The sequence below is a fragment of the Megalobrama amblycephala genome, linkage group LG17 (assembly GCF_018812025.1).
Source record: "Megalobrama amblycephala isolate DHTTF-2021 linkage group LG17, ASM1881202v1, whole genome shotgun sequence".
Lineage (NCBI taxonomy): Eukaryota > Metazoa > Chordata > Actinopteri > Cypriniformes > Xenocyprididae > Megalobrama > Megalobrama amblycephala.
Genome location: NC_063060.1, coordinates 29,870,495 through 29,942,583, shown reverse-complemented (window position 1 = coordinate 29,942,583; position 72,089 = coordinate 29,870,495). Strand labels below are relative to the sequence as shown.

General features: G+C 36.9%; 2 protein-coding genes across 3 annotated transcripts in view; both read right to left on the bottom strand.

Moving 5' to 3' along the window:
• The window catches only part of LOC125251471 (cytochrome P450 7A1), a 7,493-nt gene extending 7,213 nt beyond the window's left edge, over nucleotides 1-280 (bottom strand). Inside the window, exon 1 of the mRNA XM_048164492.1 lies at nucleotides 162-280. Within this exon, the coding sequence (XP_048020449.1) occupies nucleotides 162-274 (113 nt within the window). The 5' untranslated portion in view covers nucleotides 275-280. The remainder of the gene's footprint in view (nucleotides 1-161) is intronic.
• Nucleotides 281-22,482: 22,202 nt separating this feature from the next.
• On the bottom strand, nucleotides 22,483-71,110 carry fam110b (family with sequence similarity 110 member B). 2 transcript variants are annotated; one of them, XM_048163530.1, is made up of 4 exons: nucleotides 70,805-71,110; nucleotides 68,901-69,094; nucleotides 40,093-40,195; nucleotides 22,483-24,987 (listed from the first exon to the last, which is right to left on the bottom strand). In XM_048163530.1, exon 4 carries the CDS (start codon nucleotides 24,658-24,660, stop codon nucleotides 23,467-23,469), a length of 1,194 nt encoding a protein of 397 aa, XP_048019487.1. In that variant the 5' UTR covers nucleotides 24,661-24,987; nucleotides 40,093-40,195; nucleotides 68,901-69,094; nucleotides 70,805-71,110; the 3' UTR covers nucleotides 22,483-23,466. The 2 variants fall into 2 exon arrangements, with proteins under 2 accessions (XP_048019487.1, XP_048019486.1); XM_048163529.1 differs by lacking the exon at nucleotides 68,901-69,094.
• Nucleotides 71,111-72,089: the final 979 nt, after the last annotated feature.

Below are 72,089 nucleotides of genomic sequence, written 5' to 3'. Positions count from 1 at the left end.
TAATAATTATCAAACATTTACTGGAATTTAGCAACAGTAAAGACTGTATTTTACAACAATCACCGATTGAGCTGATTCTGACGTTAAGTTTGGGTTTAGGGAGGAAGGAACGCGCACAGCTCTGAAGAGAATGAAGGTGTGCTAGACGAAACTAGTTTTACCTCATATATCTTCCTTCTGATCCTTGGAAGCCAAAATCGAAATAGCTTAATATCACAGGCCTAAAGTGTAAGCAGACGTTTAGTTGTTTAGTTCTCTCCTCCATCGTCACCATTAAACAGGGCTTTGTGAGCGGCTGCGCGCGCTGTTGCTCCTCTGCGTGAGCGCAATCTCTCTTCTGGACTGCGAAAGCAAAAATGCATCATAGACAAATGTCCTAATATTATTGCATACAGACGCAGCTGGCAACTCTGGCGAGATAGAATTTGCAAGATAATGTCTATATAGCAATAAAAAATGAACCTGTATTTTCTTCATAATTTCTCCAGTAGCCTACCGATAGCAGAACCGTTAACGTCAGAGCTTATCGACACACCGGTCTTTCATAATTTAGCCCCGGGCCCAGTATAATACCGGGTTTCGGTACCCATCCCTAGACTGTCTAATAACGGATGTAAAAAAAACAACGATCGCAAAAAAACAGTTTTGTAAAAATTAGTTTTTTCACTTTGGTTTTCGGGGTGTCTTTGAATTCAGTCGTCTGTAGGTTGATCATTTTCATTTCCATCAAGCGATGTGGCATCTTTTTGTTCCTAACACTTTACCCAGTCCATATCAGTATAGAAATCCAGCTTGATATTTTTCCCCATTGAGATCTGATTTGTTTTAAAAGTGTTCCTGTAATTTTTTAAGCAGTGTATAAAATAGAAATATAAAAAGAATAGAACAGAAACAAAAAAAAAAAAGCTATTTTGACCTAAGACAGTAAAATTTCATGTCTAATTTATAATTTGATTTGTGATCATGTTAATGAATGTTTGAATGTATATCATCTGAATCAGCAGGGCACCTTGTTTAATTTGTTATATAACATTTAAAAGCTTTTCACCTACATGTTAAAAAAGACTTCTCATTGCTGATCAAATGGGGTGGGTCGTAACACAACTTTTGACTGATTATACAACACATAGTGGACACTGGGAAATGTTGTAACACAGGGTGAGTTGATCGTGTAACCAATTAGAAATGAGCTACAGGGGTGAAATCTCTATCATACCACCCTCTTGGAGTGCCAGCAGTCAGACTTTGTTTGAAAATAAAAAGGATTTACCCCAAAGGCTGATGGAAGCCTTCCCCTGGAATAAAACATTTATTAAATTCTAGTATCTTTTAATACAAGTCTATATGCACAACTGATTTGCCACTGGATTTTTTCCCATGTACAGTAGGTTTGCTCAAATAATTACTAATATACATGAAGTTATATGTACTGCAGAATATGACTTGAACAAAATTTCTGTAGTATGAAGCATCATACCTACTAGCCACGAGAGTTTTGCTCTGCATTGGTTCACTGACTTATAATAAGCGTGTCCTGTCAAATGCTCATGAGCAAGTGTCTGCTGTTTGATGAGAGATAGCCAGACAAACTCTGCATTGCGTTCAACAGTCACTTTGAATGGATGACTGCCAGGAAAGGTTGTGAAATGAAAGGGAACCTGTTCTTGAAGAGAAGAAAAGAAAAGAAAAGAAAAGAAAAGAGATTAATTGCAATGCAAGTTCACGGGAACAACTGAATAGGAAAGACATTTTATCAAAATAATTGTTGTTTAAGCTTTTGCTAACTTAATTTAAATTGGATCAGACATTTATGAATCAGTCAACTAATTTAAAACCATATGCTGTGCATTATTTGCAATGTCTTATATATGTCCTACGTTGCATTTACATTTATGCATTTGACAGACACTTTACCCAAAGTGACTTACATTGCATTTAAGCTATACATTTTTTTCAATTCATTGATTACCAGGGAATCAAACACATAACCTTGGCGTTGCTAGTGCCATGCTCTAATGTTTGAGCTACAGGAAGGATCTATAATGCAAGAACGTAACTAATCTACAACCATAAACGAAGGCACTTATTTTAATAAATATAATTATAAAATATATATATAAATACAATTTTCTGTCTCTCTTTTCCATTTTAACTTTTGTAATCTACCTTATACTTGAAACTTGCATTGTAATGACTCTTATGATAAATTGCTTCTGCTTTATGTCACATTGGATAATAGCATCTGGATGAAAAACCGTTCAATGTACCACAGCGTTCATGTCTGTCAGCAAGCATACATCCACACATGCACTATGACCCTCACAGAGCCATAAAAGGAAAAACATCAGATTAAAACTACAGTATAACTAACCTTGAAGTTGGTAATGTAGAGATAAAAGGACATTTGTTACCTCTAACCTGTTAAAATAATCAGCCAAAAGGCCTGCTTCCAACATCAGCGTTCTTATTTTTCTTCATGATTTCAGCACACATTTTTTTTGACAATCTATGGAGTTGGGGGCCTTTACATTTTGCAAAATCAATTTTCAACACCAGAACCATAGTTACATTAGTTATATTTTATTATGCACTTAATGTACACTCAATACAAATTTAACCTCAAAAACAACTCTCTTTGCCAAACGGACCATATCATGTGTAGCTGTTTACGGTCAGTTTGCTTATTTCAGTGCACTCTGTGACATGCTAGTCTACATTAGAGAGAAAGTTGGAGAGTTTCTGCACAAGCATTGATTATTCCTGGCCAGTGTTGTATGTTGAATTCATGATCCAGTAAATATGTCAGAGTACTGTTATCTGTTTGAACTATGATAGGCAGATAGGTGAAGGTAAACCCTGACCTCTTCAAAAATACTCAACTTTGGCTTCTTGTCCTATTCTGACAAATAGTAAAGATAAATTCCAAGTCTATACTCAAAATCTTTTTGCTATTTCACATGCCACCAGTTCTCTGAAACAGGAACTTAGTTTGTTTCAACATTTCAAAGCATACCAACATGTGTTTATGCAAGTCACATAACAGTAAAGTTGCTCTTACTGGTTTCCTGAGTAACTGCATCATGATTGACAAATTCGCTCCGTGAGCTATTGTGACTTTATCTGTAGCTGTCATGACCACTGAATGAATTATCTATATCATTCATATAGATCAGTGTTCGTGATACACGCAAACTCATACGAATGTAGTCATCATATAACTTCTATATATACAGTGGTCAAGTGGATCAAAAAAGTTCATCAAAGTTGTCCTAAAAAGAAGGTTTTAAGGTTTTGAGGAAAGGTTTTGATTCACTTCAAATGTTGACTACTATATATATATATATATATATATAATTTATATTGCAGTTTGAGAGGGAATCAAGGCTTCGTTGGAACTGCATTCTTGCAATGCATGGAGAATAGCAATTACCAACATTTTAAGATGAAGAGCCGCTCTTTGGTTTTTGCTTTTGCTTTGATTTTACTATGCTGCTTTTTATAGCGTATAACACATTCCCATTGTGAATTATGATAACGCCTGGTTCGTTGGTCCGCTGGGTCGGATTGCTTTCTCACCTCAACCGAACCGCCTCAGAGTTAATTTTCAATCGGGCTAAGACAACTTCGTTCAGGTGATCTCGGAGCGATTGTTTTAGTGCGGATGCAAGCGCAATTGCATGTTCATATGCCTAAACGAATCGAATTAAACGAGAAAACACACCAGTTTACAAAACAAACCCTACAAATGAGCCTGATGTGAAAACGCCCTCAGATTGTAGTTAATTTTCTTTTGTAAATTTTCTTGAGACCAAATCAAGCTGGAATGTGAGTCATGATAACTCAGACGGCTCTAATGTCATTTGCAATCATGCAATGGGGGCGGAGTATCAGAACTCATATTATGCCTTTGGGTCTGTATGACTGTCAAGTTGTTTGATAATTTATGAATTAACCCCTGATGATCCACATTACTGTAATCTCAAACTGAGATCCAGCTCCAGTCAGCGTGCAGATCAGGGGTAAAGTGCATCTGCACTCAAAAAGAAATGTAAGGCTTTTTTTTTTTTTTTTAAGATTTAGGCCTATGCATATCAATTAATAGTAAAATTCCATCAAATTGAATTGAATAATCCTTATGTAAAATATGCAAGGATCATTCAATTATTCAATTAAAATATGCAGGGAATATTAAATTCAATTTGATTTCAATTTTACTATTAATTGTAATCTTGGAAAAAAGGCTTTTTTTTAAGTGTGTCAGGTGCAGTTTTCAGATTTAAGAGGCAGAAGCAGATGCTTCTGAGTGTACCATTATTTTCTTAGACACTCATGACAGTAGTGTCTCTGATTTTGCAATCCAACTTTGGAAAAAAGATCATAAATGCATTTCTTGAGCACTAACTAGAGGAGTATTAAAGCAAAGTTATTTGATTTATTTGAAAAAAAATCACAGTGGTGATTCAAAATTTAAAAACAGTTAATCTGCTCCATAGCTGCTCTGTTTTGTATTATTTTTATTGCTAGCAACAGTATTATCAGTCAGCAGACTTAAGTGCATATTTCACTTTAGGTCAAGGCTAGACCCTAATAAATTGTGCATACCGTATCTACATATTCTACAGGATTATAACTTTGAGAAGGATAGAAATGATTCTAAGGGGATCCACAACAATTCCACTATGCTGTAGGATCCAGTACAATTTATTCAATGTTTGTTATGTCACTTTAAAATTAAGCCTAATAAATTAAACATACATACAATAGTTTTACTGTACTATACTTTATATTTCATTTACTGAGCCATATGTTAATAATGAATATTGTTCTGGATCATTCATTTAATGTTGATTCCAATACCAATATATAGTAGCTTCCTTTAAAAATAGTTGCAATAGTAACATTCCATGACCGTTAAATTCAGTTAATTGCATCAGTTAAAGTTAGTACAACACAGAAAGAACTGGAAGCAAGCCATTAATTTTGTGATCCTCTGTAGAAAGCATTGTCTGTAAGTTTTGTGATTAATTTGTATTCAGTTTGTTTAATTTACTATTTATAAAACTGTGTAATGTGTAATGTTAGCCATTTTAAGAACTATATACAATGAATTCATATTAGTGTGATTTTGTTGGAGAAAACAAAGTTGTTCTATTATATGTACATCTCCTCTCTGTAGTTTCACTCTGTTTCAACATATTCATCGTGGTGTGGAATAAAGCAGCATTCTCCCACAAGCCTACGTGTTGGAAAGAGTTTACCTATCTGTCTAACTTTGGGAAGAGAGACGCCATTGTGAGGGCAGAATAAATATGATAAAAGTAATAACTAAAAAATAAAACACAAAAAATAAATAAAAACATTTAAAAAAAACACAAAATTAAAGGGATGGTTCACCCAAAACTGTAAATTGTATCATCATTTATACATGCTCATTCCATGACCTTTCGTCTGCAGAATACACAAAAAAAGTTTTTGAATCCCACCATACAGTGAAAGTCATTGCCGGTTCAGTGTTGTTTGAACCCCCTTTAGCTTTGAAATTTCTTCTTTTGTGTTTCACAGGGGGAAAAAATAAAGAATAATGCTGGATAAATGTTGACGGACCCCCATATTTATGGGATTGAACCTAATAGGGCCTTACAAATGAAGAATTGTTAAGAAACATAATCTAAAATCTTTATTACTTTATGAGTGACATGCACGCAAACTTTGGGAATTTTTTTTTTATAGCACTCTATGCAATTATCTTGATAGAAAAAAAATGAGATACATTTCTAGTTTCAACATTATTTGTTGTTCAGATATTCCTCTTTAAAAGAAAAAAAGTATCAGCTGTTTGAAAAGTGACCCAAATTTGGACCCAATGGAGCCGCATTAAGATCTCCTTATCTCTGGGATTGAACCACATATAGGGCTTTTAAAATGAAGACACCAAAAGAAAAGATTGTTAAAAACCAGAATCTAAAATGATATTAAGATATTAAGACTTAGGGCAAAAACACAAGAAGTGCTTTTTCCCATTTTTGAATGGTCACCGTTAGCACATAATGAAACAAAGATTGCTTAAGGTCAACAGATTTAACGCTGCTTCTCTTATTCAGCTTGACTACTGTCACATCCTCATTACTGATGAGTCTTATCCTGAACTCAGCTGGTTTTATGAGACAGAGGTTCTGAATGACTTCCTTTTCAGTGTGATTACTTTTCAGCCTCTCCTCAATCTGTTTACACAGTTTGCTGACTGTCATCCACCAGTCCCTCATGTATTTCCAATCCAAGTCCCTCAGGAGAACACAATGTCTGCTCTAGCACTCGATGAGCTCTCAATGCTAAATGGAAGAGATATGTCAGTATGTGCTGTTGTTTAAGCAGATTTGCCTAATGTGGGAACAGTGTGTCATTTTATCTGCAAGCCCTCCTAGCAGAACAATCTTCAAGATAAACAACAAAAAAAGAAAGACTGTCTTGGCTAACTTTGAATTTTGGCTTGACAAAGCCTTGTATGAAAGTTAGTTTGAAGTCTGAAGGTTATTTAGGCTCTGTGTACTTCTAATACTTTAGAAGATTGCAGAGAGATTTGAAGTTTGAAGGTTATAAGTCTTGTGTATTGTGAATACTCTGGCCATTTAAAGAGATATAGAAAGTTTGATGAGATTTAGACTTTGCTAAGAGGCTGCTAAGGTGCTTTGAGTGGTTAACCATAGGCAGTTGTTTGGATTGGATTGGTCTTTGGTCTAGTTTGTTTGAAAGCGCTAGGAAATTAGTTAACCCTTATGAGGTGTTGCAAACTCTATAACACCTTTTGAGTTCCTGGTCAAAAATAACCGGCCTGTTAAAAATTGCTTGTAAATCGCTCGTTATGCTATATTATCATCAAATATTGGATTTTATCATTTTGTAAACTTGTTTTCTTTCAGTTAGGACAAGTTTTGTATTTCTTTTTGGAACTGATTGATCATATGCCTCATTGACCTGAGCATTTGCACCTCAGTTTTTGAGTGAAAAAAGCATTATTTGTGGATAAATTTGTCAATATTCAACTGATCAATGAGGCCTACAATCAGTCAGTTTAAAAAATAAATACAAAATGTGTGCTAATTTAAAAAGAAGTTGACCTGGGTGTTTACAGTCAGTACATTTTTGTCCATTGCGATAACATTAACTAGCATTTTCAGGAAAAAGAAAATCCTCTCCATGTCAAAATGACCCAGACACAACCTGAGGGTTAAATTTGAACCACAAGTCCAAAGAAGTAATGTCACCCACTAAGCAGAACAGCCTGTAGGCCTGTGTTAACTTTGGTGGATGGAGAAAGCACCCTCCGGCGTCAAGTATGAATGAAACAAATTTCATGTGAGAGTTTAGCATTCCATAATGCTCACATCGCCCTATTTTCGGTAAAAATAGAAAAAAGAATACTGCTCTCTATATTTTAAGTAAACATACGATAATCCATACGTTTTTATTCAAATGAGCACACTTTTGGACTAAAAGCCCTGGGAGATGTAAATACAATAAAACACAGAAAGGCGTTTTATTGTATTTATAACAATAAATACAATAAATAAAATAAATACAATAATATAAATATAACATTTCCCCAAATCTGCCTAAAGGCCAGAACACACCAAGCCGACGCCGACAAACTAGTGGTGATGAAAGCAGACTGCGGGGTTGGCTCACGTCGGCAGCGTCTGTGTCCAAAGTTGGCCTGACACACCAAACTGACGCTAAAAAGCTGACGGCCAAATAGCACGTAAGTTCTGCGCCTGCGTGAGATGAAATGCCTTTTCGAACCAGCAGGTGGCAGTATCTGAAGAGCCAATCAGAATGATCAGATGGCCCGACGGACCGACGAGCTCCGACAGCGATTCAACATTTCAAATCGGCCGAAAAAAAGACGACGAGGACCAACTTCAGCCGACGGCGCAGAACACACCGAGGAAACTTAGTCGGCTTGGTGTGTTCCTGCCTTAAGTGTGGGTATCTGCAGGTTGGAGTAATGGGCATGGTGAAGGTTTGGGGCGTGTCGAAAGGTCTTTATCAGTAGTCGTGAAAGCTGTCTGTCAGGGTGTAGGGTAGGGTTAGGGGTTAGTTTCTTTTGTATCAATTCACCTTTCGGCACGCTTCCTTTCAGCACAGCCATTACTCCGACCTGCAGCTGTCCCTGTGTGATTCTCATTTCTTATTTGTGCATCCTCGTTTCCTTTCCTCTCTTCCTTTCCTTGCGTCTTAGCTCCACCCCCTTATGAATCAAAGGAAGAATACACCTGCGTATCCTCGCTCATGACTCCTCAGGAAGCGTCCTCATTCCTCGCCTCCTCAAGGTGCAATTAGAGAATTGAGATGTCCTTCATGATGGCTGAATTAGATTGGTTTCCGGGTCACAGGCTGGAGGATGGAGGAGCAAGGAAACGAGGAAGCATCAATTTGAGTTTTGAGAAGCACTCCCTGTCTCAGTCTGCAAGATAACAGAGGTGGAAGTGGGTGAAAAGGTTGGTGGTATTGCCTCCTTTTGCACTCACTATGGATCAGCAAGTCCTGCAGACCTGCAGATGGAATCCAAAAAACTTCCACACTAGTGACAAGCCTGTTTCTTGGAGTACAGGTTGTCTTGTCTGTCATATCTGATGACATGCTTTTTCGCAACAGTAGCAGTTGTGTGTTTTGTCTATTTGTGTTTTATGAAGGGTAGCGGCAACCAGCGTTAAGGTGCGATACCACCACCTACTGTATGTTGGGATGTCAACCAGATACTGGTTGGTTATTACGTGTTATATTATCATTAGTGATGTGCTTCGAAACCTTTACAGATCTTTTGTTTCGAATCAGTGGTTCAGAGCGTGTATCAAACTGCCAAAGTCACATGTTTTCAGTAAACGAGTCTTCGTTATGTCATAACCATTTCGAAACATTTCGAAATTTCAATGGTTCACCATTGGGGGTCAATCTCTGAAAACCCAGGAATCATGCGGATACACTGAGATCCTCCCCCCCCATCCCACCCCAGCGGGGAACCAGTGAACAGGTGTCTATGGGTTTTACCTGATATCTGATCAGTTTTATACATTTGTAGATGTTTTAATTAGACATAAGAAATAATAGTCATTATAGCTTCTTAAGACCAAAGTATACTTCGTTTTTTTACCCTCGCAATCAAACACACAGCCTTGCAAAGTATACTTCATTTGATTTGTATGTGTACACAGGCATTCAATGCATGCACAGTTTTGAGCAATCTCTCGCCACGAGTTACAACCCGTGTAAATATCTTTGTATTCTTTCATGCTAGAGTTGTACAAATGAGGGTACTTTCTAACCTCTTCGCATAAACTCTCGTCTATGTAGGCCTCCATTGTCGCGGTAGCTTGCATGCGTTCCGGTCTGTTCTGTTTAAGCAGTTTTTCTTCAACTTGTGAATCGCTGGCCCCAGGCACAGTTGCCACCTTGTGGATAAACTAATTACTGCAAAAAAATGTTTTATCTCAGCCTGCCTGGAAGACATTTCAGACTGGATGAAAGACCACCACCTTCAACTTAACCTTGCAAAGACTGTTATCTCGGGCCAACCCAACACTTAATCACAACTTCTCCATTCAGTTAGGTTTGTCATCTATAACTCCATCCAGGATAGCCAGGAACCTCAGAGTTGTGATTGATGATCAGTTAAACTTCACAAACCACATTGCTAGAACTGCCCGGTCCTGCAGATTTGCCTTATACAACATTAGGAAGATCAGGCCCTTCCTGTCGAAGCATGCTACACAACTCTTGTCCAAGCTCATGTTCTATCCAGACTGGACTATTGTAATGCTCTCTTGGCTGGCCTTCCAGCATGTACTGTGTGGTAGATTTTCCAAGACGCACCTGACTTAAGTTACCTTCCTGGGGCGTCTCCTAGTCGACACCCGAGCGTCTCCTAATCGACACTCAATAAATTTCCTGATCTTTCGGAGCGTCTCCTAATCGACACTCAATAATACTTGGGAGCGTCTCCAAATCGACACTCAATAACATATGATCTTTCAGAGCGTCTCCTAATCGACACTCAATAATATTTCGGGTCAACGTCTTGACCCCCTTAAATCTTGTTCCCTAACCTGACTTGCTGCAGCAATAACCAGAGACTCCAGTTTTTGTCCTTCAAAGCTTTAATCACGGCCAGGAGAGTTCTCATCAATTCCAGAGAATCTCTCTCCGAACAAAAGGAATACAACAGGTTTTATAGGATTTCAGGTACACTTCAGTCAGTATGGCATGATCTATTACTCACTATCATCAGTCTCAATATGATTGGTTTAGATTTAAGAAAAAAATTCCTCTGTCCCACATAAATTTAGATTAGAGCAACTGAATCACAAGATCATCAAAAAATGTCTCAGGGTTAATAGTTCAGATCACTCAATAGGTTAAAATTTCTCAAAGACTATTTTTTATCCTTAGAAGAATGCTGTCTAGCCAGCACAGCAGAATTTTTCTGAATCACAACACTCAGTCCTAGTGACTATTTATCTATTTCAAAGTTAGATTATTATTATTAGGCCTGTAGAAGAAAAGAAATGTTAGTTCATTATTAATTAGTTCAAAAATTCCATCACAACTGTCAAACCTCTGCAACTGATCCAGAATCCTGCAGCAAGAGTGGTCTTTAACGAGCCGAAGAGAGCACGTCACACCTCTCTTCATCAATTTGTACTGGCTGCCAATAGATGCAAAGGGGTTCAACTGACAAAAAAGTTGGAGAATTCCTGCATTGCACGTAAATATAAAATGTATACGTTTTGATGTGTTTGAAGACAAAAGCCTTCCAAAGACAGTAATATATGGTTAAATGACTAAGTGCTAATTCAAATAATAATTAATGTGTTTGTCAGGAGTTAATTAGATATGCAATGTTGAGAAAACAAATCTAGTAATCAAATGCTGTGTGTCTCTCAGTCTACAGAGATAGTCACATGACTAGTGCAATTCCACAAACCTGGAAGACTTTCTGAACGTATATAAGCAGTAGGACTTTTTTTAGAAAGCAAAATGTAAAAGATAAAAATAGTAGTAGAGAGAATTATAAATAATTTACTGCCATGTGAGAATAACATGTAATATTGTAATCAATAAAAGTAACTGTAGTCTGATTACAAGTATTTTAAAATGTAATATAATCTAATTGAAAGTACTGCTTTTTTGGAATCTGATTATGTAATACAGATTTGGCCTAACTGTACATGTAATCAGTTACTGCACTACATGTGTACTATTCATTTTAAATATTATGGTTATCGCCAATACCGATACCCCTAATTAACACAATAACGATTTTTTAATATATATATTTTATAATATTTTTTTAAAATATTACGGTATAGGAAAGGAAAACATAACTGAACATTAAACACTATATCAAGTGTCCCATTTACTTGCCTCGCCCAAAGACACATAAAATAATACTTAAATTCAACAGTTTTACTCTCCCCATTATATTCCAAGCAACAACAATTTCAGTAATGTCAACAACAAAAATCATTTTCGAGTACTTGATTGGTTCACATTTGCCACACATAATTTAATCCTGTGGAAGAAAAACACAATTTGTGTAGATAAATTGTCTACATAAATTGTGCAATTCAAAAATAATATGAATATCTGTCTGGGTTTTTTTTTTTTCTCTTCAGTGTAGAACTTGATATCAGCAGTAGCAAATATGAAAACACCTGTCAGCTTAATCTAACGAAGTTTTAAATTATATTGAATGGTAGATATAATCAATATAACTAAATGACCATTGTTATTATGGTATCTAGGTGATGCTGTTCATCTGAAGTCTTATTCAGGCTAAAAGGCAGTGCTGTTATAGATATAGATATATTTTCAATATGCATTATTCTATATGCATAGAATACCTGGCAGGTCTACTGCAGCATATTTGTCAAAATATGTCATAAACAACAGAACATGTGCTACACTGTATGCCACAATGCAGTGCATTTGATTTGACATTCCAGTTTTAACACGACAAATTAACCAGAAGTGATATCAGTTGAAATTTTTCTTGGATTAATAATTCTAGCAGTCATGTATTAAAAGGATTAGTTCACTTTCAAATGAAAATTACCCCAATCTTTACTCACCCTCAAGCCATCCTAGGTGTATATGACTTTCTTCTTTCTGATGAACACAATCAGAGAAATTTTAATAAATGTCCTGACGCATCCAAGCTTTATAATGGCAGTGAATAGGGGTCACTAGTAGTACATAAAGGTATACTCCACATGGCTCTGGGGGGTTAATAAAGGCCTTCTGAAGCGAAGCGATGCATTTGTGTAAAAAAAAAAAAATCCATATTTAACAAGTTATGAAGTAAAATATTTAGCTTCCGCTTGACCGCCTTCCGTATTCAAAAGCTTACGCTACGTCCTATCCCTATTCAGCTTATGGAAAAAGTGTAACTGACGTGACGCCAGTCACTTCATAACTTGTTAAATATGGATTTTTTTTACACAAATGCATTGCTTCGCTTCAGAAGGCCTTTATTAACCCACCGGAGCCGTGTGGAGTATACCTTTATGATGGATGGATGGATGGATGTGGATGGAAGCACTTTCTTCAGCCCCTGTTCACTGCCATTATAAAGCTTGTATGCGTCAGGATATTTATTAATATTTCTCCGATTGTGTTCATCAGAAAGAAGAAAGTCTTATACACCTAGGATGGCTTGAGGGTGAGTAAAGATTGGGGTAATTTTCATTTAAAAGTGAACTAATCCTTTGATGAGGTCATGTGACAACAATGTATTATACTACTGTTTGATGCATTTACTATTGCATAATTCACTCTGTTTTACATACTTTAATAACTGTATGCTGCACAGTTTTTAGTATTCCTTTGTGAACATAGCCAAATCATACAGCATGTGTTTTTAAGATCATCTCTGTGTGTATGCTGCCCCCTTGAGGCCCTGAGTGTAATGATTTGAATGCACTATCAAACTGTTGGAACTGTTTTTGCATTGTTCTCATATGAAAATGCACTTTAAAATATGAAACACAGTATAAAAACATTGGAGTTTAGTAATGTGAAATTAGATTAAAAAAGGCTTTTCTATTTATATTCTTACCCATGTAGGAAGCAGAAAGCACCACTAGGGGACAGTCTGAGTTCATCATGTACAGTTATTGTTCAGGCTGCTCTGGATGCTTTGAGGATCCAGATACAGTTTCTGTTCCTTCTTTGTGTGCCAAGAGTTTGATGCAGAACTGGGAACTGAAATAAAAGCTTTTTAGGTCAATTATAGTCCTGCGTGACTGACCTTCCATCCTCGGTGCTGTGACCACAAACCTACTTGTGTATTGTGTCCCTGAGACAAACTGTACGATTTATAAACCTAGATACATTACATTTTGTTCCGTATCAATATTTCAGAGTGGAATCAGTGAAATGGTTCTGTTTCACTGAAGGTCACTGAAGAAAACATATCAAAGGAGTTTCTGACAGACAACTGGCTAATATCAGTCACAGAGATAAATAGCAAGAAAAAGTAGTCAAAACTGTCAAAACATTCATGTTCAAACATGTGTAAATGCATATGGCTTATTATTATTCAAAATAGGCTACTGTACATACACTTCCAATCAACAGTTTTGGGTCAGTAATTTTTTTAAATGTTTTTGAAAGAAGTCTCTTATGTTTACCAAGGCTGCATTTGATAAAAAAATACTGTACATACAGCAATATTTAGATTTTTTTTATAACATTTAAAAAAAAAAAAATCTATTTGAATATATTTAAAAATGTAATGTATTCATGTAATGGCAAAGCATCATTACTCTAGTTTTCAGTCACATGATCCTCACATGATGATTATCAATGTTGTGCTGTTTAGCATTGAACAAACTGAACAAATGAACAAATTATGTTTGTTACCACAGTTGCCCAAGACAAGAAGAGTTACACACACTGTCCTTAAAGTGTCCCTATTATGGATTTTTGAAAATGACCTCTCATGTAGTGTGTAACATAACTCTAAGTGAATGAAAACATCCTGCAAAGTTTTAAATCTGAAAGTGCACCGTATATATAAAGTTATTGTCTCTCAAAAGTAAGAGTCGACTCTGAGTCAATTAAACGAGTCGTTATTTAAACGAATCCCGAGCCATTTCATTGTGACGTCAAAATGAAACATTAGCATATTGCCCGCCCATTTATTGCATGTGCAGACGCCAGGGGAAATTCATTTTTTCAACAATACCACAGCAGTACAATCTTTTGTTGTGTTCCCGTCATTTTACTGACGACTGCTTCTCAAACCTCGAGGAGTTTAACGCAGGATTCACAAAACGCTTGGTCTTAAAATATGGATCAATGCCCAGTTTATTTGGACCAGCTTGCTTCTCTGAATCTCAACCTGTAAGTATGATTAATAATTGATCATTCAAAATTAGTAGTTTTGTATATTATATTGTGTAACGTACACCCTAGTCTGTCTCCTGCTAACTCGCGTTTCTGTAGTTCTGCTATTCAGATGTGGGTCCAGTATTGTCTAAAAATGTGTCGATTAATGCAGCTTGTCTGTCTTATTACTTGGAGTAATGATCAAGGATGGAGCACGACTTTTGTTTACAAAGTGTAATGCATTATCAGCTATTCGCATTTGTGCTCAGCTAACATGGGAGTTTACAACATAACTGTGGGCGCGGTTCGCTTACATAACTGTAAAACAAACATTTTTCTTCCTCTGCGTTTTTATTACACAGGTGCACCTACATAAAGTATAACAGTGACGCTGCTATCATGTCTTATAAATAACTAAGGTGACACTTACCATATATAAACATCCTACTTTGCGAATCAGTTTCTGGTTGATCGGCTATTTCAGACGTTTCATCGTCGGACTCTGGCTCGAATTGATGATAAAATTGATTCCATCTTTTCTGTCTATACATTGTATACAATGTCTTGCAAATTGATAGCTGTCATTCAGTTATGGCAATGGGCGCGTGGTACACGCAGTAGACCAATCACAATGGATTGGGCCATCTGACCAATCAGAGCAGAGTAGGCTCACGGAAAGGAGGGGTTTAGGGAGACTGATTCTTTGAACTGCTTCTAACACATCGTTTACAAAACAGAGAACTGAGGTGAAATTAAATGTATATTATGAGAAAATGAAAGTGACCTTGCATGCATGTAAACCTATTGTAGGAGACTCCCAAAACAATATTAGGAACCTTAAAGGTGCCGTAGAGCGTCTTTTTAAAAGATAATATAAGTCTAAGGTGTCACCTGAATGTGTCTGTGAAGTTTCAGCTCAAAATACCCCATAGATTTTTTTTTATTAATTTTTTTAACTGCCTATTTTGGGGCATCATTAAATATGAGCCGATTTAGGCTGCGGCCCCTTTAAATGCTCACGCTCCCCGCCCACGGAGCTCGCGCTTGCCTTTAACAGCATAAACAAAGTTCAAACAGCTAATATAACCCTCAAAATGGATCTTTACAAAGTGTTCGTCATGCAACATGTCTAATCACGTAAATATAGTATTTATTTGGATGTTTACATTTGATTCTGAATGAGTTTGAAGCTGTGCTCCATGGCTAAAGCTAACATTACACACTGTTTGAGAGATTTATAAAGAATGAAGTTGTGTTTATGGATTATACAGACTGCAAGTGTTTAAAAAATGAAAATAACGACAGTCTTGTCTCCGTGAATACAGTAAGAAACAATGGTAACTTTAACCACATTTAACAGTACATTAGCAACATGCTAACGAAACATTTACAAAGACAATTTACAAATATCACTAAAAATATCATGATATCATGGATCATGTCAGTTATTATTGCTCCATCTGCCATGTTTCGCTATTGTTCTTGCTTGCTTACCTAGTCTGATGATTCAGCTGTGCACATCCAGTCGTCCTGCCCTTGTCTAATGCTTGAACATGGGCTGGCATATGCAAATATTGGGGGCGTACATATTAATGATACCGACTGTTACGTAACAGTCGGTGTTATGTTGAGATTTGCCTGTTCTTCGGAGGTCTTTTAAACAAATGAGATTTATATAAGAAGGAGGAAACAATGGAGTTTGAGACTCACTGTATGTCATTTCCATGTACTGAACTCTTGTTATTTAACTATGCCAAGATAAATTCAATTTTTAATTCTAGGGCACCTTTAAAAAAAAGGCATAATAGGGGCACTTTAACACATGGCCTAGGTAGAAGCTTTATTTAATCTCCATTTCATAATGTATGCGGGCACTGCGTGCATCACACTAATAACCACATCTGCATGCCATCTCAGGATCATGCCCATAAAAGATATTTAGAAATGGATGGCTTATACATTTCTCATCATCGGAATAAAAAAAAAGCACTTTAATCAGGTGATTATGGTTGTTGGTCATACTCAGTTGAGGGGAGGATGTTAGGATAATCTGCTATAGATGTTAGAAATCAAGCTTGAATGAAATACGTAAAAAAAAAAAAAAAAAAAAAAAAAAAACACTTAATAGACTGATTACACAAGAATCTACACTATTTAAATATACAAGCCCAATTTATGTTTTATAATTCAGATTTCCCCTCTTTTAAGCATCTTCAGCTATTTGAGGCTAGAGAGGAATCTTAGAGCAGCTGATGGTTAGCTGTGGGCTGCCATTTGAATTTCAATTTCAGGAGCATTCATTGCACACAGAGCCCTCTTACTCTCCTGACTGAACACAAGTGAATGCAGGTTGTTGACAAAGCTTTTACCAAGCTACTGGAATTTTAACGATGGGTCCCCACATGCTTTCTAATGATATTTTGCTCTGACGGATTGCTCGTATTGTTCAAATACTTGACAAGGTAAAACCTGATTACCAGCTGTTGACAAAGGTAGCAGAAAGCTGAAGTCCTACAAAAGTAAGCCCTAAACCACCATGATGTGACATTAAAATAAAGTAGTAATTTTACACTTGGCACTCATGATATAAAGTTAAAGATATAAGAAAATCATTCCAATGTCTTATCACATTTAATTCCAGCATTACCTTTAGGTTTTGGCTCTAGCTTTTTCCTTGATTTTTGTGATAATACTCATAGAAACTGCATAAAGATCAGGCTACTTAGCAAAATTCCAGTATCTGTCTTTTATATTATATTATATTATATTATATTATATTATATTGCAATTTGCTTGGTTCACTAGAATTATTTATTTATTTGGCAGCCATTACACCAGTCTTCAGTGTCACATGATCCTTTAGAAATCATTCTAATATGCTGATTTGCTGCTCGAGAAACATTTATTATTAGCAGTGTTGAAAACATTTTGCACTACTTAATGAACAAATTAAACAAACTAACAAATTATAACTATTATTATACACAATTGCCCCAGACAGGAAGGGTTACACATAGGGGTGTGACGAGACTGGTATCTCACGAGACGAGACGAGACTCGAGATTGAGTTCACGAGACGAGACGAGATTTTTACACACTATTTTTAAGAAATCCTCAATGGCGAAATACATGACTAGAAAAAAATATTCTGCAGGTGTATTTGAAATGTTTTAACTAATCATCTTATAATGAATGTCATTCAGTTCTACTTTCTGAGTATGAATTATCATATGCAGCAAAAGAAAACAATACTCAAGTATTGTAAAAGGTTTTGCCACTAACTCAACTGACTGACTTCTCTTCTGTATGATTTCAGTCTCTTCAGGCCTTACTGTACATGATTTATGAGCTTCTACAACCTTTGACCTCCTAACTGAACTCCTTTCCACAAACTGATCATAGAAATAAAAACAGTATAAATAAAAATGGTAACACTTTACAATAGGGTCTCATTTATTAACATTAATGTATTAACCAACATCAACTAACAATGAGCAATATCTTTGCTACAGTATTTATTAATCTTTGTTTATGTTAGTTAATAAAAATAGTCATTCATTGTTAGTTCATGATAGTTCACAGTGCATTAACTAATGTTAACAAATGAAACCTTACTGTTTGTGTTTAATAAGATTAAGAGAAAACTGTTATTCATTATTTATGGTAACACTTTACAATAAGTGCAACCAAAGTGCAAATAAGACCAAATTTTTCTTTGATACAGAGCTAAGAGATGGTTACAACTACACTGCCCAGCCTAAAACAGCTTTCACATTGAGAGATATTTGCATTCATCAGGGAGCTGCTTTCAAAATGGGGGGTATTGAAATCGCGTTTGAATGCGCGCTTGCGTTTATTTTCACTTTTAGCGATCGCGCGTAATTCTGTAAATATGGAGCGGTGGGAACCGTTATCCAACTGAATTAAATGTTTTTTATTTAAATACAAAGCAAAACGACAATGGAGGCGTAATGTAAACGAAGCGGTGACATATTCTTTCCTAATCATCCTAACACTCTGTCATGGCAACAACATCACGAGACTACTTTTTGCCTCGACGAGAAATCTCGTCACATATTAGTCTCGCGAGATCTCGTGCCACGAGATCTCGTCACACCCCTAGTTACACACATTAAAGAGTTAGTTCACCCAAAAATGAAAATAATGTAATTTATTACTCACCCTCATGTCGTTCTACACCCGTAAGACCTTTGTTCATCTTCGGAACACAAATTAAGATATTTTTGATGAAATCTGATGGCTCAGTGAGGCCTGCATCGTCAGCAATGGTACATCCTCTCTAAAGATCCATAAAGGTACTAAAAACATATTTAAATCAGTTCATGTGAGTTCAGTGGTTCAATATTAATATTATATATATTTTTGGTGCAGCAAAAACACAAAATAACGACTTTTTAACAATATCTAGTAATGGCCGATTTCAAAACACTGCTTCATGAAGCTTCAAATCAGTGGATTGGAGTGCCAAAGTCATGTGATTTCAGAAGTTTGGCGGTTTGACACGCAATCCGAATCACTGATTCGACACAAAAGATACGTAAGCAGTGTTTTGAAATCAGCCATCCCTAGATATTGTTAAAAAGTCATTATTTTGGGCACACAAAAAATATTCTCGTCGCTTTATAATATTAATATTGAACCACTGTACTCACATGAACACAAATTAAGATATTTTTGTTGAAATCCGATGGCTCAGTGAGGCCTGCATAGCCAGCAATGACATTTCCTCTCTCAAGATCCATTAAATGTGAGTACAGTGGTTCAATATTAACATTATAAAGCGACGAGAATATTTTTGGTGTGCCAAAAAAACAAAATAACGACATATATAGTGATGGCCGATTTGAAGCTTCGGAGCATTATGAATCTTTTGTGTCGAATCAACGGTTTGGAGCGCCAAAGTCACGTGATTTCAGCAGTTTGGCGGCTTGACAGGCGATCTGAATCATGATTCAACACAAAAGTTTCATAACGCTCCGAAACTTCCGGAAGCAGAGTTTTAAAATCAAAAATATCTTAATTTGTGTTCCGAAGATGAACAAAGGTCTTACGGGTGTAGAATGACATAAGGGTGAGTTATAATGACATTATTTTCATTTTTGGGTGAACCCTTTAAGGACAGTGCAACACATAAAATCAAAAGTCTGGTATTATCAGTCTTATAAATGTTATTTACTTGCAATTTACTTATTTACTATTTACTTACAATTTAATCAAGCAAAATTGCAACTGAACCTAACAGATCAGCATGCATTTCCATAGTTTTTTTCCATACAGTAATCATGCAACTTCATCAATAATACCATTTGTTAAATTTTTTTTTTTTTAAAGTTGCATTCAAAATACACTTGCTTTAAAAAAAAAAAGTAAGTGCCCTTTGCTTTTAATGAACACGACACTTACTAATAAACTTAACTAAAAATTTACCAAGTACCATAAGGAAAATCCTCCCTTTCAATACTGATATAAGGAGATATAATGCTGAAGAAATCCCAGGTTATTTATGCTGCAGTGCCACAAACGAAACAATAGTGGGTCAACGAGGCCATGCTCAGCCAGTTATGACACCACATGATGACTGTGAGCCTCTGGCCTGAGAGACGTGGCAATCGGTGGTAAATGTCATGTTAGCTCACAGCTGTAGCTAAGCACTGGGCTTAAACCGCTGCATTAGAAAAGCATGAATCAAAGGGATGAAGAAACTTGCAGCCTTTGTGTTGTGGAGGAAGGCGTGCAGGGGGAATGATTACAGCCAGTGAACCCCAAACAACCATGTCGCAGCATCCCTCCAGCAGAGAGAGAGACAGAGCTCAAACATGGCTTGCTTTCATAGCCTAATGTTCTGCTCCACTCCTGCCAGGGAAAGAGAGCAAGGCGCTATAGAAAGGACATTCATCAATGCTTCTTTTGTCAGGCATGCGAGATGGAAATTAATGAAGGTGTTCATGAGAGGGTCTGATGTTATTAGTGTAACTTCAGGAAACAAAATGGAAAATTAAATTCACCTCCTCATTGTTATCGAGTCTTGGTTTTGCCTGGGGTGCCATTTTGTTTCAATCCAGGTCCTGACAGGGAAAGCAAGGCTTTTTTTTTTTTTTTACTGCCACGGCTCAACAATCTTGTACTTTCCTCATATGAAGAGATAAACCCCCATTAGTCATTAGATCAACTGAGAAATTATCTTCATGTCATGCAAAGCCGGAGGGAGGATTGGCTAATCCTACATTTCTTGTGTTAAGGAGAGTAGGGGGAGGGGGTGTGCATTCTGTAAATATTACAGGCACTCAAATGGTTTTACAAGTCATTCATAATTACCCTAAAACAACATTCAATTTCAGAAAAGCAAGAGCTGGCAGCCATTTTGTGGCTTAAATAACAGTCACGACTTATTCTGGTTACTAAAATCAAAACCCACTTATAATACAGTAGCTGTTCAAGATAACAGCATAACCTAAGAAATGTCACTTTAATTGTATGTTGTTGCTAGGGTGGTTTTAAGTGAAAAATGATAACCTTTCAGTGATCAGTTCTTAAAGGATTAGTTCACTTTCAAATAAAAATATCCTGATAATTTACTAACCCCCATGTCATCCAAGATGTCCTTCTTTCTTCAGTCGAAAAGAAATTAAGGTTTTTGATGAACATTCCAGGATTATTCTCCTAATAGTGGACTTCAATTGGCCTCAAACGGTTGAAGGTCAAAATTACAGTTTCAGTGCAGCTTCAAAGGGCTTTAAACGATACCAGACGAGGAATAAGGGTCTTATCTAGCGAAACGATCAGTCATTTTCTAAAAAAAAAAAAAAAAAAAAATTACAAATATATGCTTTATAAACACAAATTATCACCTTACAAGTGCTTCCGCCAGACCGCCTTCCGTATTCTTCAAAAAGCTTACGCTGCATGTCCTACACCTTCCCTATTCAACTTACGAAAAAAAACTAAACTGGCACCACATTCAGAAGATATTGTTGAATAAAGTTGTTATTTTTGTTTTGTTTTTGCGCACAAAGTATTCTCGTCGCTTCACAACATTAGGGTTGAACCACTGCAGTCACATCAACGGTTTTAATGATGACTTTAGTACCTTTCTGGACCTTGAAAGTGGTGGTTATGTTGCTGTCTATGGACGAGTCATATACCTCTCAGATTTCATCAAAAATCTTAATTCTAGGTCTAATGGGTGTGGAACGACATGAGGGTGAGTAATTAATGACAGAATTGGGTGAACTAGGTATGCACACAGTTTCATGTCTGCACCATACATGTGCACCTAAATTGAAGTATCAAATAGTTATACTGAGACTTGCCTCAGCAAGCATCAAAAAGACCAATTCAGTGCTTTCAATTGCATCAAAGTTGAAGGTCTTTTCTGTAAACTGCAGAGAAAAGTGGGTGAAAACATTAGGCTTCACGTAAGTGTTCCAGCTTGTGACCCATGGATCCCTTGAGCTTGTTTATGGGAGTGAGTTAGGTGCTCCGGGGAGCGAGGGGGCCTCTAGTGCAGCAGTCTGGTCTTTCTAAACATTTGTGATGAATTAGATCATTTCCTCTTGCCCTGAGAAAGCAGGCAGCACAAATGGCTAAATTAAAAAGTACATACCCTCCTGCAGACCGAGGGCTACAATGAGAAAGTGAAAAAAGGGTTTCAAAACATGTATGTATACTGCTGTCTACAAAAAGAATTGCCTCTAAGGACAATAAAGATAAAGTACTTGTAAACTGGGAAGATCTTGCCTATGCACAAGTTGTGAGAATATAAGACTTGACAGCTGTTTTCTCAGGGTCCGCAATAGGAGGATCACATGACCGGCCTTTGTGATTTTTCCACCACTTACTACCCGGTGTGTGAGCTGGTTCAAAAATCATTCTAGGATTTTCCTTATTGCTTAAAGGGATAGTTAAAAAAAAAAAACATCATTCACTCACCTTGATGTCGTTCTAAACCTTTACGACTTTTTCTCCAGAGGAATACAAAATAAAATATTTTGAAGAATGTTTATGCTTCACTTGAAAAATATCACATGCATGCATCAAATATATAAATAACAGAAAAATATATTCAAACATTTGAGGTTGATGACAAAAGTTTTTGAATTTATTGAAATGAAAAAGAACTAAATGTGAACAAACATTTTGATGAAATTTTTAAGTAACAGCTCAAACTTCAATATACCGAACATATATGTCATTGCAACAACAGTGTCGTACAGATTTGTTTATGGACAAAGTCTCACACAGCCTCGCAATGCAAGCCCAAAGGGGGAACAAACAGACCAGGAGCTATGGAGGAACATATCAGACTCGTCATCACACAAAGCTTTTCCGACAACTCTGAAAATTATATACATATTCTTACAGCATATACACCTTTCGAAACAATAGTACCACAAAAATAAAACAGGAAATTTATGGACGACAGACAAAGTGAAAACAAAACACATGAAGCTGAATGGTGTGGTGATACTGCTGGAACAATATGACCAGTGCAAGGCTGACCAAGAGAAGTCGGGAGGGGGAGATCTCGAGAATAGACTAAAACATGCTTCTGCTGCGCCTATTCACAGAGGTTTATATACATACAGCTCATATCCATCATAAGAATAAGTCAAAAAAAACAAAAAAAATGACAGAGAGAGGATCAAAAGATGTCTAAACACACTGCAGCTCTGCATTCATACCGATATGGCTTCCTGGCTCAGTGCACCCAAGTGAAATAAGAAGCACCTGAAAGGTGCTGGCATCAAAACGTTTGATAGACAGAGGCAGAAAGAAAAAAGGAAATGAGTTGTTCTCTGCACAGAGATGGCATTGACGCAACCATCTTTAAAGAGGTTCCTACATGAGCTGCATTACCTTGAGGCCGCAAAGAGGCTGAGTGTCTAAGGAGTCATGCAGATTCAGAAGACAGCGAACATTGAATGCAAAAAGCGACTAAAAAGAGCCGTCAACTCAAAAGGCTTTGCCATGTAATCTTTAGAGATTTCAAAGACAGTGCATGGATTGCAAAAATAAGCAGGTACCAAGTCCAGATGGGGTTGGGGAGGTCTGCTCCCTCTTTTAGACATGGGAGACTTTCTGAGACTCCCGTGCCTGCTTGATGCTGTAGAGCCACTTAATGACTCGGGCATTCCGTTCAACGGCAGAAATTCCATAGGGAACGCGTTCCCCGGCATCATCTTCTTCATCGGTTAGGTCATCGTTACTATGCCGTGACTGCTCACAGTCCGAGCTGATCATGCTGGCACTACGGAAGTTGAGCGACACAATATCAGAGTTCGCTCGGGCAAAGCTTTCCACACCTACGCTCTCCAGCTCCTCGGGATCCAGCCCACAATAGTTGAAGAAGCGCTCCACGTCTGCGCCGGCCCGAGCGTAGCGGTCGCTCAGGTCTGATTTGGAGCGGTGTAGAGAGGGCCTGCGGGCCACAGAATTGCCCAACTCCAGCTCTGCAGCAGTGCTGGCCAGTGTCTCTCTTTCAGGGGAGCGGGGAGCATTGTCACAAGCAGCCAAGGCCTTAGCGCTAGGCTTGGGCGGCAGTGGTGGTGCGGAAGAGCTGCTGCTGCGGGCCGCTCTCAGTGGCTTGCCATTGCACATGCGTCGAATGTCTGAGGAGCTGTGGGAGGCATGCAGCGGCGAGCGCTCCCCATCGGCCTCGCACGACCTCTCCTCCAGCAGCCTGCGACTCAGGTTCAAGTTGCCTCCCTGTGGACTGTGTCGACCTTGCGTGGATGGTGGTACCTTGAGCGAGTCGGTAAAAGAACGACATCCAGGTTCCGACAGCTCGGATGAGCGATGCGGCGCCCAGCTGCGTGCCCCGACTTTGTGCGACGTCCCCTTGGCAGGCCCCTCGGATGAGGAGGAGCTGTTCAAGATGTTCTTCAGGATCTCCAGGTTGAGGTTCTCCCGTTTGGTGGTGGTTGCGCAAGTGTCTGACTTGGCATTGTTGTTGGAGGCCTTCAAGCCAGATCCCACACCGCCACTCCTCTTGACAGGAACTGGGCAGACAGGGGGCTTGGCCAGTACCTGTGGCTTGATGGGCTCCTGCTTAGCGTTGATGACCTCCTGGCTCTTTACGTACTTGGCCTTATCGGCCTCGAGCCGCTCCACGGCACTCAACCGCTTTGGGTTTGGCTCAGTCTGGCGTCGGAAGTAGTCGGGCCCCTTGTTGAGAATGCGGAGCGGGACCGCGGAGGCAAAGGCCCCACCCTGGCCAACGGGCTTGCTATCTGCCTGCAGCGTCTCGGTGGGCATCTCTGCTGGTCTCTCGGCGGCCGCCGTGGTGGATTCCGCAGTGGACTCTCGTCAAGGGGCAGCCTGGAGGCACACACATCAAGCCAGATGACCGGACTATTAATCCTGTCTCCACTGGCTGTCAGCAGTGAGGCCTCATACTCACAGCTCATTAATTAGCCCCCGCTTCCTCCACGCAGCCAGGCCCTGCACAACAGAAAAAGGGAGCACTCAGCTCCAGTCAGTGTCAGCACAACCCGTCAGGCTCAGCCAGCTGGGAGGGAGCACCAGAGGATTGTGGGGAAAAGCCTTGTCTCTGCTCCTTTGTTCCTGGCCAAGGCTGAGGATCTGAAACAGACAAGGACCAACCATGTTAAGGGAGCAGGTGACATCACATTCCTAGCAACAACAGGAAGAGCTGTGACTCTAGCATGCTGTTGGCTGATGATGCAAGCATGAGAAAACAACTAATGGAAACACATGTACACCTCATTATCAGTGGAATTAACACATTTGGGTGGTATTGGGTGTGGGTGAAACAATCTTAGACTTTTTAAATCTAGACTAGTGCACTGTGGTCCCATATGTATAACTGCAATGTTCATCGTTATATGAAAATCCTTAGTTTATATGATATATTACCATTGTTCATCTGTATAATCATCCAATAAAGCAGAAGAGAATTTGATATGCCAGCCTTCTTTTTTTATTGCTTATAATTATTTCATAACAAAATTATATGTACACATTCTCATGAAAGTGAAAAGAGGCAAATTATTCTCATAAAACTGCAAAGAAACCATGATTCAGCGATTTAAGTGTGAGTGTGCAAGTTTTCTTTTTGCAGCCAGGGAAATATAGATGTATGATCAGGGCTCATGTTTCTGCCAAAACCCTGAGGCTGTTTGCAGGGGGACAAGAAAAAAATACATTGAAGAGAGGAAGAAACATAAAATGGTGGAAAACTTTCCTGGTCTCATAAATAAAAGTAATTACAGAGGTTCTTGGACAACAGTGTTTGTGGTGGCCACAATAGTTCTGGAAACTGCTATGACAAAGCAGTTTATGGCACAGCAGTCTGTGACAATCTTCTGATTCAATCTGAGGGCTGCAGAGATTAATAAAAAAATAAACATCAGCAGAGCCATTACTGAGACAGCAAACAAGAGTTTCTTTCTTTGAGCTTTTATTTTTAAGTCCTCACATACCTAGGGTCTTTAGCTCAATAGATTTATGCTTTCTTGCTTCTATATCTTGAAATTACTTAAATCGCATATCTGTACCACTTTGTAGTGTAGAAAATGGTCTATTATTTCAAATATGTTTTTGTTAGGCGGTACAGAATGTTACCATTGTATGTTGTTGACCATTACAAAGTCTAGTTAACTTCAAACCTGTGTGAAACATTATCCTACAATGGCACCCATATATGAGTTAATACACACAGTTCTTCATTTTAGTACATCCCGACCGCAGGCCATTCAAATCCAGTGATTACAAGCTCACTATGGATTTTATTGTTGTATGGCAATCAGCTTTGCAGAAATATCATATAATTTAATTACAAAAATTCCCATTAGTAAGTGAACCTCACTGGACCCAAAAGCACCTTTTTTTCTGCCCAAGCATTTATAATATCCCCAGGGTTACTTTTTGGGTAAGATAGAGGCTTGCAAAGTCTTAGAAATGTCAGAGGAGGAAGTACTGGAGAAAACAGAATAAGATGCTGTCAATTCACACAGAAAATAATTTCGAAAAACACACTGAAGGTTATGTGCTTCTAATGGAAGTCTATGAGGAAAAAAAAATCTATATATATTTTGCTTTTTATAAGCGTTTTTAGAAAAATTGTGGCACAAGTTTAAATTTATTTTCAGTGGCAAATCGACAACATGCCACAGATGTTCTTAATAAAGCTTAACACAATATATCTGGTCGAAAACACATAAATAAAAAACAACTTCTACTAGTAAATGCAAGTGAATTTTGTACCAACCAGAGAGTCATAACATAAAAGCACAGCTCTGGAATAATCTTAAGTAATACTATCTAAACGAACCTATTTTGCCATTTGCAGGACATTGGCGGGGGAAAAACAAGCATATACAGCAAAAAATGTTCCTTTTCCTGTCACTTGGGATTTAGCTAGACATAATATGAGCAGACTGTGATGAAAACTGTGCTTTCAGTTCTTTGATAACACTATCAACAATGACTGTTTAGAAGTTTCAGCAAGGGGTCAGTGATTATAAACCTAAACAGCATATGGGGAATGGGCCTTTCTCTTCAAACATAATTACAGAACACAGAGGAGTCTAAAACACGGGTCATGTAGAGAGTAATAATTGTAACAATCTCCCCAAACGCCCCCACAAAGAAAAAAAACAAAAAAAACAGTCTCCTTTAATCCTCTGTGTTTAGTGCTGTAGCCCCCTCCCCCAAAACAGAGTAAGCCCAGCTGTGGGACTCCAGCCAAGAGCCATCTCACATCATTTCATCTCCCTCCAAAGCTCTTCTGAATTATCAGAGCCAAAGACAATCCCCACGGCTTTCTCAACGCACCCGCTCACCCTTATCGTCCATGTAAGAATAACACTTTACCTCATCGCACCATCCATGTGAGTTGGCCTGCTGAAATAAAACAGCGATTGGTAAAACGAATATTAAAACGACTTGCTACATGATCAGTAATGCATGCAGGCCTCCCTGCATATGGAGACCTCTGTATGTGATCCTATGTCCTTATCAGAAACATACTGTAGTACACACATGACAGGTAATATTCCTTTCTGTTCTTAAAGGATTAGTTCACTTTCAAATGAAAATCAGCCCAAGCTTTACTCACCCTCAAGCCATCCGAGGTGTATATGACTTTCTTCTTTCTGATAAACACTCTTGGAGATATTTTAATAAATATCCTGATGCATCCGAGCTTTATAATGGCAGTGAAAGGGACCCACGAGTATGAGCTGAAGAAAGTGCATCCATCCATCCATCATAAAGGCAGGAACACACCAAGCCGGCGGTCGGCCGTCGGGCAGTTTTTCTTCGTCGGCCGACTAAGTTTTCTCAGTGTGTTCCGCACCGTCGGCTGAAGTTGGTCCTCGACGGCTTTTTTCCGGCTGATTCGAAATGTTGAATCGGCGTCGGAGCTCGTCGGTCCGTCTGGCAATCTGATCATTCTGATTGGCTGTTCAGATACTGCCGCCTGCTGGTTCGGAAAGGCTTTTCATCTCATGCAGGCGCAGAACTGACGTGCTACTTGGCCGTCGGCTGTTTAGCATCGGTTTGGTGTGTCAGGGCAACTTTGGAAACGGACGCTGCCGGCGTGAGCCAACCCCGCAGTCTGCTTTCATCGCCACTAGTTCGTTGGCGTCGGCTTGGTGTGTTCTGGCCTATAAATGTGAACTCCACACGGCTCCGGGGGGTTAATAAAGGCCTTCTGAAGCGAAGCGAAGCAATGGGTTTTTGTTTAAAAAAAAAAAGTTTTATCTAACTACTTTTTCCGTAAGTTGAATAGGGAAGACATAGGACGTAGCGTAAGCTATTTGAACTGCAAGAGTTTTACACTTACTTCGTAAGTTGAATACGGAAGCTAGATATTACTTCAAAACTTTTTTTTTTTTTTAAACACAAACGCATCAATTCAGAAGGCCTTTATTAACCCCCCGGAGCCATGTGGAGTATACATTTATGATGGATGGATGTGGATGGAAGCACTTTCAGCAGCTCATACTAGTGGGTCCCATTCACGGCCATTATAAATATCGGATGTGTCAGGATATTTATTAAAGGTCCCGTTTTTCGTTGTTTTTTTGAAGCTTTGATTGTGTTTATAGTGTGCAATATAACATGTGTTCATGTTTCGCGTGTAAAAAAACACAGTATTTTTCACATAATTTACTTATCTGTATACCGCTGTTTCCACTGTCATAAAAACGGGCTGATGACTTCCTTGTTCTATGAAGTCCCTCCTTCAGAAATACGTAACGAGTTCTGATTGTGCCAGCGGTTCCTGTGTTGTGATTCGACAGCAGCTTAGCGAACCTTGCCCGGAAAAGTCACACCTCTTACCATAACGTGGAGATGCATGCGCTCAGTGTTACTGTAAACATGTCTTTAATTTTACCCTATCAATTTGCGCCGGAATCAGACCCGGTGATTGGACTGCAGGATGAAAATAACAGCGTTTCGACGACATGGCGACAAACACACTCTACAAACGCAACTCTTGTGTATTCCTGTGGGCGGAGGTTAGTCAAAAAACTGTTTTAGTGATGTCATTAAAGAAGGAAGTAGAGGGATGTAGTCCAAACTGGCCGTTCGATGTAGGCGACTTCTGTTAAATAAAATATCTCGCTTGGCATTGAACTTTGAGCTTTAAAATTTTACAGATTTTATTTATACTCTAACAACAACATTACACACTAACTAAAGTTTGAAACATGGGATCACGAAGAACGGGACCTTTAAAATATCTCAGAGAGTGTTTATCAGAAAGAAAAAGACCACACTGAACTCTGTGATTTTTAGTGGTAAACACATTACAGTAAGATTCAATTTGTTAACATTAGTTAATACATTATGCATTATGAATTAACAATAAGCAATAATACATTTATAAATATTGCATTGCTGCTTCATTGCTACATTACATATAAATAATACAGTGTCAACATTTTAAGTATATTTGAACATTAAATCTATTATAAACGTACAAATTAACAATGAACAATAGTATATTTATAAATGAATGTTGAATTAAAAATCTGTTGTTCATATGAATCAGAGACGTAAACTATTTTTTGTGCAACCAAAAAACTCTCTAGAATGAGAAAGTCCCTCTCCTGAATATCAGTGGTTTCTGGCTAGTGTCAGCACTCAGCAGAAGGACAGAAAACTGCTTGTTATTTCATGAGGTCTTTACGGTTTCTTACATTCAGCTAGCAGATCACATCTGAATGAACGAGTACGTTTCCCATGTTAGGAATGTGCTCTCAGCTGTATCAGTGTTATACTGTATGACCACATAAGCCACATTCCAGTGCACCTCAGGTCATAAAATCACAGAAACTTTCACAGAAAATACGCCTCATCAGCTGAGCCATTTGGCAATGTAGCAACACCGCCATTAAAACCATCTTGTTGTCTGAGAGGCCAATTTTTTTTTCTTTTAACTCCAAACACATGATGATCACACGAACAGTTTTTACTCAGGCAGTTTAAAACTGAGACTGACGAAAAAAAAAAAAAAAAAACCCTGCTGCTTTGAGGTCACATGGCTGCTTCAAACAACAATATAAAACATCCTGCTCATAGATGCATGTTAAGTTATTACTAGATTCACAAGTCTGTTGTGTTTATCAACTCTGAGATGATATTAAGCACATGTCCCGCTGGGTGTATTGGGTTACAAAATTGTGTATACAACAAAGAGAAGATTGGATTTAAGCTAAAATCCTTTTATCACATTTTCCTAAAGGCTCGTCCTCTAGTTACATTTCTCAGGGTGAGAACTACAGTATGATCCTGCTTCACAACAAAAGCGTTTTTTATTTAACCTGTTTTGGTTGTGGTGTCAAAACATTTTCTTGCTAAATATTTCATATCTAAAAGCAAAACAGGTACAAAATTATCTGTTACCATTATTTCTAAATATTCATATAAATATTAAAATCCTATTCATATATAAAAAATACTATTATTTATAAATAATTATTATTTATAAACAAATATACAACCCTTATCAGTGTATTAAAAGCACGTATGCTGGGCTTTTACGGAAGCAAGACTTTTGGACCCGACTGTACATTCATACGTTCGTAATAGTTTCATACGATTACACCACAGCTAGACATGATGGCACAGAGCTAAAATGAATGAGCCGTTTTACTGAGAGTGTCAGTGTGTTGATGAACTGCTATATAAGCAACAGATTCTGGTGTCCATCTGTTATCTGCTCACACCACCAGCAGCAGCAGCGGCGGCGGCAGCACGGGGCTGTGACATTAGAGCTGGTTGTGTGCTGTGAACAGTGGGCTGGTCTAGTGACTCATGGAGCCAGCAGATGAGCCTCGTCCCTCAGGGGAGAGCAGCTCATTGGCTCTCCCCTCCTGTCACTCATCCAGACATGGGCCCACCGTCACAGCAGGTGTGTGTGTGTGTGTGTGAATGTGCCTGAGCCCTTGTTACATAATAATATCATATATAGAAGCTACAAGACCAGTCGCAGTGCCACACTGTCTGTTCTGCTGTGTAGCAGCTTGTCTACAATGGACACATGACAACAAATGATCTAAATCCATTTGTCCTGTTATTGGAAGTAGCACAAGCACAGAGTACGTCAGAAATAGAACAGGGCATCCATTCAACTCATTCAGTATAGACAGAATCTCTAATTATCAAAGATGTGTTGGCCGATAAAAGCAATTATTTTCTCTATCAACCATTGTTTAAAAACAGCCGATGATCAGGGACGATTATATCCTGTCAATAAAAAGGGGGGGATTTCAAAGTTAACAAGACAATAACACATTTAACCTGTAAAAAAAAATAGCATCGTTAAAGGGATAGATCACCTAAAAATGAAAATTACCCCATGATTTACTCACACTCAAGCCATTCTAGGTCTATATGACTTTCTTTTTTCAGATGAATATGATCGGAGTTATATTAAATAATGTCCTGGCTCTCCCAAGCTTTATAATGGCAGTGAATAGAGGATGAGATTTTGAAGCCCAAAAAAGTGCAACTATCCATCATAAAAGATAACCACGTGGCTCCAAGGGGGTTAACTCCCTGAGGTCTGAAAACGCGCCGGCGCGTTTTGCAGGATTTTTTTTACATTGCAGCAAAACAGACTTAAAATACTCCGTCATTTCTTGTCATAGAGACATAAGTAATATATCAATTGAAACTATAGAATGTCTTCTTTTATTTGTGTACACTCAGAGTAAAAACACAATGTTGTGCTTTTTGTAAAATAAAGGAAAAACTAACATGATGCGTGATCTCTCCTCTCCCTCTGAACGAAGTCCAATCTGATAGTTCTCAGAAAATGAACTGTAACTTATGAATACTAATGACAAAAAAAATGACACTTACGTCTAAAGAAACGTTGAAATGTCAGGTTTTAAATCGTGCAAGTCAAATAGAAAACAAACATTCTGTGTTTATGTAATCTGTATGAAAAGAGAGCCATGTCAGAAGTCTGTGATTCAGCTCATTATCCGCTAATGCGGCCACGCCCACGGAGCCAGCGCTATTCAGACGCAAATTCAGAGGCAATACATGCATTCATCGTCTCAATCGTGTATTTATTGTCTTGAAAAGTGTTTATTTGGATGTTAAAGCCATGGTTAGCGATCTCTAGAAGACATGCCGTTAGTTCCTAGTTCCTTTTCTTCTTTATATTATTTTTGTGGCCTAAAGGTGTACTGAGAGCGCCCTCCGGCTGCAAGTATGAATTGAAAACACCATTCCTGAAATGTCCTCTTCCTCTTTAGAATAATTTGTGGACTAAATGTGCACAGAGAGCGCCCTCCGGCTGCAAGTATGAAATGAAAACACAGTATCCAGCACTCATAGTGATGACAATAAATATTACTCCTCAGTATAGAAAATTGACATAAATATATAAGAATCCATCAATATTTCTCCAAATGTGCATGCTTTTAAGCTAAAAGCCTATATGAAATGCCATAGAGGTAACATAATTGTTCAGACACTTTGCATCACAAAAATACATTATATTTTAAAGAATATAATAGAATACCATTATTTTAAATTGTAATAATATTTCACAGTATTGCTGTTTATGATGAGCTGAGACATTATTACATTATTTTCACAGCCTACCTGACTGAAAGGCCTCATTAATATGCAAGTCATCTCAGGTCATTATTATGTGATTCTTTTGTCTTCTCAGGTGTAAATGGCCCATTATTCATGCAGATTCACGCCTCCACGCATACTGTGTTTCTTGACAAAAAGTGTCTTACAAAAACTAAATCAATATATTGTTTTATATGAAGGAGTAGGCAGCATAAATTTTTTACATAATTCTGAAGCAAAAACTCTAGTCTACAACCTCCAATACCCAAAAGTCTTGTGAACACAGATTTAATATACTTTTTTTGGCCTTATTTCAGTGACTTAAGTTTTTTGTTTTTTCAATAACCACGCATAAACATTATTCCTTCAAAAATACAAACATGTACATACATGTTCCTCACATATTATTGTAGCCTAGTTTGTGCTGAATACAGTGTAATGACACTTTTGTCATTTATATGTTTATGAACAACTGAAAAAAGCACAAATGTCAGGGCATGTCAAAACTTCTCCAAGCCCCAAATCAGCCTCAGACTCCAGAGGGTTAATAAAGGCCTTCTAAAGTGAAGCGATGTGTTTGTGTAAGAAAAATATCCATATTTAAAACTTTAAAAGTTTTCTAATCTGCCTGCGATCGCACAGCATAAATTAAAAAAAAAAAAAAAACTGGCCAATCACACCGTAACAAAATATTTTTGACATTATAAATAATACAAATATTAATAGAGTCGGTTTTACAAAAAAAAAAAATTCTATTTCAGTCCTTCTACTTCAAAATTTCACAATTAATTCAATGTGTTACTTACCATTTTTTGTAATTATTTGTGAAATTTACTAGCAATTTTTACACCAAATCCTACACCAAATTTTTTTAATTGCAGTAAGATTTGCGCTTTTGGTCACATGCCCAGAGATGCTGCTGTTATATAAAACTACACTAGTGGCACTCACAAACATTGAATATCAGAGGAAGAATCCAGAACCAGCTCTCTTGTATATTTGGTGTTATTTGATAAACATCACAGCGAATACAAAATCTGAATGCCTATTTGGAAACATGTAAATATTGTTTGACTTCCTTTATTCTGTTTCAGAACAGGAAAGTTATGCAGCACTTTGTGTACCAGAGTAACCAGAGCATTTCTGCTTTTCTGTGCCAGCAACTGGTAAAGAGTGAATACGCATTTTCATTCAGTCTGTCTGCTTTTTTTAAACACACTGGTCTGAATCAGTGGCATGCAGTGGTATTCTGAAATGAGGAGGCGAAGTCCTCACAGTTTTTTGAATGTTTATATAATATCAAATTTAAATTCATATTCCAATGTTGTCACATTTCTGGTTAAATAAATATTACAAAAAAGAAAATCAAATTTAAAAAAAAACAAAAAAACAATTTGTATTTTTACATTATGTAATTAATGTTTTATTTATTAAAACAAAGTATAAATCTCATAAATTTCGTTTAAGCATTCACTATTTATCTATTCCAAAATAATAACCAAAGGCAGTAAGAATTTAAATAATATATTTTATTTGTGAACTGATGTTCAGCTGTTCTTTTTAAATCAACTTATTTTGATCAGTCATCATGCTCAGTAAACACTGGTCAAAGACAGTAGATGTACCTTTAATTTTACCCAAGCTCACTAAAACCCCCACACCGGCATCATATTTTCAGGCCTTTTCAAGTTTGATTTTGACGTGACAAAGCGGTGATGTCCAAGTGGCTGAGTTGCTTGCTTACTTTTAAATGAATCTTCTCAATGCCGTAATTTAGTTTATTTTGTTTATTCGTGAACACGCACGAAAACAAGAGGCAGGATTTTTCGCACGAACCAATAATAACCAATCATAGCGCAATGGAGGCATTGCCTCCTCTCACATGACTCACATTCATTCTCAATTACCCCCCACTAAACCCACTGCACGCTTTAGGGGGTCTGTTAAAACTGCTGTAACTTTACCTGCATCACAGGTGTTGCTGTTGGACTCTGTTACTTTAGAAAAACTAGTGATTTATCATATTACATGTGTCATGTTTGTAATATTTGCGTCGTTTTATTCTTGTAATATGGATTATTTTCTCATCCAATTTTTTGAGGAGGCACTGCCTTCCTTGCCTCCTCAGAGGAAACGCTCCTGATCTGAACAGTCTATTGGATAGTCTACTATCCACACAAAAATTAAATATAAGCTTAAAAAGGTACAGTATGAAAGAATTCTGTCCGCTAGAGGTCGCTAGAAGCCTATTCAAAACAAAGGCGTAGCTTGATGACGCCAAGTTTGAGAGCGGAATCTTGGGAGGAATCTTGGGACATGTGGTCTCCACCTCAACAGATGGTGCAAAAGAATAGGGATAGGGAAGAAATCATGTTCATGGATGCGATTATTAACGTTACTGTAGTATGAAGCAGAGCAGGACTGAGTGTTGTGGGAGCTGAACGAAGCCGCTGGAGCGATTGCGCAACACACGCCTCACAAGCAGCGGAACTTTTATTATGACACAGTTGCCAGCGCTGCTTCCGCTTTTCCGGTCATGAGTGTGAGGTAACGCAGCTCTGTTTATAATATTAGATACATTTGAGTGTGCTGAAAATGATGTTATAATGTTACTCTGTGCGTTCACTCAGTGGCTGCTGTGAGACACTTGTTTGAGATACACTGCAGTAAGATTTTAGAATATCATATTAAATGCTGGATGGCTTGTGTTGATAAATGGCATGCAATTCATTTTAAAACGTATTGTATGATGGAGAAAATTCTGTACTACTGTTATTAAAAATAAAGCTGCATCTGATTATGCTATGTTAGCTACTTCACAAAATAGTGTTTTCTCTGAGGCATGGTAAATCATGGTACTCGCAAAAAAAAAAAAATCAAGAAAATTAGATAAAAAAAATAAGACTAAACGTGTTGAGCTACATAACAACAATTAGTTTTCTGTCTATAAGTATATCAAAACAGTTGTTCCCTTGTCTATTAAAACGTGTAATATATTAAAGCGTCTTTGGTGTTTCCATGGTTTCTACAAAATAAAACCGGAAACCGAGGATAACGCAGGAATGACGCTATTGACAGGCGACTCCTCACACGTCCCGGAGCCTTAGTGAGAAAATTGCAATTTTAACCATTTACAAATAGTTGGAAACATTTGGGATATTGTAAGTACTCAAGTGAACAAAATATATAACACTGGCCTAGTGGTTTTCGGATATTTTACTGCAAAAATATTACATATTGCACCTTTAAATTCAAAAGCCATCATGACTTTAGAGAGCAGAAGAAAATATTACTAGACATCACAAAATCTCAAAGTTAGAAGAAATGTCAATATATGGCAAACATATTACTGGACACAAATCAGTCTCTGGACATCACATTCAGTTCACCATCTCCATGTGACATTTTCTCTGCCAAAATATCCAGACAGAAGACATATTTGTCTTAGACGGTTTAATTTTATTTGTGATACTGGCACTGGAAGGTCCACAGCGATTTCAAGGATATTTGTGATCTCAATGCCACTGCAGTAAATCAAAGGTGCTCTGTGATAGAGGAAAGGCTCTGAAAATAAAGCCTAAGGTAAATAGTGAACCTATTAAAAGGCATCATTGTGACATCCAGACCAAACACAGGACGTCCTGCGATTTGTCAAGGGCTACCTGGCAGGCACAGGTAGCAACAGTGCATCTATTCTGAGAAGGTCTACAAAACACTAAATTACAGCTGCACATAACCAGAATATGCCTTCTATGGCTCATGCATAACTGCAGGTGAGCTTTTCAAAGCACAAGCACATTTGTCTGTATTCTTTAGAGGGCAACTTCAGCTTTTAGCACATTTAAATGTGCTCACTTCCCTCAGGGACACACTTTAGGAATAACCTTTTCAACTATTTTCAAAGGCCGTGCTAACAGGGAAGCGTTTGACATTCTGTGAGTGTTAATTTTGGACCCTGGCTACATAAGTTCACATGAAGAAGAGCAACACCATGTCTACGCCAAACGCGACCATTGCTGCGTTGCAACGTAACAGCTAGAAGCTGTCCACACTGGATGTGACAAAGTGACCACTGCAAATCTGTTTGTACTATCAGAAAGTATCAGAAGTATTACAAGCGCTTGGAGTATGTCAGAAATAGAATAGGGCATCAGTTTACTTTGGGGATTTGTCTTGCTGCACTGCATCCAGTGTAGACAGCATCACTGATTATAATGACTTCTATTGTCGCAGACGCAGTGTAAAAGTACAGTGGAATCTAGATTCATTAATATCATTAAAATAAATTTAAAAAATAGCTAAAGCTTAGAAATATGATACAAAAATTTACATAAAATCTGTTTAAAACACTTTAAAAAAAGACCATCAACCATGTACACTACCGTTCAAAATGTTTTTGACAGAAGTCTGTTATGCTCACCAAGGCTGCATTTCTTTGATCAAAAATAAACCAAAACAGTAACTATTATTAAAAATGTGACCTGATCCAGCAAAAAGAGTCACAGTGACCCAAATTTCAAAATTGAGATTTTGGTATCAATGGAAAGATGAGACAATAAGCTTTAAAATGATATCCTAGTCAAAGTCAAATTGACTTTATATATGAATGGTTTTAAAGATGTACACATTTGAATTATGGTCGTCTGCCCTCTTTTTCCAATTGAAAACCTGAGAAAATCGTTTTTTGCCCGTTTTTTTGTTGATATCTTTCAAAATCCATTGCATTTAAAGGGATAAACTATTTATTTTACAGCTTAATTTGACCAAAGACATTTTTATATATATAAATGCTATTAAACCAGGCTGAAGCTCAAATTATTTTAAAGTATTTATTTGAATTAATATTTTATAAGGCACTTTTACAAAGATTTACTAAAATCAGAAAGATTGAACAGAGGTGTTACATTTTTGCTTGAGAGAGAGGGTGTGTGTGTGTGTGTATGTGTGTGTACGCGTGTGAGAGAGAGAGAGAGAGAGAGAGAGAGAGAGAGAGAGAGAGAGAGAGAGAGTGAGAGCAGCAGAGCTTAGGTTAGCAGCCTCCAGTGAGTTTAAAGCTTTGGCCACTTTTTTTCTCTTTTGACAGCAACATTTCTCAAATATTATTAATAAACAGAACTAACTTACACACAGTATACTACACTACACTATACATACTGAACTTGAATCTTTCTGAGGAGATCTACTAGCTTGTTTACACAGAGCGCGCGCTAGTCTGACAGGAGGATGGCTGGACCAATCGCGTGCCTGTCAGTCGAAACGGGGCTTCCCATTGATAAAAATCAGCATTTATGTCAGTGTGTTTACATTTCTAAGCTTTTTGATTGGTTCTATACAACGTGTAACACCATATTTGGAGAGCAGAGATAATGACGTTTCAGGAGATACCGGGAAATGCTCATAAGTGATGAGAGGAGTTGAGAAGTTCATTTCCAGCGAATTTAGTAAAACCATGTCAAATTTAATAGCCATTTAAATACCTTTACTAAATTATCTGGACTGCGAAACTTTGGGAGATTATTTTTGAAAGTCTGTTCTTTGAACTTAGCTTAAAAAAAAAAAAAAAAACGATTTTTTCATTGTTTTTCCACATTATTGGCCCATATCTTAAAATAGAACGTTGCGAGGTCACAAATTATATATATATATATATATATATATATATATATATATATATATATATATATATATAAAAAAAACAAAACTTTTGAACTGTAATGTACATGCAAAAAGCAGGGTGTATAAACAATCTGAAACATGTCCTTGGAGAATATGAATGTTCTAGCACAGCTTTGTTGTGTGTGTTTCTTGCCTAACTAATTCTTTGAGTTAATGAGAACAATGTTAATCTAGTTGGTGTAAACGGATGCAAGGGACATTACCCCAGACTGAGGTTCACTGAGAGCAAAGCCATGACCCAGATTATCCCGTACTAAAGCACATGAGACAAATCTCACCACTCATGACCTTACTCTTGCCTCATCACCCCAAAGCTTATGGGCTTCGATCACTCGTAGAATAGTGAACGAATGATGAGCGCATATGCAGTTTTACTGTACAATAACTACGAGGAACCCACAGCAGACTCATCCATTAAAAAGTAAATGGTGTCCTTAACGAAGACCCTAAACTCTTGCGCACTCAATGCTTTATCCCTCCAGGACACAGAAGAAATAATCCCGTTAGTGCTACTCAAGGAGCAGCGGAAGGACAGTAGTGATGGAGAACTGAGGATGGCCTCAGTTGGCTGATCCTGATGCTGAGGAATTGGATTACTTTACAGTCTCAGCGAATGTGTTAACATGGTTCATCATGATATTGTATTATAATCTAAGGATTACTATTAGGGTAGTCAATTTAATTATCGGAAAGAAAAAAAATAAGCTTTTTAAATAAATTAACAATGCGAGTACCATCTGTTACAACAGGAAACTTCCCTCACCGAGCCTCACTTACCGAGAACAAGCAGCACAGAATCAGTAAGAAGTCATTCACAAGGGACATGTTCTTGCATTCAAAAACAAAGATTGACAGTAACGGATTAGAAAAGAAAAAGAAGGTATGTTTAGCTTGACACAGGTCCTAAAAACATGAAACAATCAGCCTTGTACGAAATCCAAACAAAACAAAGAATTAAAGGTGCTAAAGAGGATCTTTTCGTCGATTGAGAAACCAAAGACTGTTAGTGAGTTTTTTAAATGAGCGCATGCGTAAGAACAGCCCCCCTCCTTCACAGCTCATTTTGAGGGAACGCCTCCCAAAACTTGTGCACGAGTATTAGAACACGAGTGTTTACCACCGGCATTCGCTGTGTCGTGTTAGTGGATTCATTATGTCGGACTCACCGCAGGTAACTCATAATCTGCAGTTGTTACTCCTGTCTCCTGACAAAAACACTGGATGCGGCGCCTGTGGAGTGTGGAAAGTTACTGGAGCGCGCAGCCATGCTCGTCTCTCACAAGGAACGCAATGGCAGTGATTGACAAGCCAGATTGGCTGATGTTTTTAAGGCCCTACCTCGTGCACAGATGATGTATATTAATATTATTCCTTTCAGTGCACCTAATAAATAGTCTTTTATCAGTTAGTAAAGACAGTTTCAAGTAATATTGCAAAAATGTATAAAACAAAACATCCTCTTGTTGTTTCTGATTGTGGACAATGAAAAAATGGCATCCCAAACATCATGCGATTACATTTTAACGGCTTGTTAGTGAATCTGGAACAGTTTGACTTCATTATCGCCTTTACCCGGATGAACATACGGAGTTACGCACATCTGAAGGGTTGGAAATGATCAAAGGGAATATGTCAGCTTGTACAACCCATACACTTAAGAGGAAATGACATGGGAAAAACTTTTCCTGCACTAAAAGCTGTTCCCTCAGGTAAATCTTGTTTTGCTGTGAAGGAACATCTGCTAACACACACAATAACAAACACAACACACTTGCAGGACCTGGGAATGCAAACAGACTTCTCTGCGGCTATCATATGAAATGTTTGTCGGTATATTGACAGTAGGTTGGCTTCTGTTGTTCAAAGTATTGTTTTTACAACTAGTACTCTATAAGTTATACTGGATGGAAAAGCATTTACTAAAACAGCAAAGAAGTAACCAACCTCTGTGTGGCTCAGGTTTTAACGGGCTCCGAGCTCCTGTTCGAGCCACTGTCCGAGCCACCCTTGTCCTCCAGGTGCTGCAGGTTATCAGTGGGGGTGATGCCTGGGCAAGAGAAAACAGCAGGTAAGATGCTGCCATCACAAATCAGTGAACAGTAAACTCAATGGATTTCTGATTGCTTTATTACCAAAGCACTTGCAATGAGGAATTGTGTGTGTGTGTGTGTGAGAGAGAGACATTTACACCTTAAATAAAGCTTTGATACAAAAAGGAATTCTAAGATATGAGGACTAGGAGTTTTTTTTTTTCCATAGTAAGACAATAGTGTAGGAAACCACACTAACCATAGCTATGCAAAAGATAATAAGTAAAAAAGTAAATAAAATAACATTAGAAGTTATAAGACATTTTCTATAGCATGGCAGAAAAATAAGTAAATATTTTCATTGCATTTTCTGAATTTTGACAAATATTACCATGTTAACAGTGTGTTCGTTCTACCTTGTTACCTAAATTATTGTTTGGTTAAGAAATTAAGTTTTATTTTATATTAATAATATACAATAATATTATTTAATTAGCATTAAATAATATGTATAATAATATTAATAAATTAAATAACATCAAAACATATAAAAAAATTACTTCTAATGTATTAGATTAAATATTCTTTTTTTTTTAAATAGTGTCATAGTTCATAAATTATAGCAAAATTTCCTTCCAAACTCAATGGCAGCATATTTTAGGTTAAAGGGTTAGTTCACCCCAAAATGAAAATTTTACAGGTTTCTTACAGGTTTAGAATGACATGAGGGTGAGTAATTAATAACAATTTTCATTTTGGGGTGAACTAACCCTTTAACATTAGTTAATGAACTATGAAATAACATGAATGATCAAGGTATAATTAATATATTAATATTTATATTTTAAAAAGTACAGTATATTTTCATGGATCGGTTCTGTTTTTTATTTTTGTATTCAAGTTCAGCACTATTATGTTTGTTTTCATTCAGTTTCCATTTTAAAAACTATCAGTTGATTAATCGGTTATCAGCCAGCATGATCCAACCATTATCGGTAAAATCCAAAGGGTGACCAAAGGAGAGTTATAATGAGGGGTTAAAGATAATTTTAAATCTGGCAATGTTGAGCAGCACAGCCTAGATGCTGGTCGCTTATTTAGAGACAGCCAAGACTGCGACTGTAAGGACATTCACAGTGGGCCACATAAATACAGCGAGTGGATGATGAGTGTTTGCATGTTGAGCTCACAGTGTTCCATCCCTTTTCTGTGTTAATGAATCATCATGACACTATACAGAAAGCAGCAGATGTTGGAGCTTCGCAGGCTCACATGGCTACAGTTTGTCATTTTATGGGGTAGTTCCTCCCGACGTGGACATCTAAGTAATGAGAAAATCCTGGTACAAATTCGCTGCTCGGGGCTCGGCATCTTAATGAAGCAGTAACCACATTATCACCTCAGTCAGGGTTATGGCTAGCCTAGAACACAACCTGACAGCAAAACACAGATTTAGACATTTAGAAATTCAGAAATCACTTTATTAATGCTCCATTTTGTTGATTTTTTCCTCATAATTTTTTCCCCTCAGACTCATCAAGACACAGATGAGATCTCAAACTGGCATATTCATCATGTCATCCCTCCCTAGAAAATTCAACACAGAACATTTCATGTGATTAATGATATGAAGATGCAGAACCCACATTTAGTCAGCTGGTTCATCCTCACATTGCACGCACTTTGAGCAGATTATACCACTGAGACAGATCCATCAACAGAACACAAGGCATCTACTTTGAGAAGCTTTCAGAAACAATTAAGATGATAATCAATGGGTCTAGGTGTTTCCTGAGAGTGAGATGGAAGATTTGCCTTCCCTTTCTTATCAGACCCTCACCGGTCCAGGTCCAGATGCATGGCACAACTGTGTCTCACAGGATGTACAATGCAATACCAACTGGCACTACATGAGGAAGTGCACCTGGTTTTGGTATGAGGGTACTCCTCCTCAGTGATAACCATGTAAATATTTGGCAACTACAACTACTGCAATGCTCGTTTCTCAGTAGAAATAAGTCAGAAGTTGATAAACAACTAAGGCTATGTTCAGACTGCAGGATTCATATCCACGTATGTGACGAAGCTTTCAAAACGGATGCAGGAGAAATGGAGGTGTAACATCTCGCTCTCCAAACACAAATACCCTGTCGAGCCGCGGTGCAGAACCGGTATATATTGTGATGTTCCGTACTGTAGACACAGCCGGAATCGTTGGGAATACCGTTTTAAGACCGTAAGAACACTTCCAGCACTTCCGTTATCATTGTGTGTCACGTGAAGTGTGACTCAAAAGACAATTCGAATTCCGATTTTTTTTTTTTTTTTTTGCCGTCCAGACTTTCAAAAACCCATCTGGATAAAATCTGGATATATAAAACAATTTTTTGCTGGCAATGTGAACAGCCCAAAAAACAAATAAAATTAATATAATATTTTAAACATTTTATTTATTTAAAAATGTATTATTTAAATATTATAATGATAATAATAATAATAATAATAATAAATCATTAATGATTATAATTTTTAAATTATTAATTAATTATATTATTTATTATAATATTTTATATATAAAAAAAGTATTTTTAAATTATTATTAATATTATATTTTTATATATATATTTATATATATATATATATATATATATATTTTTTTTTTATTGTATGTACATGGGAACTACAAATTAACATTTCTGAAATCAATTCTTATTTTTTATGGAATATTACAGTGCTTATTATAAATCATTTATCCACACACATCATTTAAAAATATATATTATATATATAATTAGCAAACTATCAATTACCAAACACCAATGATCCAACAATTCCAATCAATTCCAAAAGGACAAAATCAAGGCCCAACCTGCATTTTTTTTTCAAGTTTCACTTGGATATACAGTACATCACAATAGGGAAGAAAAGATCATGCTGACATTAAACATTTGTGTATAGTCAAATTGATAATTTCTTTGAAAATAGAGATAAAAAAACAGGATGCCTTCATTTCTTCATTAAAGAAAACCAGCGAATCGAACAGGAGTAATTTTGACCCTATTTATGCATTCATGTAGGTTTTTTGAGTCATGCATTCTAGGGTCAGAGGTGACCATGTTTTATAAACTTCTAGTAGCAGAACATAAATCCTGCTGAGAGCTGGTTTAAATACAACTGAAGCACAGAGACAGCCTTCGCTTTTTACGTGGTCATTTGGCATTCCGTGCAGACGGCACTCCTCACAGAGCCAACCGCCGACTTTCACAGCTTCATTTATCTGTGAGCAAACACCAAAGCCTGCATTATCATTCCAAACGAGTCCCGAGCCATGAATCACATACAACAGCATGTGGGTGAGTCAGTTCCCAAATCTACAGCCAACAGTGTCAACTTAACTTACTACAACACTCTCCTATCCACTTCAGCGTGAAACTAAAAAACAACAGAGAATGAAATGGTGCGAAACGAGAACAAAGATCTAACAAACGATCGTAGTAACATCCCTGAAACTACAGACGATCTGTAGACGTCAGTGGAAACTAAAACTCTAGACATTAAACAACAGCTCCGTGAAGCGCTCATCAGCCAGACGCAAGAATACATTATACTGCTGAATACAAGCGCTATTTATGTTCAGTGTGTCTCTTTCATGCACACACACAAATTCTTCACCTTGGATGCTACTCTTCTTTGATGGCACTCCCATCATGCCTTTCTGCCACCAGCAGCAGCAGAATCAGTCTCTCTCAAAGATCCAGTTTTAATGAGTAAACAAGCTACAGCAGGGAGACTTTACATCAGTGGTTGTCAAATGATTTTGCTACATAACCCAGATTCTACTTCATGTGGCGACCCAATACAGTATTATTTATCATATAAACTGTGACCCAACAATACATAGTTATTAATGACAAGAGCTTCAATAATAATGGTTTAATTTTTCATTTTGGTTCCAAATTTCTCTTAAGTTTCTGTGGTTACATGCTCTCGGCAGTCATAGTTTAAATGTAACAAGTTTATTTTATGTTGACATGAATTTGTGGCAAAATACTTTAGTTTGATTTCAGCAACAAAATATATGGGAAGCAGTTTCTCCTTCATTTAATTTGCTATCCATCCAATAGTTATAAATGATAATATGTTTAGATATATTTACAAAAAATATACAAAATACTTATCACTGTTTTATCACTGTTGTCCATAACAGAACCTGAAACCCATTTTTAGGTTGTGACCTACCACTGATCTAGAAGACAGATCCAGAAAACATTGGACAAGATCTTTCACTAAAGGAGAGGAAGTTATGGTTTAAATTGGAGCTGGAGGGCCACACAGACTCAGAAGCTCCACCTTGAAGAGGCCATTATGACTTTAACAAGGTTCCATCCAATGGTACAGTGAAAACATAAAAGGAACCATTCAACAATTCATAAGGAATCCATGCTGCCTTCTTTTGGAACATCTGATCGTTGGGAAAAAGTAATACTACAAGACTTACTTACAGAGGCTCTCTTTAATTCAAGCTCTCCTACAGGAAACCAGGACAGTCCCAAACCACTAAAGGAACATTCCCCATTGCCACACACTGAGGTTTATTTTGAGGAAACAGACCCCAATGGGGACAAACAGGTTGGAGGTGTGGCGGCTTCTGCACAGGATCTTTTGTTTACCAACAAGGCCAGTGTGGGAGAGGCTGGCCTCCTTTAAGGAGGGAGATGAATAGGTTTGTTAGTATTTTTAAAGCTGGAAACAAGGAGCGTCTCTTCACTAAAACATCCTTCCATAGCAGGTCCACTTTGAGAAAGAGGCCAAGTTATGGGCCGGCACCCAGAACAGCTTAATGAGAGCTCATACAGAGAGGGAGGCAACGCATACTCACACACACACTTCTGGTACACAAGGTTGAAAAATAACTTTCTGACAAATACCTTTACGCCAATGAGGGGCGAATTTAAAAAAAAAAAAAAAAAAAACACTGCATTTTTATTTATTTACAAATATAGATTTGTCCCCATGGAAATTGGACTTTATATTTATTAAAGAATCCTGAAAAAAAAAAAAAAAAAAAAAAAACGTATCACAGTTTCCACAAAAATAGTAAGCAGCACAGCTGCTTTCAACATAAAAAAATGTTTCTCGAGCACCAAATCTGCATATTAGAATGATTTTCTGAAGGATCATGCGACGCTAATGATGCTGGAGTAAATTCAGCTTTGCCATCACATGAATTAATTACATTTTAAAATATATAAAAATGCAAAATCATGAATGGCCATCAATACAAAACGCTATCAGACTGACATGTGAATTTCAGTGGGGCAGTGAAGGAATTTGAGGTGAGCCACTGTTTGTTTTAGACAGAATGAGGATGTGCAGTCTCCACATTATTAGGTTGGACACACAGGAGTCTGGGGAAGGATCTGAACAGCAGCAGATGCTGGAATGTATGGGAGGGTGGGAGGAAAGACAGAGAGAGGACATTGTGCTGAGTAAGGAGTGCTGCAGTGCCCGTCTGCTGCCTCACGATCTCTAAAGGTTTTGTAAAGGCTCAGCCGGCCCAACTCATCTCTCACGCACAAGCCAAGGGCACAGACTACAGTACGAGCTTTTCCATAGGAAACTCAGCTAAAGGGCTGTTCAATGCTCCAGTAACTCAGAAAAAGAACCTAACACCACCCGTTTCACCACTACAAAAATAACCTTTTTCAGATTTGTCAAAAGACAGAAGACTAAAAGGTAAATTCAGGCAGGCTTAACTTTTTTTTTTCTGCTAGCCCATACGGTCACCACACACAGAATTTTTTATTAATTAAAATTATTAACTCAATAAATCATCAAAAAAAATATATATTAAATGTACATTATGTAACTTTTTTTGTTCAAAGTTAACAAAATTTAAATAATGAGCAATACATTATCAGTCCTCCTTCTAAAATGTGTTCTTGTCTAACCCCGATTCACTATGGTAAGCCTATAATAAGTGTTTATATGTTTAAACATGATAGAATGGTTTTCACAGGAAATTGTGTATGTCACTCGCCTGTGCATGTCTTGTTATATCCGTAAACAGAGAAAAGTTGCTCCGGCTGTTTTGACGCATATATGGTGTGCGCTGCTTCCCACACATAGACTTTTCTTGGGCGGGCCGCCCATGTATAATAACGGCTGCCCAAGTATATTTGGAGACACATTTTTGCTTTTATTATTTTTATCCTCTTATACTTTTATATCCGCGCAAGATAATGAAACCATCCGCGATCGATTAACTAATCGTTTCGTACCTGCTCGTTATGTGTGCGACAGAACTGTTTACTCCCTCTGACATTCCCACAGGCGCTGCCCACGCAACAGCGCTTCAGACTCTATGTTCAGACTGCTTCAAAGTGATTCTCAATCAATGAAAAGTGCAGATTTATGCCAAGCGATTGCTAATGAACTCAAGTGAATTATTACAATGTCTACTTTATGGCCTTTATATAAAATGTTTTAGACGATTGTAAGAATCTGAAGGATCAGCCTGCAATAGTACAGACATTTCAAAATAAGAGTACCTGTGTATTTCAGGCTTGTTTATAATTAAAAGTCACACGCTAAGTTCTTTTTCTTTTTCTTTTGGGCATTATTGGTATTTTGGTTACACAATAAATTGTATTTAATTTGATTTCCATTTAATTCATAGTAAATTATTGTAGTCTCGCCCACAGGAAGAAAAGACTAAAAACATTATTTGACACATATTATTAATTTTATAAATTTTACTAGTAAAATCTGTGTCCCATTCACTGAGAGAGACACTATATGACAGCAAGGAGAACATAGGAAAAGGAGAACAATTTAAATGCTGTAATTTTGCATAATTTACAATGCATAATAATGCATAATATTAGTATGTAATTAAATGTAATATGCTATGTAATTAAAATTAATTTCAGTAAATAAAAATACTGTTAAAAATCACACATTATTTGTTTGTCACATGTAGTAGACCATTTTTGTGCCGTGGGTAATAGGAGGATTTTTCGCCCGGCTACCACCGCAAGTATATTTCAAACCTGTGGGAAGCACTGGGTGTGGAAGTGGCATAGGTTCGTTTTCACAACAAGCGAGAAATGTTGACATGGTGCATGCTAAATCTCAAACCTCCAGGGAGTTGAACCTTTTTTAGTTATGAGAAAGAACCACATTCATCCGCACAGTCATGCAGAGCCGAAGCACAACCAAAACAATGTTCTTCAGCAAAATGCATGCAGTTTTGTTTTTAAACCACTAGAGAGCGAAAGTTACATTGCATACTTTTAAATATGGCAGAAGAAAATACAGGCTATTACATTACATTACATTTTTCATTAAATATTTGTTTCAATACTTTAGTTTTAATAGACAGCAAATATGCTATAGTACCATGACAAATATAACAAATAAAAAATACTTTTTTGCTGAGCTATAATAGTAATTTTTGCTGAGTCTTGTGCAGAGTGAAAAAGCATTAAAAACAGCTTAAAACAGTAAAAAATAAATAAATAAATAAATCAGTATCTCTGATTTCTAAGAGAACATTAGGCTTGTCAAATGCATTTCATTTTTGATGAAGTATTAGCATTGACAGTGCTGCTATTATGTAAAGCTGTGATAAATCAATGATGGATGGAATATCAAATAGTCACGCCACGTGAAAACCAGCTGGAGACTCGTCAGAAACAAAACAATCCGGATGCAACAGCGACGTGTGCACACTGAGACACGTGTGCCTGTATAATCCTCAGTGTGTTTGCCCATTCAGGCTGATTTCAAGAACTCACTGAAAGACAATTTGGGTGGTACATAACCTCTTATGAATAATGGCACTTAGGTCTCTGTTTACCAGAAACAAAAGCTCCTCAGAGTCATGCATCATATAAACCAGCTAATCTGTATTTCATCATGCTCTATGCCATCATTACCGAGAAATGCTGGATCAAATAATGGGAATTAATTTCATTGAAATTTTACTCTACTTATTCGCCTGGCAGTTAAATATTAGGCAAAATAATTCTTCAGTGTGTTCCTGATCCGTGCTTCGCCCTCTCAGCTACCCAAAATGTCTCATAACAAATCAAAAGGGAGAGATCCACTGAAATTACAACAATGTGACAGGTAAAATAAATAAATAAATTGAGTCTCAGATGTAAACACTAGTACACATTGCATCGCATAATATTATCTAAGCACATATACACATGAATTATCAGATGACATGAAATAGGGATCAGCGGATCGATCTTGAAGTATGTATACATCCAATATTTATGCAGTCTTTGGTCACTACTTTCATAAAAAAAAAAATTCAAAAGTTTTTACTGACATTATTTCAATATGATGCCATTGGAATATAATAATAAATGGCTATAATTGGACATTTTATCTATATAAACTGAATTAATAGAAAGAAATAGCAGTTTTGTTAACTATATCAGCTCCTTTTATGCTACAGCACTATGATAAAATAATAATTTTTGCTTTTTGCTAAGCCCTCAAAAAAGTAAATACAAATATAACATATTACAACAGGTTAGAAAGCCAAAGAATGTGAGAGTATAGGATACAAACACTAGTTCCCCTTGTATCATACACAATTAATCAGTATCAAGGAATACTGCAAACATTTTTTTGTTGTCGTTTTTGTTTTTGAAAAAGTGTGAAAAAAGTGTCTGGCTGATTCCATTTGGCCCTCTCATGAATTAAATGATCTCTCCTCAGCTTGTGTTTGCTTATAGAAAATAATAAACACAAAGCAATGTCCCAAATGCCACCATATGCATCGCAAGAAAGACAAAAAGTGATAAAAGAGAGAGCAAGAGTAATGGATGGCATCACACACCTTCCATCAGCGGTATGGGCCGCACAACGCAAGGTGCCGGATTACAGCCAGCCAGTCGTGACATCAGCCGTGTGCGTGATTCTGACACCAGCAGAGACAAACACACACGCACACTCGTCTGGCCACTGCCACCCACTCCTCTCTAATCTAATTACAGCCCCTCAACCAGCCGCTTGTGTCGGCAGACAACAGCAGCCGGACCGAGGTCAGTGCAGAGTATCAGCTATATTAAATTTTCATAAACTAAATCTTTCGAGGACAACCTGATACTGCTGTTCTTTTAATAAGTGAACCGGCTGGACAAAGGCGCTGTGGATCCAGACCTCACCCAGTCTATTCACTAAAACCACAGTCATCTTCATAACCTTATTTTCAATATTCCCTCTTACACAAAAACTAGACCATTCAGCACAACACCACATTCTTCCCTGAATGTGGAGGAACACAGATGAGCAAACCATTGTCATGGAATACACAATGAATTCTCAGCTCTGTCCAATTAAAAATCCATGGCAGGAACAATAAACTTGAACCGTGGTGTCAGATATTCCCTCTTCCATGACCTCATGGAGCAAGTGCACTGACATAGATCACTGAAAAGCCACGCAATATCGCGTTCATAAGGCGATTCATCTGCGATATGAACGCGGTATTGTGTGGCTTTTCAGTGATCTACGGTTCTGTCTATTAAATGCCGCTCCATTTGAAAGCAGGTGATGGTGATTTAGCAGTAATCAGGGAACCGGCTTTACTGACGAAATACGCGTGATAATCTCATGCGATATATCGTGCAGCCCTTCTCGAAAGTGACAGAGATGATCTTTCATGAAAATTATGATTGTGTGACTTTAAAAATTGTTTTTCTTCTGTTTTTCTAATTGGTTATGGCACCATTGTGGTGCTGTAACTTGAGGTCTGATTGGTTATGTGGACCAGACCTGAGAACTGAAGTGAAACTTTCCCTGGAATCACTTTGATAATGAAAATAGTTAAGTGCAAAATGTGCAGCACAAATCTGTTATATACATAACATTATAATGAGAACACTGCTGTAATGTTTATGTTGTGTATATATCTGATTAATTTCATATGGGTGAGTTAATTAACGTCAAATGACAATGCCCACCATTATTGACTGATTGGATTATTTGAAACAATCATATTTCTTTTACATTTTTCAGTTTCAAAAACACTGATAATGCATTATTAAAAAATTAAAATTGTATTAAATATTAATATTAAAAATAGCTGTTATTTTTTTCCTTGTCTTTTTCGTCAGTAAACAGTTTAATTTAGCCAAAAAAAACAAACAAAAAAAAAATCTTATTTATTTAGCCTAAATCATAGCTTTTGAAGTTTATCACATTAAGCCATACACTGTAAAAAATGACAGTGATTTTAACAGTAAAAGACTAAAAATGCTGTGGTGAAAAACTGTCAATTGGTTTACAGAAAGTTTCCGTACTATATACGGTGAATAACTGTAATAGATCTAACGGTACATTTAATGTAATTTTACGGTAAAATACTGTTAAATTCACAGTTTTTGGAAGTGAAAAATAACAATTCATTGTAAAATTTACAGTGAAAAAACGTAAATTGACATTCCCACAATTCCCTGCGTGACACTTCACATTTGATATATTTTCGTTGAAATAACTCTGTTTCTTCTTAGTTTTTCTCATTTTTTTCTAATCAGTTATGTACATTAGGGTTTTATGTTACATCTAATGTTGTTAAATTAATGTTTATTGCATTTTTAAAAATTCATGCATGTTACCATGATGGTGTTTAGTGTGTGTGTGAATGACACTGTGTGCACCTTCTATATATTAGTATTATCCTCCTGAGCTTGTGGAAAAGCTGCTTGTGATGAACTTTGATTCATCATGTGACTCTTATCACCACTGTGTTTGGTGACTGTCAGTGTATTATAAAGGTACAAAACAAATATTAGTACTTCATTAGGTTGGTAAATTAACATTATATCAGTTAATGAAATACGTTATTTTACCGTAAATTTAACAGATTTCTTTTTACGTTGCTACTGTATTTTTTACGGTAAAGTTCTGGCAACCACAGCTGCCGGTTTTTTACCGTAAATTTTACTGGGATTTTTTTTTTTACAGTGTACGATAATTCCTGTTTTTCCATCAAAAAATGTAAGACCTTCTGAAATGAAAATTAAGATGGAAGACAGTGACTCGATATAAAACCTTGAGATGACATGCAGATTATATCTACTCCTTCGTAAATTACTGAACCCGCATTCAGTGCAGAGCAGCTCTCTCACACTGTATGACATTACAGAAAACTAGCTGTCCAGTCCAGGCTTCGCCGAAAATGCGATTCCGAGTCCTGAAAATTTACAGGTGTGCGAGTTTGTTTATAGAATGTAGTTATCACAACTGTAAACTCCCATATATACAAATAATTATTTCAAAAATAATATTTTTGTGCAGATAGTAGGATGCCCCAGTGTATCATATTAAAAAACTGCTGTTGTTTAGCCAATCAGAAGAATGTGGTGCTCTATGCCTGACAGTCATTTTATACGGTTTTGCTAATATGTCTTAATTGGGTTTTTTTTTTTTGAGAGGGGGGGGGGGGTCTAATACATTGGGTAAGTCCAAGGAGGTCTGTAATACCTGGATAAAAATATCCTTGGGAATCTTTAGGACTACAGTCTTAGGGGGGCTCAGTCCTGCCACCTAAGCATGAGCCGATGTAGCTCACAGGAATACTTCATGCCTAAAGTGCAAGAGATCATGAGCCTGAATTTTGCTTGACTTAACAAAAAGATATAGCATATTTGGTATATATTTTGTGATGTCAGTGGAAAGGAGGGTGTTTGGATGAGCAAGCTTATTGGATGGAGCTCCCCTAAGAAAGGTCTAGCGACGCCTATGCAGCCATCCGTTAGCATTGCCATTCATCTCAATGAGTCACTTCTATTTCTATCCCAAGTTGTAACGAGAAAACTAGCAATTTGGTCACAGTCACATCTACTATAATATCATGAAATGTTTAGAATTTATATGATGCTTTGAAAAAACAGCTATTTAAAAACTTTTAAATAGCTGTCAGAGGGAGAAAAAATGCTTTTTGGGTCCAGATGGTGTAGCTACAGCATCTACCAGCATGGGCTATCTCAACCATGCTAGACAGCCAAACCTCTACTCTTTAGCCAAATCTGGTGTAGGTTAACAAAATAGTTACTATTGCTTACAGCTCCTTTAAATGAGTCTGTTGACTGAGTGAGTGCTAATTTAGTCAAAGTATGAATTCATTATGTGACATTGCTGCATACAAGTAAATTTTAACCTCTTTGACGCTACAACTTCGGCTCATAATGGTGAATTGTAAATCATAAAGGCACGTTCTTCAATTATTATTAGCCTGCTCAGATGTAAACGATCCAGCACTAGAGCTGAACAACATATATAAAGTGGCTGTGACTGCAAGGGCCTGTGGATGTTGCCCGCATCGTCTCAGTATGGGGGAAGGTTGGCTCAGAGCAAGGCCACTGTGAGTCAGAGCTCTTAATCCCTCCATAAGCACAGTTTCACCTTTTTCCAAGTTGTGTTTTTTGAACACTGTGTGAACATGCTGAGAGTACAGCAAGCGTTTGTACATGGGGATGTATTTTCCACAGAGAAAGAACATGCAGCTTGTTGCTGATGTGTTTGATGCTGTTTCAAAGTTTCCACTACATCACAGGACATACATCATTAAAAGAAAAGATCTGAACTTCACAGTACTCAAGTGTGGTTTAGAAACTCACCTGGAAAAACTGTGTTATCAGGTTGGAATTCCATTCAAAATGTTCAAGAGCATCCACAAGATAAATGCATTAAAACTCTTGACTGTATGAATGCTTGTCCTAGAATTAATAGGTCAATGACAAATCAGACGGTCCAAGATAAAAGAAAGGAAAATTTGGGGTCGGTAAGTAAATTTTGGGCTCACCAAGGCTGCATTTATTTGATCAAAAATACAGTAAAACAGTAATACGTGAAATATTTTTACAATTTAAAATAAGCATTTTCTTTTTTAATTTATTTAAAATGTTTATTCCTAAAGCTGAATTTTCAGCATCATTACTCCAGACTTCAGTGTCAGAAATCATTCTAATATGCTGATTTGCTGCTTAACAACTATTCCTACTTATCAATGGTGAAAACAGTTGTGCTGCTTAATATTTGAGAAAACTGATCAGGATCAGGATTCTTCGATGAAAATAAAGAACAGCATTCAATTGAAATAAAAAATATTTTTTTAACAATGTAAAAGTCTTTACTGTCATTTTTGATCATTTTAATACGTCCTTGCTGAATAAAAGTATTAATTTCTTTCAAAGAAAGAATCTTGTTTGAAAAATCGGACAGACCACAAACTTTTAATATAAATAATATATAATTATTTATAGTAATATATAATGATATAAAACATATTTTCCTTACACCATGAATGTACAAAGAGTGTATACATATTAGTCATTTTCCTAAAAACATTTTTTAATTCAAAATATTTTGTGCATCCCTACATTTTGGAGTCTTTCAAATACTAATGATTAAAATGAGTAAAAATGATTTTTCAATAAACAAGATGTGTATTTAAGTCACTGCATTAGTTACAAATTACATTTTTAGTGGGTTTTTTTATGTGTGTAATGAATAATAGATCTGGACACAAGAAAAAAGAATGTCATTGACCCTAGCAACAATTAACATCAGGCAATCTAGAAAGATATTCTTTCCCCCAACCAGAAGTTGTTCACTCAATTAAAGAAATCCCCTACCCAACATTAAGGGACTTTGCATTTCATAATTTGGGTCTGTTCAATGCTAAACTCCTATCACTTGCTGGGTGATTTATTGCTCTCCACATAAAACGGGTCTAAATCTGAATAATCCTCTCATGGTCATTTATAAAGAGATTAATTCTGGCATTCATCCATCCAGACAGACAATAATACAGGTATCTCTGTTGCCCACCCCTGAATCACAAACTCTTTAATATTTAGTAAGGCTGACCTACAAATGTAGGTAATGACAAAGAGAAAGCAGTCTCACTCAAACAGTTGTTTGCAATAAAAAAATTACACCTTTGGGAACTCAGAAAACCACCACAAGATACTCACGTGATGAAGTTTCCTTTGCAATCCACACAGAAATTACACATTTCCAAAGTTGCCGTACAAGGAAGCACAGAATCACAGTACACATCTTTAGACATACTTTATTGCCGGGTTTAGTGGCACCAGAATGACAGTGTCCTTCAAACTAAACAAAATCTTACTACTGACTGGATAGACCAGCCAGGATGGCAGTTAGCCCTCAATCAACTTCTATTAGTCTAATACAATCTGACTGCTTTCCTTAATCACAGGTCCACATTGAACTGCTTACCCTCTGTCCTTAAGTGGAAAGACCCTAATCTTCAATTTAAAAAACATGTTTGTCATAACAAAGATTTTATTAAAGTGCAATATATTGCCGGAGGACCATGTATAGGTCATGTATAGGCGCACAGAAACATAGCCTAATTGTAGCTCAGAAGCAATGCCTACCGCATAAAGAGTTGAGAAACATCTTAAATCGCATCAGTGGAGATTGTAGGCCAGATTTCAATGGGATTACAGTGTCATCACCGCTCTCATGGCCCACAGAAAGTTCAGTTTAAAAAGAAAAAAACGTTTTTAATGACCTCGGTCCAGACTGTAATGAAAACTGACCATTGAGAGGAAAGATACACTAATATCAGGTTGAGATGAATCGTTCAGCAATTTCATCTAAAGGCAAAGAAATGAAAGGACTAAGTTGGAAAGGACTAAGGACTAAGAGTAAAAAAAATGTTGGCATCAAAGACGGTGATTCATATGCAATATTTAACAACATCTAGTGAGTCCCTTGGAGCTGTGTTGAAAACTGTGAGAATTTTGCCATTTTGTGAACCAAACCAAATGTTGTAAAGTTTATTGTTTGTAAAACAAAACTGAGTGAAAACTCGCCTAATATCTGTCAGTGAATTTTCTTTTTCTGCATAGCCTGACTCTCTGGATGCCTTTGTAATGTCCTCGGGTCTGAAGTCCTGAACAAATGTTGACACATAAACAGTAAAGTCTACAAATCACAAATATCTTAATGACCAACCAACAAGAAAATAAGAGCTTCATAAATATACAAAATAATCAGAAATGGGTGACAATGGTGAACTAGTCGTCCAACAAACATGCTATGAAGTTGAAGTGTCTTGTGCAACCTACTGACTAATGGATTTTAAAAAAATAAATAAATAATTGCACACCCTTATACTGTAAATAATGTCTTAATGGAAATGCAAAATAGTTTGTTTAAAGGGATAGGTCACCCAAAAATATAACTTCTGACATCATTTACTCACCATGTCATTCAGACCTGTATACACGATGACGCACAGGAGAGCACCATCGTCTGCTATGATTAGGCCTCTAGTGGTTGAAACTGAAAATTACAAGCTGTTTTGGTAATTAAGTGCTTTGGCTCCACTATTCTGCACAGATGAACCCCTGTGTGGTTACAGATGATCGTCTTATCGGTGCAAATGTCAAAACTCTCCCAATAACAAAATAAAGTTAGATATTCGAAAAATGTGTCTTATGAGCAGGTAAGCAGCTTATATTGCTATTTATAGGCAAACAGACCAAAGTAGTAGCTGGTTTAGAGATTTGGCATTGTTACCAACATAAACATTGTTTTGTGAACCTAGTCAGTGCACAGCCAATGTGATGCTTTGCAAACTGTTAATTCATGATTTATTACAGGTATTGTCACTTTCCTTTTTTGCTTGCAAACACTTCTTAGTTTGATGTTTGTTGTGGCTTCAAGCCACTACGACACCTTCCATTGTGTATAGTAGTAGCCTGATGTCTTTATTTACAAAAATGACGTAAACACGCACAGATTAATGACCGAAGTTTGCAGTTGCCTGGGTTGGGTTGGATTACTCTTCCACCAAAACCAACTGGAAAATGATCAGCGAGTCACGTGTACTTTTTTAGCTGACACACTCAGGTGATTTGTTAAGTGTTAGTCATAATCTTAGTCACAATTTACTACTGAATATGGTTCACTTTGGTAAGCCTAGTATAAGTGTTTATATTTTAGACCTGTGGGATGGTTTTTGCGGGAAATTGCATACATCACTCGCCCGTGCATGTCTCGTCATATCTGCAAACAGAAAAAAGTTACTTTGACGCATGTATGGTGTGGGAGTGGCATAGGTTAGTTGTCACAAAGAGCAAGAAAGGTTAACATGGAGCACACCAAACATACATTTTTTTAAAACGGCGAACAGAGGTGAGTCTACTGGCAAAAAGAGAGCGCGAATCAACAATGGCTTGGCTTTTTGGAGATGGCAAGAACTGATAAATTGCCATATGTAGCTCTCTAACAGAGTTCACTGTAAAGCCTTTTCATTATGGGTTGTTGTAGCGCTGTGCTGGAATTTATTTTCAAGGAAATACCATGTCAATTAACCGTTATAGCTACAGTAATGTCTTCAGCTAGTCAGCTTGATATCCTTTCCATCTAAACTGGTTATATAACTTAAGCATAGGACATGTTTTATGAGCAATAGGATAACCATATTCATCCGCACAGTCACGCAGAGTCAAAGTACAACCAAAACAATGCATGCAGTTTGGTTTTTTAACTGCTAGAGGTCCAATAGTTACATAGTGTACCTTTAAATGATCTCCTTTTGAGTTCTACTGATGAAAGAAAGTCATACAGGTTTGAAACAATATCAGGGTGAACGAAATTATGACAATTTTCATTTTAGGGGGAACTAATCAAGTTCTTTTCGAAGGATTGGGAATAGACTATTTAATGAATTTAATATAAAAACAAAGTCAAAGGAAAGTACCCAAAAATGTTAGAAAAACATTTATGGGTGTTTGTTCACAGGCAACATATCTGCATTTATGCCAATACTGCGCCACCAGAGAGAACTGGATGTGCCACCATGAGAATTGACATTTGGATTGAATGCTAATGCACTGCCACTTGAACCAACCCTGGGGGTTGGGCACAATTTTACCCTGGCCAGCATCGACTCAAGCCAACTAAGTGATTTAAGCATCTACACAACCGCTAAGGTGCATTAACTGGACACACCACCATATATTTGCAGCCCATATATGCCCAGCGGACAAGGTAGTAGTCACTATAATAGTCTCTCCCATTCACATAACAGCCCATTGCATGAGGGTCATCAAAAGGATAATGCACATTGCTATAATGTACAGCAGCTGTTAGCAACTAGAAATATTCCAGAATGTAGCACAAACAGTGCCAAGTAAATAAGCACCTGAAATGAGATGGCAACAGAGACAGTAATTCATCTCTCCTCTAGTCTAGCGCACTCTGGACTAAATGAAATAGGTCACCGTTTGAACGTCGTGCTTGGCCCTCCGCCAATGCTCCCAACTATTCGCCGATCCTCTTCTCTCTCTCTCTCTTTTAAATTCCTTTATTGTTGATCTCTGTAAAAGCAGTCATGTGAATGCAAGATGGCAGATGATGTAGACTGCAGACATTTTATTCATTCAGCTAGACATGCAGCACTAATAAATGAGAGATGGGGAGATTTTTCATTTTTGGATGAAGCCTTGAGAATTTAAGTATTCCTAAAATGGAGGGCGATTGTGCTTCTCTCACACACGTGAGGCTAATCCTATTGTTTATGTTGAAAATGTCTGAAAGGCGACAAACAGGAAAGAATATGGGAAATAATAAGTTCAAAATCCTCACAAGATCAAATGTTTTTCCTTCATACAGAAAAAGTTAAAATAGGTGGATGAATCTCAGAAATTGCTTGAATCTTACCATGAACACCACCATGGTATGTTTAACTGTGCAATTAAGAACCCATTCCCTAAATACGAACACAAATCACAGGTTCACGCATGCTTTTCATCCCATCCAGAGGATTTGGGTCACATTTTAATCCTGCAGTCAGACAAACCTCACAGAGTTAATTACTTTAACTCAACATTACTTTTGTATTGCACTCTGCTTGTTTACATAATTAAAATGTATAATGATAAATGAATCATTTCATATTTCACTGTTGACTAAACATATCTGAGCACTTCTTTAATAGACACTTAAATGTCCCAGGGGTTGATTAATATTAAAACTTTTGTTTTGACTGCAACATTTTTTTTTTTTGTAGTATGCAGGTCAAATTAAAACTTCGTACCCAGCCTTCATTTATTTTTGTAATGTTGCTGTTTGAGTATAAACATCTGCAAAGTTATGATGCTCAAAGTTCAATGCAAAGGGAGATATTTTCTTTTCAAGATTTCTCTGTTTAAGGACTACAACAAATGGCTGGTAGGGACTACAACAAGCTTCTTCCTGAGTTAGTGAAAATTTACATAAACTCTGCCCCAGAGAACATGCAACAAAGGTGGTGAGGCCATGTTGGGCAGCTTTAGAGAAGAGGAAGAGTTGCTGTAGTAGAGTGTTGTTACCATGCCGTCATTTTACGCCGGACTGCTTCACAAACGAAGATCGATTCAATGCTGGATTTGCACAAAAGTTTAACATGATGGCACATGCTAAATGCTGAGTTGACTCAACTCCACAGCAAATATATAAATGTATCCACTAACTGTTCAGAATTGTCCAGTTGCGTTCTAAAAGTTGTAACTTCTTCCTGAGTCTCTCCATCAGTGTCCGACTCCGGTTTGAACAATGTGAGGCTAAACACGGTTACTGACAGTCGTCATTTTGGCTGCGTGAGATTCTCCAGCCTTCTTGTTGTTGAGCAACCGAAGAGCAAGCCGTTAAAGCTCCGCCCTCTTTTGGAAAGCGGAAGGGAGCAGCAGCTCATTTGCATTTAAAGGGACACACAAAAACAGCATGGCAAATTTGACAAACTAATAAATGATCTGTGGGGTATTTTGAGCTGAAACTTCACAGACACATTCTGGGGACACAAGAGACTTATATTACATCTTGTAAAAGGGGCATTACAGATTACCTTTAAATATTTGAATGCTAAATTACATCATAAAAATATTAGCATTCTTAAAACTATGATAACATAAGCAAAGGGTAAATTAAACTAATTAATTAATTAATTAATTTCAATGTGTTGTGTGAAAAATATTTGCCAATTTCTGAACCAAAGTTCAAAGGGCCAAAACAACAATTCTCCACCAATGAGACTACAGTGTATGCCTAAAATGAAATTTGAGCAAAATAAATAAATCAATAAACGAAGAAAAGGTATATTTCACTTAAATGTTTATATGACTGAAGATTTATATTTCATATCATTTCCAATCAAGCTTCACTTTTGTAAAATTATGCAAAAGGTGTGGAAATAGGATTTAATTGTGTTTATTTAAGGATACATAAAATGCCAGCAACGAAATTATCCTTAGGAAGACAAAAGGAAAAGTACGGAAGAGGATTAGGGCCAAGCAATAATAAAAAAATAAAACCATCTCAAGATTAAAGTTGTTAAATTTCGAGAAAAAATTCAAAATATAATGTTGAGAATAAACTCGTTAAATTACGAGAAAAAACTCGTTAAATTTCGAGAAAAAGGTCGAGATAAAATGTTGAGAATAAACGTATTAAATTACGAGAAAAAAAGTAATTATATTTCGAGAAAAATGTCAAGATAAATGTTGAGAATAAAGTCATTAAATTACGAGAACAAATTCATTAAATTATAAGAAAAATGTTGTTAAATTCTCATAATTTAACGACTGTTTTTCTCGTAATTTAATGACTTTATTCTCAACATTTTATCTAGACTTTTTTTCTCGAAATTTAATGATTTTTTTTCTCATAATTTAACAAATTTTTTTCTCATAATCTAACGACTTTTTTCTCATAATTTAATGACTTTATTCTCAACATTTTATCTCGACTTTTTTCTCGAAATTTAACGAGTTTTTTCTCGTCATTTAACAAGTTTAATCTCGAGATAGTTTTATTTTTTTATTATTGCTTGGCCCTAATCCTTTTCCGTAGAAAAGCCATTTAATTCCAAAAATCCAAAAATATAATTTCCACCACTGTCATTTCCACTACAAAATGAAAGATTATTTGAGATGATGGAAATTACATTTTCTGCCTGAACTGCAATGAACAAAATACAGAATTTTCAGACATTGTTGACATTTAAATAAGTTTAGTTTGAAAAATGTGTTTCTAAAAGCCCACAAAGGCCGAAAATGCCCATAGTTGAAGAAACACCCTTATAAGCGATTGTGGTATATTACAAAGAATTACAATGTAAGCAACTGCTGTGAAATGAGTTCACAAGTGTTGAAACAACTGTGTTCACAACTGTGAAATGATTGGCTCATTCAATATATACAAGCAAAATATTGGCTTGGTGTGGATAGTGTCTTTGATTATACTAATTATTGAGAACATAACAGTGACAACTATTCCCTGCTCTGTGTTCATATCCATAACCTCTTATAGCCAATAAAAGCAGCATTATAATTCTGCCACAAATAAAGATCATCACCCGCGCAGAGACATATTGAATGATTTCTAATAATCCTCCGGAAGTAGAGAAGGAATGTGACCTGGCACCTAACATCAGATCTCAGTGTGTGTGCCATCTGCTGTGGAGCACCTCCATAGGGCTGCTTTCATCAACACCTTCTGTTGAGCTCTTCACACTCGCAGCAGTGTGGCCTTAATCCTCCTTCAGCTGACCCAGCGTTGGGCCACTTTAATTGCAAAAATATTTCTCAAGAGCCTGTAAACAAGATGCAATCACGTTTCTCTATGATATAAGCCGACAAGGCCTGAGCTAGAATAAGTGCTGAGAGATTCAATAAAGGCCTGATCTGCTGTGCTTGCGAAAGGACTTTATTTGTCGATGCATTCTGTAAAATCAAAGCAATATTTAGTAACAGGCCCTGTAAAATGTCTGCAGCAGTTATGTAAGAGTAAGGCCTCTAAATCTATAAGCCCAAAAACAGGACATTAGAAAAGCAATAAAACCATTTTAATGAATTAATGGAATTGGGGTTGTATGCACATTATTTTCATGTTTTGCTGTTATTGTTAACCTTGTGCAAGGCCTGGTTGAATTGTGTCATTTTTAGTGTGTTGTCACCATGTCCAAAAGATGCTGTTTTTTGGCGGACGAACTTAGGAAACAGTAGTTAAAATGTATTTTCTCACCATCTCAACGACTGAATTCTGAACCATGCTGTTCGATGCAGGCGGGCGCGGGAAGATGTTTTGGGTTGGGGGTGCTGGGGTAATATATATTTTAATAAAGAAATAAATTGTTTCTTTATTATATAAAGACATAATATATAAAACATGTCAACGTCATGAAGCAGAACAAACAATTCCAGAAAACGCTCATTTAAATGCAGCATACAGCACACATTTTTTTGACAGAACATAGTAATATTTCAATCGTAATGCAACAAGGAATGTATTTGTAATATGGCATTTCAAAAAAGGGCTATTGAGGTATGTTTGCAGGCAATAAACGAGCCAGCACATCGAAAGAGAAAATAAATAATAAATAAATAAAACCCTTGTGTCCTAGCTTACAGACTTGCACTCCAAAGTGTGGTGCAGTGGAAATCCGCCAGTAGGTGGCAGCAAGTCACTGTTTTAATAAGTGAGTCATTGAATCATTCATTCAAATGAATTCGTTCAGAAACCTTGATTCTTTCAGGAACAAAACATGTTGCTCAGTCATGTTGCCCATAACTAAAAGCGTTAGTTCACCCAAAATAAAAATTCTGTCATTAATTACTCACCCTAATGTCGTTCCAAACCAGTATGACTTTCTTTCATCTTCGGAACACAAATTAAGATCTTTTTGATGAAATCTGAGAGCTATCTGTCCCTCCATTGCTTCAAAAAGTTATAATTTAGTCATGTAGTCATAATAAGATCGTAAAACTATTCCATATGAATTGAGCAGTTAAGTCCAAATTTTTCTGAAAAGGTTTGCTCTCGCGCATCACTCAGGTTCGGTTGAGCTTCTGTTTATGTTAGCTGATCAATGTTTATACAGTGCTTCCCACAGGTTTGAAATATACTAGCCGGGCGAAAAATCCTATTACCCACGGCACAAAAATGGTCTACTACATGTGACAAACAAACAATGTGTGATTTTTTTTAACAGTATGTTTATTTACTGAAATTAATTTTAATTAAATAACATATTACATTTAATTACATACTAATATTATGCATTATTATGCATTGTAAATTATGCAAAATTACAGCATTTAAATGGTTCACATTTTCCTATGTTCTCCTTGCTGTCATATAGTGTCTCTCTCAGTGAATGGGACACAGATTTTACTAGTAAAATTTATGAATAATATATGTGTCAAATAATGTTCTTAGTCTTTTCTTTCTGTGGGGGAGACTACAATCATTTACTATGAATTAAATGGAAATCAAATTAAATACAATTCATAGTGTAACCAAAATACCAATAATGCCCTAAAAGAAAAAGAAAAAACTTAGTGTGTGACTTTAATAAACAAGCCCGAAATACACCGGTACTCTTATTTTGAAATGTCTGTACTATTGCAGGCTGATCCTTCAGATTCTTACAATTGTCTAAAACATTTTATATAAAGGCCATAAAGTAGACATTGTAATAATTCATCAACTTGAGTTCATTAGCAATCGCTTGGCATAAATCTGCGCTTTTCATTGATTGAGAATCACTTTGAAGCAGTCTCTGTTGCGCGAGCTTGTAGAACGCGCAACAGCGCCTCCTTGTGACTTTGCAAAATGCAGCGCCCGTTTGAATGTTAGCGGGAGTAAACAGTTCTGCCGCACATATAACGAGCAGGTACGAAACGACTAGTTAATCGATCACGGATGGTTTCATTATCTTGCGCGGATATAAAAGTATAAGAGGATAAAAATAATAGAAGCAAAAATGTGTCTCCAAATATACTTGGGCGGCCGTTATTATACGTGGGCGGGCCGCCCAAGTAAAGTCTATGTGTGGGAAGCACTGTTATATGCGAGTAAAAGCCTAAATTCAATTTGTTCATCACATAAAGCGATTCTCTTCAGAAAATTTTGACTAAACCTATCTCTTTATGAACTTTTTGAAGCTTCAAAGTGTCAGCTGTGAAGGCAGACTGTGGAGGGACAGAAAGAAAGATGAACAAAAGCCTTACGGGTTTGGAACGACATGAGTAATTAATGACAATTTTCATTTTTGGGTGAACTAACCCTTTAATTCTGGGGGGCATTTTTGTTCATTTTGATCACATTTTTGCCACAAGCACCTGTTAAAGGGTTAGTTCACCCCAAAATGAAATTCTGTCATTAATTACTCTTCATTACTCACCCTCATGTCGTTCCAAACCCGTAAGACTTTTGTTCATCTTCGGAACACAAATGAAGACCTTATTGAAGACAGAATGCTGTCAGATTTCCTTCCATTGACTGCCTTTGCGACTAACACTTTGATGCTTCAAAAAGTTCATAAAGAGATCGGAAAACCAATTCATATGAATCGAGCAGTTTAATCCAAATTTTTTGAAGAGACTCGATTTAATTTAGGCTTTTACTCACATGTAAACATTGATCAGCGAACATAAGCAGAAGCTCAACCGAACCTGAATAACGCACAAGAACAAACCTCTTCCGGAAGCTCAAACGTGCCCAATGAGGTTCATTCTCATGTGTTACGCAGCACATTTGAGCTGCCAGAAGAGGTTTGTTCTTGCGCGTTATTCAGGATTCAGGTTCGGTTGAGTTTCTGCTTAAGGGGGTGAGTAATTAACTGAATTTTCATTTGGGTGAACTAACCCTTTAATTTCAGTCCCTGGTATGCATCAACCAAGATTCAGGAGAAATGAAATGATAGACCAACCTCATTTTTAAATAGTAAACTATGTAAGATTAAAACAGTTTAATAAGAAAAAAAAAAGGTTTGTAGCCCATTTAGCCCACAATTTACAGTTAAATTGCTTACTGAAGGTTTACTGGATTAAAATGTATTGATTTCTTTATAAAAGAGCACCCAGCACCCCTACATCCCACATCCCTGGATGCAGGTCAGATGTTATAAATGACACAATTACAAAAACATCTGAAATGTAAGAGAGGTACAAAATAAAGAATTACCACTGTGAAATCCTGCACAAGTCATGCTTACGAAAGTGGTTCGGGTTGATCAACTAGTTCAACTTCTTGACTGTCATTATTGGACTGATATGGATAATGAACTGATATGGCAAAACTGATGCCTGTTAGCGTAGTTACAGTAGGGTTTGCAACACCTCAGCAAGAATCCAGAGCTGATACTCTCTGGTTATGGTAAGGGGCTTTACATTTCTGAAATATGCTGTAAGTGGTAGACAATCATAACAGGTTGGAGCTGGCTGACCAATCAGAACAGACTGTGCTTTTCGGAAAGCGGGTTTTAAAGAAATCAAAACTAAAGCAGAGCGTTTAGACAGAAGAAGAAAACAAGTACTGCAACAATGTTAATTATAAGAAAAATGTTGTTTTTTGATCATTAAATGATGTAAACGTATTTTGTAAACCCCATAAACAAAATTATGAACCTGCAAATGAGGATAATCAAATGAGCAAAACAGACAACAATCAATATAATATGAATATACTGTGTATCCCTATTTGATTTATAAATAAAACTTAATATTTAATGAAAAACAAAATGAATTTCTAACTCATCAAATATATTGCTAAAAAAAAATTATCATTTATTGCAGTGAGGCTAGGGAAAATATCAAGTACAAATCTGAACTACAGACTTCGCTAGATCAGCAGAAAAAAAAAAAATCATTATTGTTGAGTCCTGTAGACTTAAAAATCAGAGCTTGGATAGTAATGTATGCAGAGAAAAGAGCATTAGTTCTGCTGACAGGACACCTGTACTCCCATCACAGACAGCTTTACATCTTTGTGTTGTTTGTTCTGACTAACACGCAACCTACTCTAAGGACCCTTTAAAGCAGACCGGTGGCACATCCTGAACAAAACAGTGAGTATGGAGCCTACGTACCCACGTGCACGCACACAGACACAAACACACGCCACGTCTGGGCGCATTACAAAGGCCTGCTGGGGGTCAGGCTACGCATCTGCGGCCTCTATTGATGTGAAGAGTCACACAGATGGGCCTAAACCGCCCCTGGAGAATAAACAACACAAAGGCAACATGAAACCACAATAACGTAATCTGGGCACAAAAGTATTTCATCACCACTAATAACTACTCGGTCAGGAGGCATCCAAACTAGTGAGTGTTGTTGTGAAATCGGTCAAGCTACTGACCATTAAAACAGATTTGTCTTTATTATAAATCTCACAACACAATGTCTATTACATCAAAACACATTTAAGGGTAAGGGTGGCTGATATACCGGTAGATATGATTAACCAGTAGAAATTTGTCGACCGCTAGAGATTTTGGACTATCGTCTCTATTAGGGCTGTCAAACGATTAATCGTGATTAATCGCATACAAAATAAAAGTTTGAGTTTGTATAATATATGTGTGAGTAATGTGTGTAATTAATATGTGTATATATATATATATATATATATATATATATATATATATATATATATATATATATATATATATATATATAAATACACACAAATTAATGTATATATTAAGAGAAATATGCTATTTATGTACAAAAAATTTATTTATATATAATATAAATTATATAAAAATATAAATAAATACATATACTTGTAAATATTTCTCAAATATATACATGGATGTGTTTGTATTTATATATACATAATAATTACACACAGTACACCCACATATATTAGCCAAACTCAAACTTTTATTTTGTATGCGATTAATCATGATTAATCGTTTGACAGCCCTAGTCTCTTTTGCAGTTATGCAACGTGATGTTTCTGTGCTGCGATACCAATATCTAGAAAGCAGGTTGGATGATATCTATATGTCAAAAGTCAAATGTATTTATATAGACAATAGTTATTGTACAAGCAGTTCCGATGTATAAAAATATAGTCTATTTTAAAGCTTAGGTCCAACTACAGCGAAAACGTGATCACCGCACTTTCAAACTAGATCTGGGAACCGAAAAAGACAACAACTTTGTTCTACCTCTGACAGATTGGCAACTCATTTGCAAAATGGACTGGTGTTGACAGCAGGCCACTGATGTCTTATATTCAGTGATATGTAAATAAAATGTCTCTCTGTAATGCTTATTCAGTGCTTTTGAGGCCACAATAATGCAACCTTTGAATTTTCTTAAAGGGTTAGTTCACCCAAAAATGAAATTTCTGTCATTAAGCACCTTCATGTTGTCCCAAACCAGTAAGACCTTTGTTTGTCCTCACAAAAAATAAAGATAGTTTTGATGAAATCCGAGGGTATCTGATCCACACATAAGCAGCAATGACACTGCATCTTTTGAGGTCCAGAAGGGTATTGAAAGACATGGATAAACGGTCAAAGGACTACAGTGCTTCAACCTTAATGTTATGAAGTGACAAGAATACTTTTTGTGTGCAAAAACAAAACAAAATAACGACTTTTTCAACAACATCTAGTGATGGGCAATTTCAAAACACTGCTTCATGAAGCTTCGATGCTTTATGAATCATTTGTTTCGATTCAGTATTTCAGAGCACCAAAGTCATGTGATTTCAGTAAACGAAGCATCGTTACGACATAAGTCTTTTGAAATTTCAATGGTTCACGTGACTTTGGCAGTTTGATACACGCTCCGAACCACTGAATCGAAACAAAAGATTCATAAAGCTTCGAAGCTTCACGAAGCAGTGTTTTGAAATCGCTCTTTGTTTTGTTTTTGAGCACAAAAAGTATTCTCGTCGCTTCATAACATTAAGGTTGAACCCCTGTAGTCATGTTAACCGTTTTATCGATGTCTTTTAATAGCCTTCTGGATCTCAAAAGATGCACTGTCACTCATTGCTGCTTATGTGTGGATCAGATACCTAAGGTCTTATGGGTTTGGGACAACATGAGGGTGAGTAATTAATGACAGAAGGGTTAGTTCACCCATTTTTGGGTGAACTAACCCTTTAAATTTTGGGGGCTTTTCTTATAGGTAATTAATACAAAGATGTGCAAACAACTGATTAATTGTGATTAATGAATTAATTTTATATTTTAAAAAATACCACTCGATAGCCCTAATTATTAGATTTTTCTCAAAATGTTGATAATAGTTTGAATGTACCACATCCATAACCCAGTGTTATTAAAGGATTAGTCCATTTTTAAATACACTTTTCCTGATAAATTTACTCACCCCTATGTCATCCAAGATGTTCATGTCTTTCTTTTGTCAGTCGAAAAGAAATGAAGGTTTTTGAGGAAAACATTTCAGGATTTTTCTCCTTGAAATCCTCCTACAGTGGATTTCAATGGCTACCAACAGATTGAAGGTCAAAATTACAGTTTCAATGCAGCTTCAAGGGCTTTAAACGATACCAGATGAGTAATAAGGGTCTTATCTAGCGAATCGATCGGTCATTTTCGAAAAAAATACAACTGTTTACAACCGTTTATGCTTAATAAACAAAATATCGCATTGAACGTACTTTCCGCTTCCGCATTCTTCATAACGCTTACGCTGAATGTCCTACGCCTTCCCTGTTCAAGTTACGGAAAAAAACTAAACTGGCGCTGCGTTCGCTCCATAAGTAGAATAGGGAAAGCGTAGAACATTCAGCGTAAGCGTTATGAAGAATGCGGAAGCGGAAAGTACGTTCAGTGCGATATTTTGTTTATAAAGCATAAACGGTTGTATTTTTTCCGAAAATGACCGATCGATTCGCTAGATAAGACCCTTATTACTCATCTGGTATCGTTTAAAGCCCTTGAAGCTGCACTGAAACTCTAATTTTGACCTTCAACCTGTTGGTAGCTATTGAAATCCACTGTAAGGAGAAAAATCCTGGAATGTTTTCCTCAAAAACCTTCATTTCTTTTCGACTGACGAAAGAAAGACATGAACATCTTGGATGACATGGGGGTGAGTAAATTTATCAGGAAAAGTGTATTTAAAAGTGGACTAATCCTTTAAGTTTTTCTGTGAGATGAAATGATCATATGTTTTGAGACATGACCACATGGGTATGTCCACTTCCTTCCCATCTTCTGCTCTTTAGATTAACCTGACACAATCATAACAGGGGTCTTCATGGATGTGGCTCAGTACATTCAAGATTTTACTCTTTATAAGAGACTGATTATGAGTTTCAGCAGCTTTGGCTGAAAGCGTTTTCCTTTTGTAAAAGTGATTGTTACAGATTTATTGTAAATAGTTCTTAAACTTTTATATTAAAAATACACATATATAAGGTATATAAGGGGCTGCGTGACAGACACAAATCAACTGGGCTGCATGAAGGGAGTAGTCTAAAAGAAAACATGGTTAAATTCACTCTCAGCTTTTACAATGGCAAAAAGAGGGAGGCATTTGAAAAGCTAATGTACCTACTGGATTTAATTACTCTCATGATTTATCCTGTGACTCACCGTTCATACTGTGAGAAGACTGAAATGCCCAAGACTTTCCACATGTGAACAACAAAACTCACCCTGAATGACCCACTGGATCATCCGCTTAAATTATGATCCAATCGCAGCTGGCTCGACCATGTAATGCAAGGTGCCAATATGATGTCAAAATCTGTCAGCTATTCATAGACTGCTCTGCTGTTATTGTTTTTTTGTTTTTTTTTAAAGACAATTCCTCAGCCAAAGAATAGACTGTACTAAAGCCCTTTATTTCCTCAAGCCCTGAAAGGAGTGCTGACAAAAACTCTAACTGCATTTTCATCTGTTACCTCTAAACGCAGTTCATTTCCGCATCTCTGCTGAAGTCATCATGGCATTCCTCATATAATCATGGCTTTACAATCCCATGACACTGTTCCAGCTCTGCGCTTTTCATTCCACATCCCTTCTTACGCCGCTACAGAGAAAGCGCTACATTCCTGTTGTGTTAGTACAGAACTCTGTAGGTTTGATGCAATGTAGCCTGTAATCAAAATGTAAGAACAGCAAACAGCCTAATTAAACTAAAAGGCATAAAGTTAATCAAGAATTGCGCAAGACACAACCTACATTACCTAAACCAGTGGTTTTGTTTCAAAACCTAGCTTTTGGCGACCCAACTCACTTCAAAACTGTTTACCTTAAACTAAACATGAAATGTATTAATATTACCAGGAACTTTATACAAAAAAAGTCTTAGCAAAACAATATGCAAAAAACATTAACATGACATATATTTGTGCCAAAATACCACAGTCTGATTGGAAACACATTCTTTAAGATAAGACACATTCAAAAACGTTTTCTCTTCCCTTTTAAAGTTGCGATGTAAAGGAAATATTGACAGATCGTTTCTTCCATATTGTGATGTACATCCGATTGAAACGGCTTATCGAAAATTAAAAAACTTGGTTCAGGACTTGGTTCTTTACATCAGTTGTATAGTGGATAGTGGCAGACTAAATGATTGGAGAAATCCAGCATACGTCAACAGAGAGAAGTCTGTCAATTCACCAGAAGATTGGAATTTTGATTAAGAATTACAAGGGGATTTTTTTCCATTTCATGCAGACTTTAAAGGTTAATAAGCATATTTATGTTTTCATCCTAACTATGCCAGCATTGTCTCCCTGCTATCCATGACCTGTGACCCACCGGTTGAGTTTAAACTGACTATTTTTCTGAGGGAACCAACGGAGATGGCATTTAAAGGGTTTAAAAAGTGATGGCCACTTTCTTGTACTCAAAACAAGCATTAGTCTGCGGTTGCTTAAACCGAATGACCTAATATAGTGCTATTTTGGCTAATGACTAATTCTCAAAACAAGAATTTTGATATGCAAGTGTGAGCCAACCTTATGATCATCCCCTTCAGCAGCTTTCCTAATCCAAACAGACAGCATACTGCAGTCAAACAGCCTTTAAATCTAGTTTGAGCAGCAGTATTTTATACAAGTACTTATAAACACAACAGGTCACCAATGCCACATTTTGCACTGGGATGACAGGCGCCCTGTCAAACCATGGATATCTGACTTAAGCTAGCTGTCATTACAGCTTGTCTGATACCCTTCAAACCTACATTATAAGCTTAGGATGATCCAAGACATTAACAACACCTTAAAACAGTATAAAAATTAAGGGACAAGCATGAGAAGGGAGACTAAAGAAAAAGGCATTTATGAGTCTGTGTTTGGCATGCTTGGAACTATTAGTAACAGTCCTGATATACAATCAATAGCCCACTCAACACATTACAAGATGCCAGACTCATTCATACAATTTTAGACACTTACAAAGGAGAAAATAAAGTCATATATGGGGGGGAAAGCCTGCTGTTACTTGAAACGTATTGTCTGTCTGCTCTGTAATCCATGCGGTTTCATGACAACAGCAAGATTTCCACCTTTTGCTGCAAAATGCAGTTAGGAGGAAGATTATAATGCAAACACTGGCTATATTGAGCGAATGGCTCTTTAGATATGCTGCTTATATATCAAAATCTCTGAAGATAAACGTAACGCACCAAAATCACATGCAACATGTCATTGCCGTGGAATTTGGATGTCTGGAGTTGAACAATAGGTGAGGGATGCTAGACTGTTATTGAATGGGCTGTTATGAGGTCTAAACAGACACTGACGCATCCTAAATACAGCGTGAAATAAAATTATAGTAACAACAAAGAACTTACCTTTATGATTTGCGCGTGAAGACTTTAAATGAATGAGGATGCTGCGGTATATTTCCGTGCTCATTCGCAGTCGTTTGGAGCTGAAAACCTTGCGTTGGGCAGCACCTACCAGCTTATTGAACCCCGCTGCATCATGAGCCTTAGATCCAGAACAGACAGACAGTTGTGCGAAAGAGGGGGAAACGGTCAAACAGACTATATTATTTCCCGCTGACACAATTAGCTGATCTCCATTTTTACACTATAGGAAAAAGAGGTCCGCTTGCATGATAAATAGATTAAATATGCTATATATACATTCTTTGTACAATGACTTTTTAGTTTTAAATCAACAGTTCACCCCTGTTTTCAAAATACTGCTGTCCAATTTTCTTAAAGGGACCGCTACCTTTACCACGTTCAGCTGATGAGCGCAGTTTGCGGTCCGTTCTATGAAATGTCAAGCATAAATAATGAACTTGACCTCTGGGTAAAATTATTAGGGTTAAACCTAATGATGCTTTGGAAAGGTTTTTATGTTTCCTGTCCAATGTATTTTATATTTTTAAGAAAAAAAGAAATAAAAAAAACTTGTATGAGAGTTATTATTTTAATAGATCTAGTACTAAGGCTACTTGTATGCTTATGCTAAGGCTACTTTAATTTATTTAATTATATATATTTTTAAATTAACTTACACCTAGTTTAATTGCCAAAATATGCATGAAATTGCAAAAGGGAAATTATTATTATTATTATTATTATTATTATTATTACCAGCCACTGTGGCTAGTGGTTTTCCAAAGTTACTAACCACTCAGCATTTTCCCTGGCCACAATTTTGACATCAATACCATAGTGAAAAACTGCTATAAAGATTGCTGTCACTTTAAGACCTGATGCACAGATCCACTCTGTTACACATTTCTCAACTGTTTACATTCACTTAAAACATAACTGACTGTGTTTACGTGAATACTTGCCAAGACTGGCTATTTTGACATTATTTTGTGTGTATTTGACTATTTAAACGCAATGAGCAGCAAAAAAGAACTCAGTTTAGCATTGAGAGGTAGCTTTATGTGCGCGCACTTTGGGTGCACAAAATCTGAGTAGAATTGTGCGCAATACATGCAATCTAATGCCAAAATTCAAGCCCTGTAACAACAACAATATTCATGGTGGGTTTGTGTGTCAACTCGCTGTCACAGTGATTGTGTAGCCATATATTCTGCTGAAAATGAGTATTGGAAGCGTTTCAGATATTTCAGTATCGATATGTATGGAAAATTGTTTTGACAACACT

Bases quoted from the DNA above. Each gene is read 5' to 3' on its own strand.
- fam110b (XM_048163530.1), bottom strand. From the start codon at position 24,660: ATGCCCACCGAGACGCTGCAGGCAGATAGCAAGCCCGTTGGCCAGGGT.